Raw genomic sequence first — 57,423 nt, forward strand, 5'->3', positions numbered from 1 at the left:
GGCTTTTCAAAGGGTTCCCCTGTATTTCTCGAGACTTACTTTTTGATATCGGACCTCCTGGATATTCTCAGGAGTGTTACTGGAACGAGATCTGTGATAAGCTAAGCGATGGACGAGCGATAGAAGCTGTCCGTGGATCCTTTATAATCAGTGACGCTCTTCAGGAGCATCTGTATGGTCCCATTACCCCTAAAGCAGAAGATCATACCTCTCCCGTGGCCGAGACCGCGTGGCGGCCACCCCAGGAGTGTATGACTGCAGCCGTGCCAGCGGAGGTGCCTGTGCTGGATGTGCCCGGCCCCCTCGGGAGCGCGCGCCTTATCGCGGACCCCATCCCTGTCTCAGGGTCCCCGGCCACGCAACCGCGAGTGAGGGAGCGACGCCGCAGGCGCCATGGGTGCCGTGGGCCACGAGCAGCCAGGAACCGGAGGTCAGCGTGGAAGCCCGCTCTGAGCATACGGCTCGGAGAGCCCTGTGGAGGGGGAAGCGGCGGTTTCCACAGCAATACGAGAAGCCGCGCAGTGCAGCGCCGAGCCGGAACGGGGCCGCTCTCGAAGCAGCGTGGAGTTTGCAGAGCGGAACCGCTCACGGGGTGTGGGGCCAGCGGCGATGGCAGCGCGGGGCCGTGCAGAGCCCAGACAGGCGCTGGAGCGGGGCCGTGCAGAGCCCAGACACGCGCCAGAGCGGGGCCGTGCAGAGAGCACAGAGCGGCCGCGGCGCGGGGGCCTGACCGAGACGTCGGAGTCAGCGAGGCGGCGGCCACGCGGGACCGGCACCCACGACAAACACGCAAGCATGTGATAGGAGACGTTCTAGCAACAAAAGTCACAGGAGCTGTGAAATGGTACAATGTAAAAAACAACTATGGATTTATAACACGAGATGATACAGGGGAAGATTTATTCATCCATAGAACTGCCATTAAAAGGAATAACCCTAAAAATTACCTGCAAAGTGTAGGAGATGGGGAAGTTGTTCAATTTGATATAGTGCAAGGAAAGAAGGGTTTACAAGCAGCGAATGTTACTGGGCCTGGAGGTATTCCCGTCAAAGGCAGCCGTTATGCACAAAATTATAAACAATATCCATCCCAGGAGCTTCCCTACCCACAGCCTAATTTCCCCTTTTACCCTATACCCAATATGAACCCTTTCCTAAGTTTACCCTATCCCCAGTTTATTCCTAATCCGTTTTTCACTCCATGGCTTCCTTATACAGTTCCATTTCCCTACAATTCCTCTCCGATGCCGATGGGGGGATGAAAAGGGGGAGGGAAGGAACCCTCTCCTGCCTCAGTTTCCCCACAGGCATGTCCAGAGAGTTCTGTCTCCCTTCTGTCAGCCCTAAGATGTTCCACAGAATCTGTTTGGACATTTAAAGACTCAGGAGGGTGGCTTGTTTTGTTTTGAAACTGTTCTTGTTATGTTTATCCAATTGTCTTCATTCTCCTTTTATTAAAATAAAACGGGTGAGATGTTGGGGTCTCCTCCCCCCGCCCCGGGAGCCCTGAGGGAGGCACGGGGTTTCCCTGCCCCTGCTCAGCCTCGTTCCCCATTGGTTGGTTTGTGTTCCCCTGCGCGGGCAAAGCAGCTCGGGCCCCGACTGTAAGAGTCCCTCAGCAGAGCCCGGCCATGCGGCTGGGGAAATAAACATCTCTGAAACATCTAGCAAGAATCCGTCCGTATATTTGTTTCTTTTCCACGGGACTCCTGGTTTGATATAGGCGTGTTGCAGTATCCCCACTGCAACACTTATCCATTGCAGTATTGTGTGCTAAAACTTACCAGGAGAGTGCTGCAGCTGAATGTCCCATCCATATCAGTCCACCTAATGCTATTTCCTCTGAGTGCTGATTTCCATTACATCGCAGGACACTTACAGCTAGGCATTGCAGCATTGAATGGAGCAATACTGAAGCCCTGTTGGGGATTCTGGCATAAATCTCACCTGAGAAAGAGAATTAGGTTTATATTTTCAAGGATCTAGAACTGTCCAATGATTAAAATAGGCAAATATTAGTATTTTCAAGGAAGTATAAGCAGCTTCTATAGTTTCTATATAATTTGCAGATTTCCCTTATTTCTAGCTCCCTCTCCTCAGTTTCTGCTTGCCTGTGAAATCCCACAATTTTGTAAGAGGCAAAATATTTGGGTGATGAGCAAGTGGAAGGGAAACTTACCTAATTATCTTCTTATGTATCACAGGGGCTTTGGGCTACTTTATTAGATGTTCATTAGTTCATGTTACAGTTGATACCAAGTTAATCCTATTAGAATTTGGTATGTTACACAGCTTTGGAAGGGATAATGTGGGAGGCTTCTGGAAGGAGTAGTTTGTAGCCCTAGATTGCTGTGGAAGATTTCTTACTATCTTCATTGCAAGCTGGGAGAAGGAAGCCATGGTGTCCTAGGGATCATGAAGGAGATTACATTATAACAGAAAACAACAATATTTTTGTTAGAAGCACATGTACTACCACAAAACCAGCAATGCATTGAAGTAAATTTCCCAAATAGGGTGATGGCAACTTCCTAGATTGTTTGTTTTAGTTTTCATCCTGCAGGACCAGGGAGATTGGACCAGATGCCCCACAGTGATTCCTTCCAACCTTACCCATCCTGTGATTCTGTGATTCCTAAGTACATATTTCTTTTTCTAACCAATGACTGCATGATTCAGGAAATTATTTCCCAGATGCATAAACTTTAACTTTCCCTTCTGATTTAATTTTGAAGAGGGAATTGCATTGAACTTCTCTTAAGCAATTTAGTTGAGATTTCTGTTTCATCTGGATGAAATAATCAGAGAAAACTGATTTTGGTTAATCACTAGTATGGCAGAGGAAATTTTGATGCATTTAATTTGCAAGTGTGTAACTACTGTATGTCAGTGGTTTCTGATAACTTGTAATTGTGAAAAAGCCTAGAGAAAAATTAATTGGAAATTTAAATATGCAGATAAGTATTGGATGAAGAGTTAGTATGGAAAGCAGAAATTAAGGAATACATGGCAATAAAAATGGTGGGATAAAGGCTATAAACATTCCCATGTGTTTAATTACTAAGAAATGCGGTCTGTTAATAATCTGCAAAGCTTTTATTGTATTCTGAGAGTATGCAAAACTGCATTAGAAAGTGTTTGGATACAAATTTAGCATATTTAAAGAAACATTCCTGAAAGAATATTTGGAATTCAGAACAAAATTTCTAGACAATGAGATACCTGTAAGAAGGACGTCTTGTGAAATGGACCTTATTAAGCTTGATCACCACAAAATAAAAATCCAATTAAGGCATTGAAAAGATAAAGAAAGACCATCTGTGAGGGAATTTGCCACAGATCTAATGATAAGTTAATTTTTCAGATAAAGTGGATACTTTGCAGGGGGTGGAGTAGAGAAGTTAGAAATCATTTTAGATTGCATTTTTGCCAGGAACATGAGCAAACTGGATAAAAGCAGTGGAAACAATGCTTGTAGGTCAGTTTAACATAAAGGTATGAACACATCCTTTCTTTCTAGATAGTGACATTGCATTCCCCCTTGTTTCTGAAAGTGCCTGGAGTTGGGGAGGTGTATTTCTTACCCTGAGGTAAGAAATTACCTGTTTTCTAACAGCCAAAAGTGACCATAAACACTAAACCATTTTGTCCCAGAGATTATATTAGTGTGCATAGCATAAGGTTTCGTGTGGTGGAGCAGAGGTAGCTCTTGCATTGCTTAATTGGAGAGTGTTTTCTACTGAAAACCTGCTGAGTTAATCTTGTACAAACAGAGGTAGATACAGTTTATTTAATTCATTTTTTTTCAGGTAAGTGTTCAGATTCTTGTAATAAATCCTTAACCAAGAAAAGCAGGTTGTAAATGTGTAAGTTCAGAGAGAATTAATTAGGCACAAGGTTGAGTGGTGATTAGAGGGCTTCAGATGGCCTGGTATCACAGGATCTCCTCATGGCCCACTCTGTTACTGTGGCTGCACTAATGAGGCTGCTGACAAAACCAAAGACATTGGTTTAGAACTCAGCCTGGGTTAGGTGAAGGTAATAATGTGGTATTGTAGTGCTTTCTAAAGTGCTGAGGTTTGCCCATGCAGATTGATAAGTCATGTAAATAGCTCTTCTATTTGTAGATGAAAAGGTTCCAAAATTGCCCCATTTCTAAAAGTATGAGACTTTCTCATCACAGAAATCTTTGATCCTGTGTATTTTGTGTGAGCAGCTGTGTTCAGCATGATCAGGACCAGTAACTCTCCTGAATGTTATTCAGATGTTCTCTGTCTGAAGCTGATCAGGAAAATTAAAGGTATTAGGACTATGTATGTCATGGAAGAATTTTAAATCCCACCTCTTGTCTTACATCCCCTTCTCTTCAGTGCGCTTTACTAAAGAACTTTAACTGCTTTAGCTTACATTAACATTGTGTATTTCTGCAGCAAAGAGCTTGCTGTGTGATTCTGTGTTCTGTAATCAAGATAAAAGGACTTCAAAAGCACAAGTAGGAGGACCCTGCTATGGGGATAAAGGATGATAAAATATATTCTACAAGGAACTTATGCATGATAATAAACATTGAGATACTTCACCTCTGTATATAAAATCAATATCTTTCTGAGCAAATCATTCTAATTTTTAATGATATTAATTAAGCCTACATGCATCCCATTTCCTCCCCCCGCCCTTTTTTTTAACTTCTGTAGTTATATTATTTCAAAGGTGGCTCTAAATACGTCCCAGACTTTGTAATTGACTTCTTTATTTTATCTAACCTTTTCAGGTATAGTTAAATATGTTTTCTGTGCTAGTCAAGACTGTAGGTGCCACCTGCCACAGCAGGACTCATAACTAATCCAGTATTTGCTCATCAAGTGAAAAAATTTAGTATTACTGTAAAGTAAGCTGCTTAAATACTTTGTTTCATCCATCTGCTCTTTTTTTTTCTTTTCTTCTCAAAATGCAGGCACATCCAGATCACAGCTACTTTTGATCCTGTCAGCTACTGAACCACATTTAACAGAGAGAGAGGTATGTCCATGAATAATGCTTGAACCTTGATTTCTTTGACAGTAGTGTATCTATTTTTGTATGTTTTGTTTTACTTTCCTCTTACCTTCTTGATATAATGGGAGTATCTTTAGGACAACCCTATTGCTGAGTGTCTTCACTCAAGTTGATGAAATCAAGAGGCAGTGCAGGACTCATTCATTCAGATAAAGCTGTAGAACCTGTCTCTGAAGCTTTCCCACCCCCAAAAATGTGTTGCTTGCAGCTGTTTTTAGGTATAAAGCCTCAGTTCTGACCTTTGTGAGGAAATAATGAATAGTAGACAGTTAGAGGCCAAATGCCAACCATATTTTGTTACCTTTTGCAATACTGCTTAAGTCAATTAAGTTTGTGAGAGCCCTAAAACAGTACTTAATCCAGGGGTGGCTGTAGACAGAAATTGCACCATCTTCCTTAGCAATTCTGGTTTGTGGTCTGTGAGCCACAGCAGTCACAATGAATCCAAAAGTGTTGTTGTGGGCTGGGTTAACGTCACTAAGGGCAGAGGCTGGGCCTGAAGTGTGTGTATGCATGTATCTCTGCTATTTATCTGTTACATGTTTTCTGTATATCAGTCTGTCCTAATGCATTCACCTATTTTCTGCCTTTTCCCAGTCCTCAGCCGTGGTAACAGCCATGCAGGCCTTAAATCACACCATGTAATACACACATTATTTGTTCTGTTGTGAACGTGCCTGATTGATTTTTATTAACCCATTGGCCTCTAGCTAGCAAAGCACACACAACATTCCGTAATATAAAAAAAGTGGACACCTTGCTGGCATTTAATTCATGTCAGTATTGGACCTATGTAAAATCAAAGCTGCAAAAATAAATATATTTTATGTGGTGCACACACAGTTTTGATAGCCAAATAAATGTGGGTTTTTTAGCAACAATTGCCTTAGACACAGCAAATGAGATTTATTTTCCAGTTTGGACACAAGTTCTTAGTCATTGAAGAGAAAATGGAAGGGGTTTGCTGGAAAATGATCCTATCAAAAGAAAACTCAAAATCCAGGAATTGCATTTCTGTGCTAGCAGAAGCTGGTATAAGATCTGTTTTGTCTTATTTTAGAAGCTGCTCAGACTTTTTGTGCTGGTCTCCAAGATGCCTAGCTCAAAATGTGCTGTCAGTAGGCCTACTGGCATTTTACAAGCAAAGATGATCCCTACCAATTTCAGATAATGCGCTTAAACCTATAGTCCCAAAGAAAGACTTGTTTTTTAATAGTAGTAATCCTTTAATTGACTGGGTGTGGAAACACCACAGGGTCTCTTCTGGGTTCCCTGGTGAGAGGCTTTCTGTACAATCTGCTTTTTTAAGAAAGCCCTGTTATAAAGCTCAGTAAGTTTTTAATCTATTCTTTGAATAGATGTAAAGCTACTGTGCTCAACATATGTAATGGTACAAATGCACTTTATGCAGTGGATATTAAGAGTAAGTATTGGATGAAATAAGAGTTAAACAGAAGCCATCAGAAAATTTTGTCCCTTGGGAGAAAAAGTGTTTTAGGACTGTATATAAAGAAAACATACTTGTTTTGGGAAGGGGAATAGAAGATAAGAATATAGATGCCTTCATCTTTATCAACATTTGTCACCTAAGATGTTTAGAGAAGGAGTAAAGCTCCAGTGTTTCTGTGTCTCTCAACCCCTGATGCCTTGTCCTTTGGGCTCCAAAGTAATTCCAAGTGTCCTGCAAGCACATGTGACGTACTTGTAATATTAAAATATTTACTAAGAGTACTGTTTGCTATCCTGCTTTTCTGAGCACCTGAGAGGTGAATTAGACTGGGAATAAAAACCTCATGCAATAGCTGCCAAATGTGTGATCGTATTACAGCACATAAAAGTGCACTGAACTGTACCTTATTTAGACTAAAGCACATTAATACCTTCCTTGAAACCTTTTTTTGCAGTGTAAGGTATTTACAGGTAGTGAAAGTGTTCTTTCTTCATACTCCCGGAGTTTTAAAGCTCATTTGATTTAATAATTGTTTATTTCAACTGAAACTCCTATAGCAAGCTTGTAGTAGGAGGGGCTGGATCTAATTTTAAAACTGGAAAGAAGTACTTCAAGCACAGAAATGATGCTTGGTAAAATAGGGCAAACATTTAAGAAAAGCTACCATCACAATTTTAGTTTAGGTTACTTTTTGTGACTAACCTTCTGCATTTAGTTACATTTAGATCTGCAATTAGTTACAAGTAGTAATTGTAACTAATTACTGCCTTGGAGAGAACTTAAGGAAAAATGTTATCTCTTTCTTTCTGTTGATCTTTTGAAATATATTTTAAATAAATAAAATATGCTAATTTCTCTCAATGTAAATCGAGATGGAGTAAATATATTCAAAAACATCAAACTTCTGATACTTTTTACCTCTTCTCTCGTTATTATTCTCTCTTATTTATTATTTTAAACACTCAGGCATGTTTTTTCTTGGCCTCATAATTCTGCATATTAATTTATTTTTTTATTATTAGTTTTTTCATTTGTCTTATTATGAAGATTTTCCATTAAATTCCTAATATATATTTTAACAACTGAAATCTTTAACAGAAAGAATAATTTTCAGCTTGTTTTCCTTTTTTTTAATGATATTTTATGTTATTTTTCTCAAATGCACATGTAATTTTGCTCTAACACTTTTTCTGGAATTACAGGTTAATTCACTGTTTAACATTCCATGTCTGTTCAACTTACTTCTGCCAAGGTGAGGTATTTGAAGAGAAATGAGAATATAATTCGATCCTCAGTCTTGCATGCTATAGCATTGCAAGGAGGCAAGGTTTTTATACTCTAATGATAAATATGTTAAGAGATGCAGTCATTTTAGAAGTTATTGATTCTATAGGAAGACACTGGGTTTACAAGTCTGATTTGGGAAAAAGTTTCAATCGTGCCAAAGAATCAGCAGGAAAATCCTTTTATGAATGTTATGTGCATCTTAATTCCATTTCAATCAACATTATTTCCTGGCTATCACTGCAGTTGGGGTTAGCAAAAAGAGAAAATTCTTCTGTTGGGGGCGCACATGGTACAAACTCTCTGCATTCTCTTTATGTACAGAGATGGGGCATTATTCTTGATTGTGTTGCAGAATCACAAAATCAGAGAACCACAGGATCGATGAGGTTGGCAAAGACCTGTGAAGTCACTGAGGCCAACCTATGACCCATCACCAGCGTGTCAACCACACCATGGCACTGAGTGCCATGTCCAGGCTTTTTGAAGAAGATTTCTGACATTACAGAACTAAATAGAAATGTTCTCTTTTTTCTATTTTTTTTCTGCCACTCTTACATTTCATGGCAAAAACAGAGACTTCATAAGCTGAAAGAAGTTGGGGAGGGAGGAAAAATGAGTGCAAAGGAAGAGAGAAGCTCTCAGAGTAGAGTGCAGGGCTAAAGGGATAGAATTGGTTTAGTTTTATATTTGGGTAAATGAAATCTAGGTTAGTGGTTATATTTTGGTAGGGGGTTTTTTGAGTATCTATAACAGAAGGAAAACAAATCGTAGTGGATCTTAAATCTTCTTCTCTTCTGTTTCTGTCCCCCAAAGTGCTGTTCATCTCACAGAGAGTTACCTGGACTAGATACACAACTCCTCTGCAGCCACTTCTTGCCATGCCAGGCATTCAGATGCCTGTGTTTGAGGTCAGCTCTGGTGTGGCACAGCCACATAACTTTTAGTTAGACTTCTGTGAAACACCCACGTTGTGAGACAGAGCTGTGAGAAGCCTCACCTCCAGCCTCACACCTCTGCCTGCTGGCTCAGGAACTGCATTTAAACCAGGGCTTTGGATTCCTGGCTTGGTCTGGCACCTGCCTCACTGCTACAACCTTGTCAGGCAAGCTGGACTCTTGCCCAGCTCTGCCCCCACTGCTGGCCCTGCTTTGCTGTCCCTGTTTGAGCAGTGGGGACAGTGTTGGTGAGGCCACTGCCCTGCCTGCTGTGCTGTCACCCCCCAGGCCTGGCTGGCCTTCCTGCACGGAGCAAGGACAACTGGAAATGTGACATCTTCAGACAGGACGTATTTTGAAGCTGAGAAAGCCCTAGAAACATTCCTGACTGCTTATATCTTTAAACCTCCTTGTTTATTAGTCAGCTTGCTGGTGTGCCTATTGTACCTGTGTGTAATGTGCTGTCCAGTCTCAACATATTCTACTCCTTTCTAATCATGGAGGAAGAGTCATCCTGGTCTCCTGCATTGTTGTAAACAAAATGACAAATAAACAAATAGTAAATGAGCCTGGACCATTTGGTAATTTAGGTAAAAGCCTCTGTGAAATACACGTAGGCATAGAAAAGAAAAGCATTAAGTCCAAGGTATGTTAGGCCGTAAATTATGAGGAAAAAATTAAGTTTGATGTAGTGAGTAACCATCCCCATTCTGTGCTATGATACCAGAAGTCTAAGTGAACAGGAACTACTACTCTGGATGTTTTTAAGTCCTATTGACTAATTTAGGGGAAATCCCTTACAAATCAGCATTTTAATTAAATTTTTAACGTAAAGCTTTTCAATATAAGCATAGTTGATTTAATATAGATATTATGTCTTGTGCATGTATTTTCAGATTAATCATAAATTTGTTTTCTGAAAGTTGGAATTCTACATGTTGAAACATGAACTTTTTGCGTGCCAGAAAGGTGAATTTTTGAACTATGCTGCTCTTTGTAGCTGTAGAGAAGCAAAGAAGCTATGTAGACACGTGCCTGTTTATGAATGTACATATTGCTTGGAGGAAATGCCTCAATTTGTATTAATTTGAAATTGTTTGTGGAACTTACCTGCAATTGGTACTGTTGTCCTACCCTTAAGTACTTAATTGTGGTCATCTTTTATGATTCAGCCCTGGAGCCTGCAATAATTAGCCACGTTTCATCTGTCTCTGTGTCCATCTGTCTTCCTATCATCAGGAACATATTCTTGCTACTGGCTCCTCATCCATTGCCAACCAATCTCCCTTATTTCTCCCCATCTAAATAGGTTCTGGTCAATATGCCATACCCAACTGCCTCATTTCTTTCCTTATTTCACTGACCACATTGATTCATGCTTCATCTTAAATTATTGAGTTGGCAGGTGAGAAATTTGAAGCCAATATCACTGTATTTGAGTGGTTCATGGCACCATCAGTATGACCTGGATTGTGTTTCATTTCAGTCAACAATAAGTCATCTGCTGGTGTGTATAGGAGCTGTTGTATGCTGTGTTTTACTCCACAAGCACTTTTCAGCTCTGTGTTAGACACAGGAAAGCAAGAGAGATCTGATTTGCAGTCATACATCTTTGAGAAGGACACATCTGCTCTGGTGTTTAATAACTTCCAGCTGTCATATAGTTTACAGTCTGTAAATGTTTTCCAAGACATGAATCAATTCTCTTTTCAGGGAGATATGAATAGATTGCAGGATAGGTGTTGCTATGCATTCTTGACATTCTGAAAAAGCACGTGTAATCAGTAAAACTGCTGTGTGTACCCTCTAAATCTTGAGGCAAAATTTGTAATTCTGGTCGTAAGTTTACATTCTGTTTGAAATACTCCAGCAGAGGTAGCAAATAAAATATTTTCATGAACACCTGCGAAAAAAACTCTCAATTTGTGCTCCTGGGTGTAATTGTTTTTATGTTGCCCATGCAGTAGAAACAGCAGAGAGCTGATAAGTTGTGGCTTACTTGTGTCCATAAGCTTTTTTCAGTACTCCTGTGATCCATGGTCTGGTTTTAGGAGAAATTCCCACTGAACCATTCCTTTTCATTTTGAATATGTGTGGTGGTAGGCTAGATTCCATTTTAGAAAAGTGACTTTTTAAAAGGCCCTCTGTCAATGCAGGGTGTTGCTTTCAGATTACAATTTTCACATAAAAGTTCTTTATCTACCAGCTCTGCAAACTTGCTCTGGTTACCTGGAGTCAAGGTTGGGCAACCTTCAGTAGTAAAGACACATCAGACAGGATGGAGGTACCAGTCACAAAAATTGCTTCACACTGCTTGCAGACCTGGGGCACTAATTAACAGTTCTGTTAATGATACACAAGATAAAGCAGCCAGGTAAATAGATGAGACTAAATGCACCGAGAGCAGAAGTTTATGGTAGGAGTGCACTACTTCCACAGAAACACTTCTCTGACTGCATTTCCATTTTAGTCTTATTAGTTTAATTAGACATGACAATTTTGCCATTTGAAAATCTGCCTGACAGAAAATGAGTAGGGGTGGGAAGAACCTCACAGAAGGAGGGCAGGATAAAGGCAGAGCAGGGTACAGGTATTCCCTGGCAGATGGAATTTTGGACACACAGTGTGAGTCAAAGCCATCAGGGGCCTTAAGTCTCCTGGATTCCTTCAGTCCTGCTAATTCCACTCCTTAAGTGTGTGGGCAGCAGCAAGCAAGGAGACACTTTGCTGTTGAAGAAGAGGGAAAATCTGCTGGGCTTTACTCAGAGCCACATGAAAAGAAGGAAAAGCTGCTTCTTTGTGAAGTTACTTGTCACTGTCCAAGCATGCTATCCTCTGTGTGTGCTAAACCATTTGTTTTCCATGCATCACGGCTCTGCAGCATGGGAAATAGCATAAAAACTGATATTACAGTCTTAATGTGTGAGGAGACTTTCTGACTATTAGCTGAATTGGCATGGATTTCTTTTTCTAGTTCACTCCCTGGACTAAAGGCAATTAGGGAAAACAGGATCACAGTTTATTTTTCTCACAGGTTTGTAATAGGTGCTGGGGCTTATCTGCTGGTTGTTCATTAGATCAGGGTGTTTTGGCAGAAGCTTTTGTGTCTTACAAAGGCTGTGCCATATGGGATCCCAGCTACCCTGACTTTGGAAAATGCCCCTAAGTCTTACACAGCAACAGACTACTGACACATTGCATTTTATACCTGCCATGGTGCTCAAAAAGCATGTTTTCCCAAACCTTTATGGACTGTTGAAGAAATATAATGCCCATTTGAAGCAACATTGAAGATGTTTCAGATAGACCTACTGTTTGCATCACAGCTGGTTAGAGAAGGATCCCTGTACATCTGCCATCTGCCAAAGATGATAATGTGGTTTGTAACTGGCATTTCTTATTAATATTGTAGGCAGCAAACCTTGCAGATAGGGCAGGAAACAGAAATAGGACTCATGGTCTGATCCTGACTGCTGGTGTTTTGTGCAGTGCTGGGAAATTGGCTTAAGCTGTCTGGCCTACTGACTTCTTACAGTGTGTAATCTGAATAATTTTGTACTGCTTTGTCATCCTCTGGTGGGGGGAAAAAAAGCTGTATGTCTGTGTAAAAACTGCTGTGATGAAAAGCTGCCTATGAACTAAAACAATTAATGCCCTTGTAGAAAAATTCAATTGCATCTTCAAAACTTCAACCTGAAGTGAGCCTCACTTATAAGGGGAAGGGGATCTTGACGATATTCCTGCTTATCATTTAGTTCCTATCATCATTGACAGCAATGTTGACTGTGACTCTGCCTGCTTTTATAGTCAGTCAATATTGCTGAGCTCTGTGTTAGAAGAGAGTGAAACAAAGGTCACTGCCTTCCATGTGGGCTCTCCAGCAGGAATTTCTAACAGCCCCTTCCCTCAAACAGCACTGCTTTCCCACAGAAACCTGCAGAGAGCAGAGAACTGCTTTAGAGCAGTTGGTATTTAGACTGCAGTTCAAGGCTTTGAGATTCTTCACCTGGCACTGATGATATCTCTTTGTAGCTCGAGCTCCACAACCCTAATGAAATGTGCCAGAGGAGCTGTCTGTGAAGCAAACACACACCTTGCTTCTTGCTGTGGTGTTGTGGTGCACTTAATGCCATGTGGTTATCTTGGGTGATAATGTATTTGGTAGAGAGAAAAGACCTCTGTGGTGATAGCAGAGAGAGGGGCTTTTTGCTGTGAACTCATGTCCCTCTGCTTTTTGCAGCTTTTTGTCTGTTGGTGAATTTTAAAGAAGCCCTTGAGGATTTGGCACAGAATAAAAGCAATGTGCTGGCTTCCCTAGCACAGACTATCCCTTCACCTTCCTGCACACCCAAACCTGGGGTGTGCTGCCTGTTTTTCTCTCAGATGGACCAGAGAAGGAACTCTCTTAAGGCACAGTGAACTGGAAATTATTAGTATTCTGAGAGTCCATTTCCCTGACATTCTGTTAAAGATATTTCTGTAAAATTCTCTCCAACCATTACAGATAACTAACATTTTATAATTGGAGCCACAAGCAGCTTAAATGGTTATCCAGCATTGTAGTACCTCATGCAGACTGATCTTCAGAAGCCATCAGTTTGTTCTGATGGACTTGGACATACCTATGAGGAGTAGAATACAAGATGGATTTAGCTACCAATTTCCTTCTGAGCATTGCTGAAACTTCCTTGTCAAACTGGCAGTGTTCTGCCTCTTTTCTGTGTTTTACATGTAATAAGTACATAATCTGTATGAGGGGATACTGTTATTTGGAAATCAGGAGTTGATTTATATTGTTTACTTATTTGAAAAATCTTTACATCTATTTTTGCCTAAAGTTCTGATATAATGAAGGATGCTTCTCTTCAGTATAAAATCCTGCCAGGACCTGAGACCTGCCTTATTTGCTTTTCTACCGTCAATAATTTTACTGCCACCAATTATGTACCTTTTTTATCAGAAAACCTAGTGTAAGAGATAGTTTTGGCAGTGCTACCATTTTCATGGTTTTATCATGCAATAAAGCTTTGTTAGCTGCCTTTGATGATTCTGGCATAGACTATTACATGGTAGAGAGGGGCAAGAGCACCTGGAGCAAGGAGGGTGAACAGGAAGTGGAATTCCTGCCTAGAGCAGGCACCTCACACTGCACAGGCTTTAACACTGCTCTTACCAAAGGCTCTTCAGTGCAAGCAATAACCAGACAACTCAACAGCTCCATTTCTACTGTTCTTTCCAGCCTGGGCCATTATGACTCCCAGGCAGAGGTCAGGTAAAGCCCCTGTCTTGCTCTCACAGCTGGGCCCAAGAATTACAACAGATACACAATGGAAAGCAAGTAGACAGCCAGAGGGAACTTCTCCTTCAGCCTGGGTGGGAATTGGGCCTGATGTCTGTCTGTGCAGTGGCCACACAGCATTAGCTGTGCCAGAAACACAGATTTGTATAGGCATTGCAGAGACAGCATCACAGCAGAGCTCTTTAGGTAGGGGCAGTTTGGCTGTGCTCTTGCCCTTTTCTGTAGCTAGTAGGTCAAGAAGGCAGCTAGAAATAACCAAAAGCAGTAGAATTTTACTTTTACTGGGTATGAGTTACTAAGCAGATAATTTTGGTATCTTCAGCACATATATTCAATCCCTCAGGTCTGTTCAATGTTCTCAGTGCTGTCTGCCCTTGAGAAGAGCTGGAGATATTTGAGATCTCTGTGAGTGCTGAGGTGTTTGAGAGCTAGCCCTTAGTAACTGTGTTGGTCTATTTCCCTTTGCTCTATTGAAATGGCCTCCCTCTTTCTACAGGCTGGGGTAGCTCAGGTGCAAGCACAGACATATGGCTGTGTTAAGTGTCCATGGATAGATAGATCCTCTTTGGAATAATTGCTTGCACTATATTAAAATAAGAAGTGGGCTGGAAAATTAAACAGTGTGTGAGAAGCCAGTAGTTGATCTGCAGTAGAGCTGTGTTTGTTCAGGTACATTTTAGAATAACTTCTGGGCTGTAAAGAGTTCAAAACAAACTCTAAAATCTGTTGTGCAGGAAATAGTAGTGGTAAAAAGTTTATATGGGGTAACGAGTCCTGACTTTGTTTCAGAGAGTTCTCCAGTGTTTGTTCATGAGTCATTGCAGAATAAACCTCTGAATGTTTTGCCTGCTCAGATTGTTATACCCTTCCAACCTCCTCAGCTTTCCATACGTGTGATAAGTCAGCATCAGCATTTTGGATGTTTCTCTTTGCAGTGACAGCTGCAAGCTGGGGACCTCTCTGTGTTGGTGCCACAGCTTTGCTCTGTAACCCATAACCTCCCTGCCAGGCTTTGTACAGTCCTGCCTCCTGTACCCTGTCCACATAAAGCTCTCTGCTTGATTTCTTTTTTTGGCAGCCTTTGGATCCAGAGACCTACTTACAGCTGGGAAGGCCTGACTTGCTGGTTTACTTGATCTTATTCTGATGTGCAGGCATGTGCCTGTGGATCAAGGATAGGCTCTGTGATCTGTAATTGGCATCCAGTTTTGTGGAAGGGGAAAGGTTCAGGCTCTGAGGGCTGTCTGGGTTTGTCTTCATCTGATTGAAACAATGAATGTATCTTGGTTTGTTATTACTCCTTGAGCAATATTATGTCCCCAAACTTACTTCAAGCACAGAAAGATTCTCCAGTATGAACAAGCTCTGGGAATTTCTTTTCTGGTAATGTTTGGTATGAGACTTAACCAGTGACGAATTCATCCATTACCAATCCTCTACTAACCCTCTTGGAACATGACAATTATCACTTCTAATATCACATAAACATTGAGTTACGTTCACAAAAGTTTGTCATCTCTGCCTCTTCCCTCTTTGAGCTGGGGAGAAGCAAAGAAAAATCCACTGTTATTGAGGAGGAGGAAGAAAGTGGAATTCCCCTTTCTGCAGCAGCTGCTGGTACCGAGTGAAAAAAAGTTGATGGCTGCGGGGCCAAGCTGGCTGCTGCTGGCTAGGGAAGCAAAGCTTTGTGTGTTTTATGGGGACACACAAATACCACTTTACCCACTCCTCCCGTGTCAATTGAAAGTGGAGAAGTCTACAGAGTACCTCAAATCCCTGACATTAAAAAAAACAAACGGTGCTAAGCCCATTTTCCTTGAAACCCCATCCACAGTGGTGTTATATTTTGTGTGGCTTTGTTAGTGTTTAAGGGGCAGTAAAGCTATAAAATTGTTCTCCTACTTCGCATTTTTGGAGTGATAGGATTTAACATGAAATTCTGGTTTGTTTCACGCTTTGATAGCCCGTCCGAGTGATTTACACAAACTTTTACAGAGGCACCACCATCTCTGGGGCTTTGTTAGGAAGCCAAATCGCTCCAGGTGGCTTAGACAGATGCTCGCACCTCGGCTACGCCCTAGTTTGTATACTGCTTTAATAGTTACTAATTACCTATTCAATGTCATTACCACGTTTCTGGTTTTGGCACAGAGCTACAGAGCAAGTTACAACAGTCACGCAGAAACATCGCTGTGTATTCTGCCAACGCCAGAAAATACAATTGTTAGGGTGCTTGCAAGGTATGTTGAGCAGTCAGTGTGTGTACTCAGCTCTTAGGATGTGTGTTTGTTTTGGGCTTGCTGCATTCTTTGGGATTTGCTTCTTGACTGGAATTGAAGAGCCTGAGTGCTTACTTCTTTCTAAGTGCTAGAGAGCAGATCAGCTTTGGAGAAACTGCGTATTTTTTTTTACAGTTTGAGATCACTCAGTGGAAAAAAATGAAATCTCCCTGATTTCCTGGGACGTTCTTAAGAAATCTGTGAATTTTCAGAAGGTGTATGCTGAATATTATTCCAAGTCAAAGTTACCAATAAATAAAACAAGAAAACCCCCAAACCACAAATAACTCAGTTGCTTATATTGTTAGAAAATATTTATTGTGGAAGGAAATAATTCTTAACAAGGTATAAATGAGACTAAGATTTTTTTTTTTTTTCCTTTTCATTTATTCCCCTGATCCTGCTGTGTATGTGAGACCCATTTCCTATCAAGGTTTTAAACCCTGTTAATTCCCTTGTTCCTACTCCTTTCTGAGAAGTGGTTTGTAGTGAATGTCCCGTAGAGGGAGGTAATTCCAACAGGGCTAAATATCTGGGACAGAGCTCCCTGTTAAGGCAAATACTCCTGGTTTTGGTGCTCAGCCCTGTGGGTATGTGCCAGAGCTGCTCTGCACAGGGTAACCACACATGAAATACCTTTCCTTGAAGATTGGGTAGAACTTCTGCTCTGATTAATTGTACATCTGCAGCAGGAAGTTTTCCTGGCACAGGATGATTAGTGGTGCAATTTGTCTTGGGAGCATTGCTAGAATGATAACAGACTGGTTTATTTTTATAAAAAGCAACAGCGGGAGCACTTAAGAGGCTTTGGCTGGCTTTGTTAAACAGAAAAAAATTATAGTAAGAAGTCAACCAGTCCCCCTCTAGTAAGATCTTATCTAGAGTGGAATACTTAATTTTTACATTTAAATTGCTGTTTGGTTTTCAGAGTTCACTTCCACATGAAAGACACAATTAATAATCACCAAAGCTATTGTCTGGACTGTCTTTAAGGCAAAAATTCTTGTTTGAATTTATCTACTCATAGAAAACTCGCATTATGAAGTGTCTTTTTTGTCTATGCCACCTAGTGACTCCAATTCCATTGTCCTTCTTGGTTTACAAATAACCCCTGGAAGAATAAGAGTACTGCTCAGTGTGAATAAGAGTAAAGGAATCAAGCCCTTCACCTATGAAAGAAAGTACAGATTCTAGATCACAGGACTTGAACCCAGCCCTTTCCCTTTACTGCTGCCAAGAGGGAGCAACGTGTCTCAGTCAGGATAGCCCAATCCTATGTCTTAATCATTATATTACAGAGATTTATTTGACTTATTGAGTCCTCAGTGGTGATCCTGCCTGTACCACTGGTGCTTCTGGGAATGTAACTCTTTTCTTTTGCACAGGAAAAATAGAATCAAAGCTTCCTTCTGCTTTTTTCCCACTGAATTGTGGGGAAAGTTTGTTTCCTTGTGAGTTCATTGGGGAAATTGTGTGAGAGGTCAAACAACAACCGTGTTTAGCCTCAGGTTTTTAGTCCTTTTAAACATGAAAGGAAGAAATTTTGTGTTTGTGGGTGAGAAAGGGCAGCAGCCAAATAGGATCCTGGGGTAACTCTGCAGTGAGTGTCCTCAGGGTCAGCGCTGCCGAGAACACCGCATGCACTCTTGTCTGTTGTGCTTCTTTTTGGACAGTGTCTTCTGATTTATGGACTAATACTCACTCAAGGGCTAGATCAGAATAGAAAATAAAAATATTCTTGATTGGGAATACATGTAATTTGACTTGCAGGCTAAAAAGCAAAGTGTGCTGACCTTGTTTTAAAAAACCTAAAACGTTCTTTTCGGCCCCTTTTAGAACAAAGTTGTCTGCTTAAAATTTCATTTTAAAGTGTTTCATTTTTATAATTGAGCATGCAGATGTACTTAGAATGCTCCATGGCTTTAATGGAAACAGGAATTTGAGGTACTTGGAGCCGGTGCGTTTGTTGTTACCCAGTCAAGGAAGCTGGCAGATGATGTTACAAATTTTGGAAGAATTGTGGTTTTGCAGACAATGAAAGCAGCAGTTAGGGCACACAATGTCGAGATAGTACTGCTGAGAACATAATTGTGATCGGGTTTCCGCTGCTTAACTGATAAGTAATATTAAAACCTCAAATAAATTATAATTGTAGGGTGATAAAACACACAGCCCTGAAGTCTGACATTTGCAAGATCAAAAAGGCCATGTGAGATCTTGCATATTTTTTTTATTTAAAGCATCAGTTCCATGGCACAGTAGCTGTAGGCACTGTACCATCCAGGCAAACAAACCTTACAAAGACACTCTGATTTTGAAGTAACAGTTTGCAATACAAGCTCTGAAAATTCAGCAGAGATGAGCATTTGCTTAAAATGCTGGCACTTGGAAATTATTAATTTCTATAATAATATTATTGATTTTTTTTTAAATGTGTGCTCTATTTTGATTTTTTTGAAGTTGTATTTACATCACCCGGAAGCCTTGTAAGTGCCTTGCAATTATTCTGTGTGCTGGCTGGGATGTTTTTAATAGACAAAATCAGCTGGCTTTGTTTTGCAATTATATTTCAGCACCATGGTTTTGGCTTAAAATGTTCCTTTCGAGTAGGTTTATTCATATACAGTTATTCGCAATTTTTCTTATACAAGATTTTCTTTTTATTTTGGTACTTGGAAGCTGCTCTGGAAGTGTTCTGAGAATAAAAACAAGATTTTTGCTGAAAGATGATATACCTACTGAGTACTTTTGTGTTACTTTGAGTATTGTAGAAAAGAGTGAAACATGGGAAAATGGTGACAAGAGCACCTGTGTGTCTTCACCTCAACCAGCTTGAGAACTGCTGGTACAAAAGGATTGTTTGAGAGCACAGGGATGCCCACAATGCCTCCAGAAAATTCAGATTGTAGCAAGGATATCTGATTTTCTGAACAGTTACTGCTTTGGTGTGAAAAAGTTATTTGTAGTTACTGCCTTCTCTGTGATTAGAATGGAACAGAGAAGTTCAGCTCTTTGAAATTTTCTAATTTTATTTGTAGCTGTTCTTGGTTTGCTTTGCAAATATTTGCATTGCTGCCTGCTCTTAAAATTAAATTACAATGCTCTAATATCAAACAGTGATAAGTTCCATAGTTATGTATGCACTGGGCAGGAGCCAGGATACTGCAGGGGGTGAGACAGTATGTGTGGTAGGAGGAGAGATAAAATACACGTGGCTACAATGGAAGAAAAGGGCATTAAAACATAATTTCTGAGACTCTGGTCATTTTAAGGGAGTGATTTTGCAATTGAATGGTGATGGAAGTGCTAATTCTTGGCAGAAGAATCTTGTAGTACTTTTGAGATAGTTTGCCATTCTGCTGTCCCCTTTCAGCTGATGTTTACCTGGGATGATTTTTGAAAGAGAAAAAATGTAAGATTAGATACCTAAAAATGTAAAATAACTGCTTGAGACCTACAGACAGAAACTGACAAAAGTAATTTTTTGAAACAAACAAACAAACAAACCACAATCCTTGTCTTGTCGTAACATGAAGGAGCTCAGTCACCTCAAAATAGCTGGGAATTAAATACATTTGTGTGTGCAGTTTTTGTTCCTGGAAGTCTTTCATAAAGCAGGAGTTTTCATGCAGCCTGTAGAAAAGTGGGAATGTCTGTGCTTGGTCTTTTGTGATATCACAAAAGAACTTTTCTGTGGTTTTCTCTACCACTGTTTGTATCTCCTCACTGCTCCTCGGGGATGGTGGTGATGATGTGGAGCTGAGTCCAGCTCCAGCTCTGGGTTTGAAATCCTCATGTACTTTTGGCCAGTGGCTTGTGGCTTTTGTCCTTAAAAGCAGCAATGATCAGGCTACAACACAGTTGCTCTGTAGCTGCCTATGCCAGCTCCCCAAATTGCTGTCACCTCTGCTATCATATAAAAAGTACTTTCAAAAATATCTGAACAAAGTACAGATATTAACTGAACAAGTTGGGTTTTGTCTAACATCACTGAGACTTCCATTACCCTGAAGTCACCTCAGTGTGATGGAAGTGAACCCATCTAACTCAATTTTGAGGGTTTCATGTTGCTTTTTTTTACTGAGTAACTTGCAGTGATTGGAGAGTGGGAGAGGAAGGCATAATCTCTATTAAAACACTGAGGAACAGTGAGGGAAAACTTAAGAGGCAAAGCCTTTCCAGCATCAGGAGTGGTCTGGAGCCAGGAGAGGCCATGTGCCTGCAGCCTGAGGCTACAGGCCAGTCACACATCCTTAGCTTTTCATGAACTGGGAAAATGGGGCCTCTTGACACATTAAGCTTAAGTATTCCCAAATAATCATAAAACTACTTCAGAAACCCAAGTTTTGAGCTCTTCTATGGTGTAATAATGTTGATTCAAAGGAAGATGGGTAATGTTAAATATCTTGACTTCTTTCAGTGTTTCAACCAGTTTCAATATGATTATTTCTTAGATTTGACACTTCTTCTATGTGTTACTAAGGCATCTTTCCATCTAAAATTCCAAGTTTACATAAACATAAACCTCATTTTACAGTTGATTTGATGCAGTGTTCCCCCCAGCATGTATGGAAACATCTGCTTGTCTGCTTAGCAATACCTATATGCAGGGTACAAACAGAATGAACACAGCAGGGAAAACTGTGATTTAGCAGGGAAAGGGTTAATTCATGACAGGCATTCCTTTTTAATTTTAAGTAATAAATAAAGGAAACTGGTGGGGTCTGAGCAGCTGGCCAAATGTGTTCAGAAAGACTTGCAAGCTCCCACAGCAATTAATCCAGATCAGGAGAGGATTAATTTGAAGTTTAAAACACCCTCCATGCCTGAGGAGGGACCTGTGTAAAGTGCTCATGAATGGGGTAGGGAGCTGGTTTGTAAGAGTGGGAGTTAAGTTAGGGATGTGAAATCTGATTTTTGAATTTCCAGGCTGGACTTTTACATCTCAGTCTTCTGTAGTAGATCAGTAGCCTGAGTGAATAAGGAGTGAAAAATATCACAGATAATCTTAGACTAATATAGACTATAAGAAATGTAAATTGCTTGATTTTTTACATTTATTGCCAGATCCAGAAGTCTGAGGTTTTCTACCTTTAGTAATCAAGATTTCTTAAGCAGACCAACAGCTTGAAGAACTTAAAACTCTTTTGGTATTCTTTTACAATTTGACTCTATTTTAGCTCGGAAAATAGGTAAATTAGTTTTGAAAGGAATTCTTGGGGATTGGGGAAGTATTTATGAGCAGAATATTCTGTTCAATATAGAGTAGATCTTGGAAATTGACCTGCAGGTGTATTGGTAAAATTGTTGCAAATTTCTGAAGATTAATTTTATTTTTCTCTGGAAATAAGACTGCAAAAAGGTGTTTTATTAAACCCAAAAAAGTTAATTGAGATAGTAATGTGTATTATAATATCAACCACAGTAAATGACCAGCCATATGGAAAAGGTTATATTTTTTAATTTGACTGGTCTGAGCTACAAAAACTATAGTGAGATTTTCACATTCGAGTAGGAAACATCCTCCAGTCCTCCTGCTGTGGCTTTGCATTTTGATGGGAATATTCTGTTCTCAGTGTTTGCCACTGTTTGTAAGAGGCTCTTTGCCTTTTCCATGATGATTTTTTGTCTTACACTGAAATGCCTACTGCTGTCTTTGTCCTTTTCACCATCTTCTTTCCTCCCCTCAGAAGCCCAAAGTGAAGCTCTTAAGCAGAGGGAACCGAATCCTCTGACAGCTTCCCCCTGCAGCCAAAAGCCGCTCAATCTTTGCCTTCCCACACAAATTTCAGGTGTCTTTTTTGAGCTGGATGTATACTTTTGTAAAAGTCTCCTGCACCTTGATGAAATTTTGCCTGTTTGTCTGTAGTATTACTCATACAAAAATATGAAATTTTGCATACTTATCTGTAATGGCAAGAGCCTCTAATGACAACAGAAAATTGAGGAAAGGTGGCTGGGAGAAAACATTTGAGTTCATGTGTCTGAAGTGGGTTTTACTTAGCCTTGCTTAGTGTGATGTCAGACCAGGGGCAGGGCAGTGTGTTCCTGCTAGGAATCCTTCTCAACCTGTATGGCAGGGAGAGAACAGAGTTGAAGGTGTTTTGAACAGTTTCACCAGACAGCCACGGATGTATCATTGCATTAGACATGACAACTTTAACTCTTTGGAAGGGGAAGGGGGAGAAGGCATTTAACTGCAGGTGGAGTGGAAGGGTGTGGGAGATGGGAATGGAGATGGAGGTGTGATCATCAGAGCTGCTTCCAGAGAAGACCTCTGTGTCATCAAAGTACAGCAACAGGAACACCAACAAAATGGGGCTCCTGCTTTGAATGTCAAGCTGGAGAGGAGGGTGAGGGATAAGAGGTTCCTCTTGAACAAAGGACAGAGGTGGCTCAGGAAAATCCTCACAGGTGGAGCTACACAGCTAAGAGCTTGGGCCGAGCAAGATCCTGGGGGAAAAGGGGATCTTACTGGGAAGTACAAGCAAGTATTGCTTTCTCTTGTTTCATTTCCCTTTTTGGAGTTTAACATTTTACTGTGGTAAACTTGGACTTGCATTTTCTTGTTTGAGCATCTCATAAAGTACAATCTTGGGTGAAGTTAGTCGGATTTTTCCTAGTGTTGCCTGAGTCTAGACTTCCCATTAGATCTATGCCATAACATGCTCTAGAATCCCCTAAGGCAAGGTCTTCTGAGCAGGGTTTTCAGAGGTGCCCTGCTTGGCCTGGAGAGCAGGGAGCGGGGTTTGTTCAGGAGGAGGCTGTAAGTCAGTGCACATTTGGGCTAGAGAAGCACTGTGCTCCCCTGCCTTGGGATAAAATTGAGGGCTTTCAGGAACAAAACTGCCTTGGAGTCTTGCCCAGTCCAGAGAACTGCTGGGGCAGACTGGAGTTTAAGGGCTGATATTGCTGAGAAACCTGTCATAGGAGAAATCTCCTGTGTGGGAATGCCCTGCTGTAAGAGAATGAGTAAACTGTTCGTGGCAACGTCCAAACTCACACTGACACAGTTATTGTTTCTCATTCCCAATCCATTTTCTTTTCTAATCTGCAAGATGAGATAAATAGAAGATTTTATGCAACTGTAGCATTTTTTTATGTCAGCTCTGTGCTGAGTGATTTATCTTTATTACCCACTAAAGCCTGAAAATTTGCACTTGTTTTTCATGTTATTTATTTTGGAAAATATACTGAATTGCTCTTCTCTCACTAGTTTAAATAAAATAGAACAATTTGGCATCTGTAGTAATCAAACTGACTGACTTAGGGTGGAATGGCAACTCCTTCAGCACAAGCCTAAACCAGGACATTTCAGAAAAGTCAGCATCACCATGTACTGAGAGAAGATACGCCAGTTCAGGAACGCAAATATTTTAAAAGAAAATGCTTCCAGACCTGGCCTGTATTGTGTATTAGCCCCTGGCTGGCTTAATTTGTCTGGCACATGCTCAACTCTGACACTAGGTGATTATACTAATAAAAAAAATAAAAGAGGGAGGAAGTATATAATGTCTGCACCGTTGTTTTTATATACGTACCCCTTCTGTGTCATAGAATGAGATGCTGACAGATGGTACTTAGTCACCTGTTATGTCTGTTGATTATATGCTTTGATCTAAAATTCATTTTGCTCCTCTTGGCAGCTGAGCTGCTTCTTAATCCATTGATAAAACCTGCCTAATAAGCACTTGCAAAGACACTGACATCACCAGAAACAGACTGCGCGGGTGAGACCATGACGTGATGCCCGTAAACCCCAAAGAAGTCTTGTGTTCAAGGCTTCAAGCAAAATGCTTTTCTGAGAAACAAGTAACAAGCAGTTTTATTCTTGCTTGGCATAGTTTAGGTCTGATGCTTCCTTGTATTTGTTTCAAATGTATCAATAAGGAGAGGACGGTTCAAATAGCTGCTTTCCTATGGAGAATTTGTATCTTGCCATGCTTTGCTGTGTATTAAAACGATCAGAAACCTTGTTTCTTCTTCCTTAATTATGTGTGTAAATACATTTTTCTTGTCATGGAAGAGTTTTAAGAAGAAAGCCATTACCTTGTCTTGGGGTGAGTCTCAGTGCCTAAACAGAGCTCTCCATGAGAAGTGTAGGGAGCTAAAACGTGGTGTTCATTTTGTTTGGGCTTTTTGGGGGGGTTCTGTTTGGTTTCATTGGGGTTTTCTGCAAAAGGTGAAGCTTTCTGAGGTTTTAGTTTGAGGGTCCTGTCACTCATTAAATTTGTGACTAATAAGAACCAGTTAAAGTAATCTTAATATATAAACCTTGGCAGAGGGGAGTTATAAATTTCTGGTATCTTGAGGACTTTATTGCATTAGCATTTTAGCAAAATCAGGTCTTTCCTCCTAAGCTGCATGGCCATCTCTGGCCAGCTCTTACTGTCACCAAGCTGCCCTGAGAGAGTCACATGGCACAGTTTCCCTTGCCATCAGCTGGCTGGCAGGTCCCTTCATTCAATTATCAGGCCTTATTTTGTCAGCATGGAAGCAGCATCTTCTGCCAGCTTTGGGAGCTTTCCAGTCCTGGAGACCTGCAAGGCTGCACTGTAGGAAAAGTGGAAAAGTGGCTTTTGTTTAGCATTCTCTTTGTCTGACAGCTTGGTGGATGTCCTGAGAAGGAGTCTAGGTAATTAATTTGAACTAGGTGGGTAAAACTAACACGATACCCTAAGAGATTGTCTCCTCTTCAATGATCCATCCTCTAACAAAATACTGAAGTTTCCACATGAAAGATGTTAGACTCCCCTACAGGGAAATCATGTTTATTTTAATGCAAGAAATATGAATTAATGGAGATTATAATTGTGGACAGAGTTCTGGAATATTTAGCTCTGAATCTGGCTGTAATAACTCATGGAGTGGTGCTGCTCAGATTCTCACTGAGTTCAGAATAGCTCTTCTGTCTTTTAAGCTAAAGTGACAAGGAAGTTAGATTTTCTTTTTCCTTATTGACCCTGTGACTGTTCACTTGAGAATAGGAGCAAAGTATTTTTATAAATTTTGTCCTACATAATTATGTAAGGGAAGTATTTATAAGCATCTTTGTTCCTGTAATCCTTTTTATTTCGATAAAGCTAAATCTAATAAAATTCCTGAGCAGATATTAAAAACTTGTTCAAAATTTAAAAATTTAAATGTACAAATTTTTTTTTTCTTTTTTAATTTGGCAGAGGAAAGGCTGATTTAAAAATATAGGCTACAGGACTGCTGGTTAAACTATAAATTACAGAAAAGCATGTTAAGGCATGACATTGTTGCGCAGCTAACAATCATTCTTTTTTGGCTTGTTGCCTCTAGAGGCATACTGAAAAGGGGAGGAGAGGGGGGTGAAGCAATTTAGAGCTTATACTAAATAAATACTGATAGGTTTGAAAAACAAAAACAAACGGAAAAAACAAACACAAAAGACAAAAAACCCACCAGCCCTCCAGAGACTCCCCAGCCCCTGGAAATCCAGGACAAAAATACTCCCAGAACACAAAATCTGTTCCCCATCAGATAGCTGTGCCTGCCAGAGCTGGGGACATGTGCCCTGCCAGACATGCCGGCTGCCACGCAGCCCTGGGGGTGATGGCAGTGCCAGGGATGTTGGCACAGCTCAGGCAGGGGACAGCAAGGGGTGCAGGAATGCTGGCAGAGAATAATGCTTACCTGAGACCTTTTTCTGGGGGAAGAAAGGGGAATTTTCATGTGTGTATTAGAGGCGAAGGTAACATATATTTTCTCTCAGGAAGTTCTCAGCTGAGGAAAGAGAATGAACTTTGTGGGGGTTTTCTGGCTTTCTTCTTGGGAAGGCTTTGGGCTTCCACGTGAGATGATGTGATAAACATGAGAAAAAAAAATCCCCACAATTTAAACACACACTTCATGTATTTTTAAAAATTAGTTGCAATAAATGTTCATTCTCATTACTGTAAGTGTCCATTACTATGAATAATAAAGAAACTGATCTTTAACTTCTGAATGAAAAATATACATGTTTAAGTGGTGTAAGAAAGTGTATTAATTGGGGAAGGACTCAACAGTTTCAGTTTTCTTCTTTCTCTCCTTGCTTTGATAGTATCCCATGAAACAGTAAGCTAGAGGAAGAGAGATTCTCTCCTCCCTGTCTACCACTTCTTCTGCCAACCTGGCAGCTCTTCTTTCTGACTCCTTTCTGTTAGGAACCCTCTCCTCCTTTCACCCAGCTGCCTTCCCCACCCACATACATACTTGGATCTTCAGTCAAGTCTGTCCTTGCTCTCGTGCCCATGAAGTGTTCAGGTGCTGCTTCCACCTCTACTTTCCCACAGATCTCCAGAAGCCCCATAAGAGTTCTTTCCCTCCCTGCTTCACATCACCTCTCTCTTCACCCTGTGGCACTGCCCATGCCTGCTCTGCTTCCTACTGCTGGTAGAGCAGCACTGAATTTTGCCAGTTCTAGTTGAGGCTGAAAAATTAAGTTTTGTCTATGTTAACATGAGTCAGTTCCAGGTGTAGCAGAGAGCACCTCTGCTCCCCTTTGGCACTGGTGCCATTCAATGCCCACAGAGTTAACATCCTTATTTAAAAGCTGCAGTGGAAAGAGTCCCCAGTGAGCCAATCCCCAGCTCACAGGCAATGAATTACAGATTTTCAGGGCTTTGGATGAAGCCAGCTGTGTTGTAGTTTCATATGAAGGTTCTAATGAGAAGATGCAGTGGTAAATAAAGCAATTGATGCTGTAGTTTTATATTATCTAAAAATTTTTTTGGGGATGATGTTCCCACACTTATGGAGTTTTGAATGTTCTAACTTCAACATTTTCTAAATAGTAAGTTGTCATGATTGATGCTCTAGCATCTAAAAAAGATGGGAAAATTTTGAGATGATGGTATAAACCAGATTCTTAGCTAAATGTTGTTGTGAGCATTTTTACACTTTGACACTGAAGTTGTCATCTTGGATTGCACCACTGGCAGTCCTCACAGATGATTGAGCCAGTTCACTTTCCCAGAGTGTCTTAAAAATAGAATATCTTTTCTACCACCATCTTCTGATTAGAAAGTATTGTTTTACAGCTGTAAAGAAAAAGGAAATGTTTAAAACTCAGACTGAAAACACATGTTCATTGGGAGAGAATGCTGGGATAAATTCAACAGCTGTGCATTTGCCATATATTTAGGGCCGTGGCCATGAAAACCTGAAGTAGTATTTTTGGTTTGGGTTTTGATGGTGGTGGTTGGTTTTGGTTTATTCCTTTTAGATAAGCAGATCTTAATAAAACCTTCTGAGGTTTTCTTCTCTCTTTGCAACATTAATGATGAATGCCACACAGTAACAGGCAAACTGGTTGCAATGCACATGCTGACGAGGGAGGCCTAGGCCAGGAGTCTAACATTCCACATCAGCCTGCAAGATTAAAATGTTTGTAGTTTAGAGTTTTACACAGTTTTGATTGGAGTCCATCCAGATATTTGCATGCAAAGAATTATTGCTCAATGACAAATTGTGTTGATACAATCTAGTATGTTGGGAAATTTCCACTCTAGTATGGTCGCGTGCCAAGTATGATACCTCTTGGGAATAATACATTAAATGATGTATTTGGGCATTGAAAGATCAGTAGACAGCAAAAGCAATTTTCTATAATTTGGAAAAATCACAGATTCTGTATCTCTAATCAGAGGTGATTCTCATTTTTGCAAGTTTGTGCTAAGATTGTAATACAAAAAGCTGAAACCCTGAACCCCCTTGCAGGGTTTGTAAAATACTCCTCCCCTTAGGAAGAAGGGTCCATGCAAATGGCAAATTTGCTTGGGCTATCTGTGCTCCAAAGTGTGATTCTGCAAACCTGGTGCTGAGTAGCACCTTCTTCCTAAACAGACCAGATACCACTGAGAAATATTCTTTGTGCGCTCTGGTAGCTAACAATTCCATTTAAAATCTGATCTTCTCCCCCTTACCTTGTATTTATCCTAGCTGAAACCAGGACAATTTTCTACTCTCTAAATACTATTCTGGAGTTTGTTAGTCACCACTTGTTTCTGAGTCTCACTCACCTGGCAGAGCTCTGCTTCTCATCACAGCAAAGCTACTGAAACCTCTGGGTGACAGTAACTCACTCCTACAGTAAGTGCAGCATGTCTGGTAGCACAGAGAGGTTATTCCATAATTATTAGTTATTCAGCTTAGAATAAACCTTTGAGAAGTTGCAATACTGTGAGGAACAATCTGATGCTGAAGTGCCTCTGTAGAAACATTCTGCCTTAGAAAGCCTGAGCTTGCTGGGCTGATGTGTATTTGACAAAAAATGTTTGAAGGGATGCAGATCTGACTGTTCTGGATTTTAGCACCAGTTGCTGAAAATAAGTCATGCAAGACCAGTCAGGAAGTTTTAGTATGAAGTACTTAAGAGCTCCTCAATGAGCTAGACTTAGAGTTAGTAGTAATAGGTTTCCTAAAGTTCTCCTCTCTAACTGCCTTTGCAGCAGAATCTGCATGGAGGAAATTAAGCCTGAAACAGAGATGTGAAAATTAAGTGTATTTGTCGTATATAACAGTAGCATTCTTCTGCCCTATTGATAAAGGACACATGTCAATGACATAAAACATTAGTTTCTAAGCTCACTGGCTAAAAGAGAGGGAGTCTCACACTTTTCCGATCAAGTTTTGAGGCTGAAAATTCCTTTTCCTTAACTGGACAAGTGATATCTGGAATTTCAGTACTAACTTCAATGGGACTCTTTCAGATTATTTAATTCACTTGTACTCTTTGTGAATGTGTTTTTTATTTGGCAGCAAAGCAATTGTAGGAACAAGGATTACTTTGTGTGTTTTGTGATGAGATTACACTTAGCATTTATGGCATTGCAGGTTTCTTTTGGAATATCACTGACATCATGAAGTAAGTTGAAAAGGCTTAACTTCTAAAATGACAGCTGAAGTCTTAACACCAAAATCTCTTTGATGATTAAATGAAATGCTTTCTGCTGAGAAAGAGCGATATGGGAAAAGAGAAAGGTGCTAGGGGGATTTAGCTCTCTGTCAACGTTTTAATTGCACAGCTCACGGGTTTTAGTCACTCTCCCTAATCTTGCTTTGTGCACAGCTTCTCTTTGCTTCCGTTACATTCTCATGTAGCTGCTGCCTCGTGATCTCTGGGCAAGTCACACTAATGTGGGAAACAATCATGTTAGTACTACTAAGGGCTGGGGTTTATTTTGGTCTTGGTTTGGTGTTTTGGGGGGTTTTGTTCTTTTTTAGGCACGGGCAAGGGAGGTTTTCAAAGTAACTTCTTAAGAGTTGTCAAGCAGAGGATTATAAATGTTTTGTCAAGTCCTGTGTAAACTCCCACTTTGTGGACTGTTGCTGTGGGATGAGTTTTATTTCATGGGCCAGTTTGAATGGTGATGGCTCTTATGAGGTTTGTCCCATGGTTGCATTTGTGGCTTAAAATACTGGCCTTGTGAGAAAAAGACAAGTGTCTCTGGTTTCAAGGGTTAGTTCTGTTTGTACAGAGACAGCAATGTCACTCTTAACCTGTTCAACACCTTCCTCAAAACAACCCTCCGCCTACAGGTAGACTCTCTGCCTGTCATGAAGCACTTTGGCTGTGCTAAGGCTCCTAGAAACAGCTAATAAATCTGTCAGGCTCTTAGGACACTGTTTTTAAGCAGGGTTAATAAATACAAGCATAAATATGTACAATCCTGTCTCCTTCATCTTGCAATCCTGAAAGACTGGAAATACTCACATTTAAACTCAGTAAATACATTGCTTGTGTAAGTGGAAATACAGTTTTAGTAGATCTCTAACATGTTCAATCTAGTTTTTTACATACTGAGCTCCATGAACAAGTTCATCTATTCATAAATAGGAGGTAAAGCTGCTGCTGGAGAAACCCCTCTGAGAGTGATAGAAGCTGGTTAAAATTTGGAAGAAAATTAGAATAATGGTGGTTTACTGTGTTCAATAGCTTAGAGTCAGTCAATCTCTTCATTGTTATGATGTGAGCACATACAACTTGTATTTTCACAGACTAGCTGGGTTTACTTGTAGCACAATTCATTTTCTAATTCATGCTGTCCTTTGAACGGTGAATTTTTTTCTTCATTTGCACTGCTGTTTTTTCTCTGTTGTGTCTTAATTTTTAATGCGCCCCCCTCATCTTTCTGCCCCATTCTTTCTCCCCCAACTCTTGTCATTCCTTTGTGTCTACTGAGAAGATTCTGCTCTGTGCTGGCTCAGAGGTTCATGTGAAATGAGTTCCTGACCTTTCCGCTTCCTTCGAGGCAGCGGTCACTTCCCAGCTGGCATGAACTGTGTAAATAAAATAGCTGGGAGCTCTAGGAATGGAGGGAGGGAGAAGGAAAACTCCATGAGCTTGTGGCTCAGCCCAGGGCGATGCAGCCAGTGTGTGGGAACAGGGGGTTTTTTGTCTTTCCCTCTACTTCAGAAGCTGGGGTGAGCAGCCTCACACTTTGGTCTCCAGAGCATGCAGGCGGTGAAAAAATACATCATCCAACCTCCTTGGTCTATCGATGGCATCAGAAAGTGCTGGCACCACTAGGGATATCTCCATGTGATATTATTTCATAGACTTTGCTGCAGGATATTTCAATAAGAGGGATAATAACTGGTTCAGGCTGACTGCTTTAATATCTATTTTTGTTATGGACTGAATGACCAGCTACAATTTTCTGTAATTGCTTGTCGTTTTCCTAGGACTTATGCAAGCTCTTTTCAGTTAGCCTGCTTTCTGAAGACTTTTCAGGAAACAAATCTCTTCATGAGCAAGAAGAAAAAGAAGTCAGATCTATGAGGAACTGAGAAACAAAAATCCTCCAAATTCTTACAATAAACCACCAATAACCCAACATTTTGTGTAATGAAAAACACTGCTGCTGTCATTTTTGCTGAACATCATGGAAGGATATGACAGGGATACATAAACCAAACTGGCTTATTTTTCAGTAGTAGATCTCATAGTATTTTTCTTGGAAGCTGTACTCATCCTCCTCTTAAAGTTAATTTTTTTTTAGACAAATACCTTTGCTGCTTCAGCATACAGTTGCTTCTTTAGTGGGCTCTCCCAACACGGCCTAGCATTTCTCGCTGCAGAAGTTGGTAACACTATCAAAACTTGCCTCAGTTACTCACTCTCACGAAAAAGTGTTGCTCTGTTTTTTCTTCCTGCTGTGGGGTTTTTCAGTGATTCATTTCTCTTTGGAAATATTATTGGGCTTGATCTCATCCTTAATTTGCTCTGCATTTCTCATAAGCTCACAGCCTGTTGGTTTCAGAAAGGTGCCAGTGTTCATTTTTCATTTGAATTGGTCGCTGTTTACAAGCCAAATGCTGACAGATGTGGTTATGAGAGCCTCGCTGCTGTCTTTCTGCAAAGAATGTTGGTTTTTGTGGTGGTGTTTATGGATTTATTGATACCAGACCTGTTGGTGTGCATAGCAGAGCTTACCCAAGGGATTCAGGACAAGACCTCCATGGAGTTCCAAGACCTTTTGAGAAAGGCTTCCAGCACCTTTCAGGCCTTGACGAAGTTGCTTACTGGTAAAACCTCCACAAGTGGAAACTTGTTGGAAGGAAAGCAGATCCAGGTGACTATTGTGTAAATGTGGGGAGACCTTGTCTGAAGGGTTGTTAAAGAGAGAGCAAATTAGAAGAGAGTAGTAGATGTTTTAGCTTGTCCTCAGTTCCAGGCTCTTTGTACATAGAGAGAGTTAACTGTGAGAAGTTGAGATAATTTTGTACTTGTGATGGAATAAATTTAATTAAAGTTATTTATTCCTCTTTCTCCCACAAACTTTTAGTATCTTTATGTGTCTGTCAAAGGGTCATTAGAGTAGAAGAGAAAGCATATGCTCTATTCCCCATTACTTTTTTTCTAGAATTAATAAAAAGGCCAGGTTTCACATGTGCTCCAAACCACTGGGGACACGTGAGGGATTGCTAATGGGGAACTGGCTTCCACTTGTAACTCTCTGTTGGATAGAGCAGATTTTCAGTTCATTTTGATTAGAGATGTTTGGAAGAAGTTGTTCTTAGCACTGCATTTTTTTTAGGATTTGTTGGAGAGATCATACTGTTTGCAGATTTTTTTTTTTTTTTTAAGAACTACTCCATCCCTCAGCGAGATTCTCTTCCGCCTGGGTGGTTATAGTTTCATTTTCTTCAAAATACGGGTTTTTACTTTGGCCTGTTCAAGGAAGTGTCACCTCACACACAAATACCTACACCAGCCTTAAGGCAAAATATCACTTTACTTTCCAGAATCTTAGAGTTAGAAGATGATACTCCTCCAGCCCCAGTCACAAAGCTGAAAGGATTTCAGAATTTTCATTACATCTGTGTTGTTGACAATTATTTTCCTTCCTGCAGTATGGAGAATTTGAATATGAGAAGTCTTCATTCCTAAAAGAAATTCTGGTGAATTTTGTATTTATTTGATTTTGAGGGTATAAAAATTCATAAGTAAATGAAAAAGGCACCAGAAATATCTTTTTAATAATAGATTTCTGAATATATTCAAAATTATTAACAAGTTGACTTAGCTTTGGCTTCATACAGTGAACTAATAGTGAGGGAATGTCTGAATGTTTACCTTGTTCATTTTTTAAGCATTCTGATGGAGTTTTGTCCATGACATTTAGTAGCCTTGCCTTTTCTAACCTGTCCTTCCTCTTGGATTGTGGAGAGACTTTCTGTGGCGTTATTTTCAGAGAGCTGTGGGCTGTAAATGCCAGGTTACTGCTCTCTGGGTTGAGTTTATCAATACAGTCTCACTTTTTGCTCCTGTTGATCTTGCAGGAGGTTGGGAAAAGGAGGAACAGCTCGAAGTGTGCTCAGTACCTACTGAATTAAAAGAAATCACCCTTATCACTGAGATGAGTACAATTAAAGCACACAACCCTGCTTGGATTTCCCCTGGTTTGGGGTGAGCTGTGCAATGTGTAGCTGCCACTGTGCTGAGCAGCAGCTGTGACATTCCCTGAGAACCCCAGTTTCAGGTCAATAACCCTGTCTCTGTACAGTACACAGGAATTTCAATGCACACCATTTCATTAGTCCTGGCTGAGCTGAAATCAATATGGGCTCCTGCACTTTTGAGCTATATACTGTATAAGAAACCATGCCAGGCAATCTCCTGGGGGGTTGTGTTTGGGTATCACTCAAACCATTCGTAACATGAACCACAGGGAAACCCCTAGCTTTTCAAAGAATATATTCACTGAAGTTCTCAGTGCAGGTTTCAGCACTGCCTTGAAGGCCAGGGCAGAAATTATCTTAAAAGTACAGGGGAAAGAGGGAGGTACACAGAAGCATGATTGTACCCAGTCATCTGAGACAAATACCAACAGCTTCATGCTACATGAGTCAGGTATTCATGTCCTGATTCTTACACTAGTGAAAAGTAAGTGTTTTCTTTCAGGAGGGTGTACACAAGGTATAGAAAGATTAAATCACTGGCTACAGTTGCTGCTAAAAAATAAATACGAGTGTGACAAGATGAAGCACTATTGCATTATCTTACTGTTCATAGCCCACAGACAAAAGTGCTTCTACCTGTTGGTGCTAAAGGTTGGACTTGCTTATCTTGGAGGTCTTTTCCAACCTAAATACTTCTAAAGTTCTATGTTAAAATGGATGGTGTAATTCGATTTATAGAAGCGAAGTGAATTTAAACAAAAAAACATCTGCTGTTTATCAAATGCTTCCAAAATTTGTGTTTTGAGGAGGTACAGAGCAATTCACAGCAAGTGGGAAAGAGTGCTCTCTCATCTGATAATCCTATTTGAGCCTTGTACTTGCAAACTTGGACACTCTCACTTGAGCAGAGATGCAGAAGACAGGTTTTTATAGCTCTGAAAGGGTGTTTTACTATGGTAGTAACTACTGCAACATATAATTTTTATTTTTTTTATGAGGGTGATTTTGAACCCTTTTTGTTTGTTGTGTTTCCAGCTGTATTCATGCTCTGCCCTTTGGATGGTTATTCCCCAACAGACAAACACATGGCTTGAGTATCTGAAGCAACTGTGAATTTTTGGCAACAACGCTGTTTCCTTGCATCAGAAGAATGAGTTATATTCAAACAAGACAAATGGCTTGGCCTTAAAGATAGGTGGTGTGGCTGTAAATCTCCATTTCTGGCTAACTGGTGACTTCCCACTGGACATAAGGTATGGAACTGTGGGACAGTGTCCCTGCAGCCCTGTTGGTGGACACTGGGAGGGGTAGGTGTTATGTGCCTTCACAGCAGCAATTTCAGCAGAAGTGAATGTGTTCTGAACGTGGGTCTGGTGTTCTAAAAGGGAGTGAAAAAGGCTGCTCCCAATTTCTCTGCTCTGGAGTAAGTACCAGAAGGCATTTAAAGGAAATGGAAGGGGATGCTGATGTGAGTCTGTGGGTGATTCCCTACCCAAAGCCACTGTCCTGTTGCTGCAGCTTGTCTCCATTTATTGCTCTCCTGAGAAAATGCTTTTCCAGAGTTGATGTATTGGACTGAATCTGAAATGGGCAAGAAATTTTCTTCCAGTCACTAAAAAGTCACTTGATATTTCAAAACTTATTCTGGGGAATAAAAAACATTTATCTGAATGTACAGATTTTCTTTTGTGAAATATTGGAATATGGCAACATGTGGAAGTTGGTACTGTCCTCATCGGGAGACCCCTGTGATTTTTCTCATGCTAAGACTTTGGCTCATTTCCAGAAATGTTTTTCTATTTCTCATATATGGAAATATTTTAATCTTTTCTTTAATATATTTTTAAAATGATGTTAGTTCACCATCATCTTTTTCCCTGGAGGTCCCACATTTTAGTTCTTCTCAGATAATAAATTATATCTGTATAGACATTCAGATCATGCTTTCTAGTGTTTGTCATTGTATGGGAAAATATGGGGTCCATAAGCTGATAACAGAGAAAATTTACCACAGCTTTGATTTTGGAAAAATTGAGAATTAATAACTTCATTTTCCTTGTGAATCTTGTCAGTTTTGTAGTGGAAATGCTTTCCCTAAGTTATTCATACTTCTTTGAGAGGAAGGATCTGTTAAGGACTTGAAAGGTGATTCAGTTGGGACTTCAGTGACAGAAGCACCTTCCAGCAGTAAAAACAAAGCAAACTGGTAATAAGATAATCACTGTGACAGTCAAATGCAATTAATTGCAAAAGAAATTATTCATATAATATAACCTTAAGTCAAATAATTTCTATTCAGGTTTATGAATAGCTTATAAAAATACAGAAGGACTTTGTAGTATTTAGGTTCTTACAGTTGTGAACATGAGTTGAGTGACTTCTTAATGTGTTCTTTACGAGAGAGAAAATTTTTTGTGATAATGCAAATCTCAGTGGCTTGAAAGGAATCAAGAGTGTGTTGCTCACCTCAGGCTCTTCCTCTGTGTATGTTTTTGGGTTTAGATTTTTTCACTATTTTCTCTGTTTAGCATTTCCATATATTATGTGTTTTTCACAAATTGACTGCTGTAATGCAATTGGAAAGATTTATTCTATATTGTTATTGTTGGAATAATATAAAATTGGAATAATATAAGATAGCATGTATATATATTTTCCAAGTGCCTTGCAATGAATTCCTCCTTTCATTGTGGTTAGTAAATATCAGAATGGTTTTTCCCAGCAGTCTTGAACACAGAAGTTATAAAATCATGAATTTTCATAGGCATTTACTGTTAATAATCTTCAATACTGCTATATCAGGAAAAAAACCTTTCCAGTTAGGTGGTAATAGCAGAAAATGACCTAATGAGTTCAAAATCAGCTGAAGTGTATTTAAATATAGGTTAAGTTTTAGGGAAAAAACAGATAGACTTTGGACAGGTTGGAAAATTAAAGGCAATGTGCGTGCATGGTGCATCTTTTGGGGTTTGTTTGGCTTTTTTTCTCTCATTCATCACAGACTCTGGATCAGAGCATTAGTTATGTTTATCCTTTAATCCTACTGTCTGGGTTTGTTTATGTAAGATTTATTATATAGCCAGGGTGGGTAGTTAAATGAAAAACCAAACCTGACCCTCAGTCAGTGCAAGAATTCCTACAGATTACTCTACATGGACAAGTTAAATTTATTCTCAATCCATTATGTAAGAGTTGGGCTCCACGTTTCCTGAGCCACCAAGAGACAAAAATCGTTGCCAGTTGCATCTGTCTTTTTTGCACTTCGTTCTCTAAAACAAGGAGAAAAAGAGCTGGGTACTTTTTCTATAAGTATTTCCTTGAGATAGAAACTCACTTAATGGCCATGTTTCATTGTGTAGTTAATTAAACACTATCATAATTGAATGTGCTCGCTACTGGCTGTGTGCAAATCTTACCCAGCAGGAGTTTTTTGGTCCCTGGTAAACTTTACAGAAAATAATTGGTAGACACCAGGAGCACAGGGCTTGGGTGAATGAATATAAAACTCCACTACGTTGTGAGTGCTCCCACATTTTTTGGACACGAACCCAATTTCAGTATGTATAAATACATTCATTCCCTAATATAATTTATAATTTATTTTATGATACTTGTTGATATTGCAGCTTGCTCTGCTAGGGCACTGCAGTTGGAGGTTGGCTTCCTGGTGCCTGCCATTGTTTTTTCCCTTTATTTGATGAATGTGCTGAAGCAGACTGGAAATAACTAGATTCCCTAATTGTCTGGACAGTGACTGGATTAATAGTTGTGGAAACCACAGATGTTTTCACTCTCTGCATGTTGTATTTTGTACTCATAGGGCAAGTATAGAAAAACTGCTGTGGGCTTGTCCTGATGTGCTGCTGGGAATTGAAGATTAAATTCATCCTGGTTTTAAAGACCTACATGAGGTTTATTAATCTTTAAAATCCCACTTAAATCCTGTTTTAATGTCTTAAGTAGGATTTAAATGATGTCTAGTAGAGGCCTTTTGTAGTGAGGGGGAAAGAAGTGACCCTGCAGGTTACTAGAAACATAATATTTTGCAATTTCATCAAATCATATATAACAGGATTCCAGGGCCATCGATGGGCTGACCTTTTGTGAAATCCAAACTGCATATTTTATGAGGAAATATATAATTTCTGCTTCAACAAAAACATCCAAAGGAATTCCAATGATGAAATGACCAAGCTTAGGCTCTTAAACAATGGTAATTGCCAGCTCCAAATATTTGGCTACTCCCTCTGGCTCCCTGCACATTTATTTAATTTTCAAATGTTTCAGTTTAGTTTAAAATAATGTTTTGGGAGGTTTCTTATTCCTTGGAGTTTTTTATTGCTGCTTGTGAAACTTCTCTGCAGGCAAAAGACAAAGTACATTGATTTCAGCATTTCTCCTACAGTGTTTTTTAAAGTTGTATGAAGTAACTTGTGTAAAATATAAACTGAGGAATTCTCCTTCCCCCAGCTCACTTGCTTTCATGCCTCTATCACTGCATTTTCATACAGTTCAAGGAGAATCTAGGTGGAAATATCAGTTTTCGATCGTGGCACCTTTAACTGGGATACAAAGAGGTTAAAAATTCCAGAGAAGGCTGTAAATCTGAGAGCAAATATGGGGTTATACAGTTGTTCTGGGCTGTGGTATAGGTTGTATAGAAGAGATGTAACAAAAGCTTGTACTGAAAATACATTTTCACTCAGGTCCTGTGTTGTTTTGTGGGGCTGATGTGGGTGTGTGGTCCTGTGGTCAGAGCAGGAGAGCACAAGCACGGCAGGAACTCTGACTCTGCTCCAGCTCTGCCATTAACTCTCTGGGCAAACCACAAACCCTCTGCTGTTCATTCAAACTGCATAAAATGCTGACTCCAGAAAGGTCCAATAACCTTACTGAGCACACATTTGGTATGCTTGAAATTCCCGGAGAAGAGATGCTACGGAAATTTTAAAAATACCCATAATTATTCACCCAGGCTACAAAGGTTTGCTGATATCCCAGCACAGCTATGCAGTGAGCCACACTGAATTTTCGTGCTGTATCAAGAGTAGGTAGTTTTGGCTTTCAAAAGCCAGAGTAGTGTTAGATTTGCAGTCTTAAGAAATTAAATGCTAAGTTGCCCATCTGTACAGTGTATTGCTACTATTACAAAAAATATTTAGGGTAATACTGAGTATTTTTTGTCAGCTCACAGTTCATTACAAAGTAAGTCTAATTAATTGCTGTCACACTCTTTCAGGTGTGGATGAGTGCAGGTTTTACTTAATTTCCCCCATAGGCAAAATATTTTTACTTAATTATGTGTAATTTTCTACCTTTTTTTGCTCATCATCTTGTACTAACAAACAAATCAGGACATATGTTTGTCAGAAGGAGCATGAACTGACAGAAGAACAACAAATCTGTGGGTGGGGAAGTGTGGAAAATGGTTTTTTGAGGCTTTTTAGGCAGACAGATTTGAATTCCAAGACTGACTTTCTGCGCCTAAACCATTCCTGAAGTAATTAATCAATCTTGAGGCATAATTAGGAAGAGGGTTTTAACACAATGGAACAGGCCTGCTAGGAAAACTAGGATTTGGGGTTCTCCAAAATAAAATGGAAATATGTCAGAGGAGGTGGGATTTGTTCTTTCCTCCATGAATTTTTCAGCTGAAATGGAAAAATATATATTTAACCAAGTGTTACTTTGGTCAAAGCATAAAATAAGAGGAAGATTAAGTCATTACATCAGCAGAGGGTGATTAAATTTATTTGGTCCTTGCTAAACGCAGATATTTTGTGTGTAGGGGGAAAATGTTGCCGATAGAGATTTTTAAAACAGGATGGTAAAATAGGTATTCTCCATGACTGCCTCTCTGTTTGCTAATTAATTAGAAAGGTGTGTTGCTGATTGTCTTACAAAATTGGGCTATAAATCATTGAAGTTTTAAATTCCCAGGAAGTCCATGTTCTCTGTGTGGGCTGTCATTTGCAATGTCTCTGTTTGTGCCGTGCGCCGCAATCGAAAGCAATTTGGAATTAGAAGGATTGCACTGCATTCCCTCTGTGACTACAGCAACCTACAGCTTCAATTAGTGGTCAAGCCACCGTAGGAGGCACAATACATTACTGGGAGTAAGCACAGGATGAAGTGTCCTGCCTCTGCCTCGAGGAGCTTAAAACTGAAAATGGACTGACAGACCACAGGCAAGACAGCAAAGTGCTGCAGGCACAGGGTTGATGCAAAATGCAGACGTCTTTGCAAGAATGAAGTTGTTTTATCTTCTGTTTTGCTTTAACTTCTTTTAGGGCAGTCATTCTGTTGACACTCACGAGTTCCAGACCAGGATGAGAAGAGGAAGTTTTGAGAGGGGTAAGCACTTTGTGAGCTCTGGTGGCACTGATGTCCCGACCTAGATGGCAGAGTTTTTGCTTTGTATAGTTAGACCAATATCAGTTCCTCAAAAGACCTGACAGCAGCACTAGGGTAAGAAGGAGATCTGTGATTAGCCAGCAGATATGTCCAAAACTAATAATTTGAAACCAGCTTGACTTTCTCTGAGAAAATGTAGGGATGGCATGGATAGCAGAGCTCCTCTCAGTACCAGGGAAAGGTGTTCATACCATCTTGCATGCTTATCAGGCACCATCTCATTTTTTACATGGACTTGCTGAGATGATTCTGAAATGCATACCCTGGTAGGTTAGCAAGGCATGTTCAACAAGTTGCTGTCAGTGATCCTCTGTCAAATGAGAAAGTTGTTTTAATGGCATTTCTGCAGGATTTCCCTTTTGGTTCTTGTACAATTCCATGATATCCTTGATGATAGGGATGGTAACATAGAAGGGTGCATCTTGAATTGACAGGTGACACTATGCTACAAGGAGCTGGAAAAACAGGAACAGCTTGGAAAACTAGGTAGTAAAATGTCTTGGGGTGACCTTATCCAAACCGGTACATAAAATAACACTGAGAAAAATAAAATTATTAAGAAAAAGTATCAGATTATGCACTTAGGAACAGCTAGATGGTTATTCTGAAGAAAAAATGCAGTAAGAATTGCTAGGGCTTCTGGTGGACTGTGATGCAAATAGCGGTTAACATATTTTTTTGTAAAAATTACAAGTAGGGATATTCAAGCAGATGTCTCATTTGTAGCAGAGGTAAAGTGATCCTCCCCTCCATTAAGTGCTCTTATGGTTTCATCTGAGCTACTGTTTCCTGATGTTAGCCTCAAGCAGCTAAGGCAGCAGCAGGTTAAACATGAGGAAAGGTTTTTGTTAATGCTAAGAGTAGTGTGGTGCTGGAATGATTGCCAGGCTGTGGAGCTTCCACTGGAGATCTCCAGATCTTCTCTAGTCAGGTGTGAGTTGACTGCACCTGGAAAGAAAGGGTGGGTGCAGCCCAATTGAAATCTTAAACCACTTTCACCCCTGTTTTCTGTGATATCATTCACATATAGGTATGAAAGCCCTGCTGTGGAGTTCTCTTATGATCCATTGTGTTTTCTTAGCCCGTTGATGTGTGACTTTAGCGGGATGTAAAGTGGGAATCATGCCTGCATTGCCAGAAGGCACTGATATTTTGACACTTCCATTCAGTAACATTGCCTGAGAACACTTTTGAGGAATGACAGCCCTACACACCTTGGATTGCATATATATTTACTGACTCTGCATTGTACAAGCTGGGTGTATTTAGTTCGTGGTTCAGGTCATTGTGGTACACAAAGTTCTTTTATAGGTTCTGTGACACCTAAGAGCTTGCATGGGGATCCTCCACGGCTCCACCAATAATCACATTTTTGCTGGGATGTGATGTTTGTTTGGGGGAAGTTCAAAGTAAAACAAAATCAGGTCTGAAGTTGGGATTTTCTTAATAGAGTGAATATACTCCAGATAAGATTTGCTACATTCTGAGGAGGACATGATTTTGCATCTAATTCCTGTGGGAAGGGAAAGGAAGCTTTCTTATATTTTTGCAATCTCAGGTGTAAATTTTCAGGTATCTGGACACAGCAGCACTGAAGTTATGTCAGGGGAGGATGTTCCGGTTTGGGCAAATTTAGAAATATATCCTCTGAGGGAAGGCACAACCACCCCTCCCCCACCAGGTTTGGGAAAAATAAATTTTCCTCAAAGGAAAGTGAAGGAGATAAAAACTATTTATTTAACAAACACACGGGAAAAGGAAAATAATGCTAAATAATAAAATCTTTCGCTGTGGAGAGAAACCTGGGAAAGTGTTCGAGTCCTCCGTTTGGTCTCCTCGGAGCTGGGGCTTGGCCCAGGGCCAGGCCCTCTGTGCCTGGTGGAAAGTCCTCCCAATGTGCTCTGGTGTTGAAAGCAGTCCAGTAGAAAAGGGAGAAAATCCGAAATTCCAGGGAAGGAAAAAAAATTCAACTCTCAGTCTCCCTTTGGAGAAAAAAGAAACTGAACCACTGGCCAAAAGCTGACTGGAAAGCAGCGAGCCGGGTGCTTCCTCACTCCCCTGCCGCAGCTGGAAAAAAGTCTCTATCTCTGTGTGACCTTGAACAAGCTGCAAACTGCTTTGAAAAAGTTTTGCTCAGTTTTTCCTCCCCCTCTCAGGCTCAGTTTAAAGGCATAGAAAGGCACAAGATTTAATTTCTGGACGTAGGGCAGCAATAGGGGATACACATCATAAAGTCACCGAAGAGAGAGGATTAGGCTGAGTATCAGGAAAAGGTTCTTCTGGCTGGGCACTGGAACAGGCTTCCCAGGGTAGTGGTCACAGCATCAGCCTGACAGAGTTCAAGAGGGGTTTGGGCAATGCTCTCAGGCACATGGTGTGACTCTTGGGGTGTCCTGTGCAGGGCCAAGAGCTGGACTTTAATGATCCTTGGGGATCTCTTCCAAATCAGGCTGTTCTATGACTGCAGGACTCTTCCAGCACTGATGATTCTGTCAAAAGTACCATCAAGTTAGTAGTAGCTTTAAAAAGTAATTTCGTGCCTCCTGGATAATCTTGGGAAAGATATGTCATTTCAAAGAGCTAATTAACCAGTGGGAAGCTTTTTAGATGTTTTCACATGGTATCTCTAGTATCAACAAAGAGACTCAAGCAAAGATCCTCGTAAAGAAAGAATACTAGGAAGGCCAAGATGTGAAAAACTGGTTGGAGGGCAGTTGGTAGCTGACCTGCCAGAACTGTCTCCAGAGCTCTGTCTTGTGCCAGGGAAGGGTAACTGCTAAGAAACTGTGTTTAACAAAAAGCCAAAAACTCTTCCCTAGCTGTGCATCACGTTTTTAGGTGGAGTTGCACGAACCACTTTATCATTGTGTCCCTACTGCATTCTCCCAACCTCCTCCATAATCCAGGCTATGAATTACAGATTATTTTATAGCCATTGTTTCAAAGAACTGCTTATCCCCTAATAATTACCTGCAGACATGCTGATACATATTGAGTTCTAAAAAAAAAAGCCAGCACATAGAAATGACCTGAAGAAAGCAGACCTTTTGACTGCTTTCATTCAGGTTACATGAGGTAATATTTTGCTGCATTATGTCAATTGTTAGGAAGCTTAGGATGACACCATTTCCTAGGGTTGAAATGATTAATTAGAAGCCTGGGCTAAGATGTAAAATTAAATACTTGTACCAGTACAATCAGCTTTACTTTTTGCGTACTGGAACTGTAATGAACTGCTTTGTAAGGCCAGACATTTCCTCTAGCAAGAGTGGAAATTCAGCTGGTATGCAGCTCTTTGGCAAGAGATTAAACAAAACCTAATTGCTTAAGTTATATTTGCAAAATAATTCTAAACCACAGGACTGTTTCCCTTTTCATTTTTGCTCCAAAATTTGGAGGCCTTTTGAGTGGGTTTTTTGTTCCTCTTATCCCTTTAGTTATTATAATGTCTGATACATATTTTAAATGTCAAATTTCATCATCTTTATCACCATTGAAACTTTGGCTGGAAGTGGGTAAAGGAGCATACTGTGAACAAAGCTGCCTTTTCACCCAAGCTATCGATAGTTGTCATTCCTGGTTGTTATGGAAAATAAATTAATTTTGCTGATAGGCTAAGTATTCCTTCCCAGATGGGAATCCAGACTTTCCTTTTGTTGCCCAAAAGTGAGTAGGTAAAAGAACCTCCAGACTGATTAATTCTGGATCTAGCATGGGGCTGGGAGCATGTTGGCTCCGTGTTCTGGCAGAGCTCACTTGTCACAGCCTGTAATGGTTCCTGGGCACGTGTAGGAGGTGATGGCAGGAGGAGATCTCACAGCTGTTCCCTTCTCCTGCAGGTCTGTGGTTTGTGGTCTGGTCGTAGAAAATGACTCTTGTGTGGGGCCAGAAGTCTAGACCTGGGAATATTCTTGCTTGTGATTGAGTTTAGGATGTTCTCCCACTAGATAACAGGATGCTATGGAGCAGTGGGGGGCTGTGGGATCCTGGGGTGGTCAGAGGGGGCCTTGACTTCCAGTATGGAAAGCCAAAGAAAAGCAAATTGGGGAAAATTCATGAAGAAATTTATTATAATTTATTGAGGCTTATATGTGGTTAATTTGTAATGGGAAAAACCCAATGGGAGCTACCAGACATGGGATTTGAGTTTTTGTTCCTTTTTTTTTTCTTCGTTTGTCCAGCAAAAACTTCTAGATCAAGCAATGTAACTTCCAAAACAGCTATTTCACTGATTTATTTTTTAAGTACTTTTTTTATAATGTAACCAGTGTGATGGTGCTGGTCACAGGTTTTAGAGGTAGCCTATCCAAACAAAACTTTGGACAAGGGAATAAGCACACTTTCATGGATATGCACATGCAGACCAGCAGCGAGGAGCTGGATTAAAAGAGGCAGTTTTGAGACTAAGCAAGTCTGAAGCCACAGAAGTTACAGCTGCTCTGGTGAAGTAATAGCTTACCCCCCTGAGGACATTACCTGACACTGAGAGACGATTGTGTGCTGCTAATGACTGCTGGAAGAGGAACATCCTTTATGAGAGGTGGGGCTTGGCAGAGCTCTGAGGCAAAATCTGTGGTGTTGGGACCTCAGTTACACCACTTGCATTTCTGGTAGGGTTTTTTCACCCTGCTCAGAGCCCTGGCATTGATGGCGTGGTTTGGATGTCCTTGCATCTCCATGCTTCTGATGTTTGGAGCATTGGGATGTGGTTGTCCCCTACAAAAGCTGGCACTGGTGGTGGTGGGGGATATTCCAAACCATTTTCTAGGACACAAACAGAACTTGCTTTCCCTGCCTGGTGTTTTAAGTGAAACACAGCACTAGATGGGGGCAGGCAGGTATTCTTGTCATGCTGAGGAAGGGCAGCATGACAAAAAGAAAATCCATCACCATTTAGTGTCTCCCCAAAATCCCCCCAGCAGTAAAGGAAGCTAGCCAAAGGTTTTTTTGCAATTATTAGCTTTTTTCAATGCTAAAAGCTACTTTGAGATTCCAGGCGAGTCTAGTCCAAATGCAATATTAAACCACGCTAGAATGTCTGTTCCAGTTTGAATAACCACACCAGAAGGTCTACACTGCAGAAATGGTGATTTTTTTGAACAAGTAGTAGTTAATTGAGATGAATAGTTTTTACCAAACTGCCCCAGAGAAATTAACACTAACAATTAAAGTAAATGTACCTCATGCTAACGAATACATTTCTAAATATCAAAACATTACTTAACTATCAGTCATGCTTCATTTAGTGGTTCTTGATGAATTCATCAGCTAAATTCAGCTTCATTAACTGATTCTTGCAGTATCATTCAGAAATGTTATAATTATTTCTATTTTAAATACAGGGAAACCAAGGTAGACAATTCAGGTAGTTTGCTGATGGCCATGTACAGAATTTACTCTATAAACAAAATTGAAGTTTAGGTTCCCACGGCTTCTCCTCTGGTATTAAAACCACAAGCCCTGATTTGATACCTATTAAAAAAAAAAAAAACAACAAAGAAAAACACCACCACCAAGACACATCACAACAAACAGAAAAAACCCAAACACACTCCACAAAAAAACCTCAACCAAACCAACCAACCTTCAATCTTGTTTTACAAAATCATCCATTTCTGTACTGGCTACTCTGACAATATCTGAAAATTATTCCACTTAAATATATTTTAGAAAAGGTTTTGAGACCCTATAGAAATTAAACCAATAAACTTTTGGTTTTCAGACCTAGTTCCATTAGTTCATGTTTTTTCCATTTGTTGACTCTATAGTGTTAGGCATGTTTTTAGGCTGGAAACATAACACCCTTTCAGTCAGGAGTATTTCTGTAAAATACGTGTTTTAAATTTTCACAAGTCATCACATTAATGAATCCAATTTATTTCCACATTTTCAAAATCCCTGTGGCTGCATAAAATCACCCACCACAGAACTCACCTGCACTTTAGTGGAATGACCTGCAGAACTAGTAGTAGTATAAAGGAGCTGAGAAACAGCATCCTAAATTTGATTTCCCCTACCATCCCTTTCAGATTTCCAGCTTGCTGTAAAAAGACAACAGGACTGAACTTGTGCATACAGGCTGATGCCTTTGAGTGGGGCAGAGAAGCACAGGGAAAAAGAAAGAGGAGCAGGGTTTCTCTGCTTCTTGCATAAGTGCATCAGACCCACTGGTATGTGCTTCCCCCAGTCCCTGGGCAAACTGGGGTTGAGGAGCAAAGCTGGAATGCTCTCCCTGCTCAGCCAGCAGTGTCAGGATTGCCTTCTGTGCCTGACTCTCTCTTCCACACGAAGAGATTCACTCCTTGCTGAGGCCATATTTAAAAGGAGAATTTAAATGATAAATCAAGGCTGATTCTGTCCTTATTTAGTGACTAATATTGTTGTTTTCTGGAGCAAGGAGAGGCAGCTGCCTTTCAAAGTCAAGTCATTTGACCCCAAACTCTAACAAAAGTGTGTAGCAATCAGACTCTTACTCTCATCTAGTTCTGTCATCGAGGACACCACAACTGCAAGATGTGGGTGGTTTCATTGCTGCTGCTTAGCTGGATTATGTGACGCTGCTGTGAGTACAGAGAACCAGTACTCAGTACATGTAACAAATTATTATACATACAATTCATATTTTATAAGACAGATGTTGAATACTGCATAGAAAATGGTAACCAAAAATTGTATCGAGGCACAGAACAAGGGGGTGAGCATGTGGGTTGGAACTTACTTTGCTTTTTGAATCAGCAAGGACTGATGGTGTTCTTGTTCAGCTCATACATGACCACAGCAGTCATAGCTTTGTTTTGAAGAGCAGAAGACCATTAACTGATATTTACTTTGAGCAAACTTTCTTAAACCCTCAAACTGTTGTGTATCTTATGACATAAGGCAAGGCACCACCTGTGCCCTTCTACAGTACTTTGGTAGGTTAGACATTGCAGCTATCCATAGGCTGAGTCCCTTCCTCTCCTGGGACACCTCCAGCTCCCCTTGGACAGGGTAACAGCTTCCTCTGAGCGTGTCACGAGTTAGTGACTGTTTCCTTTACAGAGGGTCCATCTCCGAGCGTTCTTGCCCAGCTGTGTTCCGCTGCTCCCTGTGGTGGGACGTGTGCCAAGTGCCTCTGAGCTGGGGATTTGTGGAGCAGCCCTCCCTGGGGTAGCAAGGAGAGCCCCCCCTGCCTCCTTGGGCAGGGGTAGTGGAGCTCCACCCTTCCCTTTCTCCTCCTGACCAGTGCTGCCAGTTGAACATTCCCCGTGTTGCCTGAAGCTGTTCTTGCTCCAGCTGTTTACATGTAAATAATTTATATGCTTTGTTATTAGTGGAGTTGGGGGAGGGGACAGGCAAGGCAGACACAAAACTTGTTTCCTTCTAAGTGGGAAGGAATTTTACTGTTCTTGGAGCCCTGGGGTTTGACTCTTAATGGTGTTGACATCTCCAGATTTCGACATTGCCCTTCTTATCAGGATGTTTTGCTTGAACACCGATGAAGGTAAAATATCTGGAAAAGTCCATCACTTTGTAAAAAGCCATCTGAAAGAAAATTAAATATTTATAGGCTTTGTAGGTAGATTGGTGAAACACACCTGCTATGATTCTAGTAGAGGCTCTTCTCACTCCATCATATCTTTGTCAGTGCTTGTTTCCAGTGAAGGGAAGGACAACTTAAATGCTACAGAAAAGCACATAAATTACTGACATCCTTTTGTGTGAAGTTACTCCAGAGGTAATACATATATATTAATATGGTCCCTTTAAACCTTCTAAAAAGGCTCTTGGCAGAGCTCAGGTCCTCTGACTTGTACAGCTAAGCATGAAAACTGAGAATACTAAAAATCTGAAGTGTTTCCTCATATCTGATATCACAACTAGGACATTATAATTGTTACTAGTGACATTATAATTATTACTGCAGCCAAGATGGATGTGACATTCCTAATCAAAAGGAGCTAAGTGTTGGCAGACCCAAGTGACAAGGTTTACATTTCCTTAAGGTGTTCTGGAATAATGCTTCATGTGTTAGGAGTCATGACGTGCACTTAGAAAGTCTGCAGACTTCAGCAACAGAGCTGCCTGGACCAAGGCAGGAATACCGAAAGCTATAAGGGATGTCAGTGCTCTGGGGAAAAAAAAATAGCAATCTGCACTTGTTCAGCCCCACTTCTGCTTTAGTTGTCTGATATTCTGAAGCAGCCTGTATTTTTGTTCTGTATTTTTGTTCACTGTGTTTCCACAGTGTCTGAAACTTGATCTTCAAAGGCTATTGGATGTCAGGTGCTCTGGCGTTAGGTGAAATCACACTGCTTTCATCTCCTCTGTTTCCACCATATACAGGGATCCCTCTTGCATGGCAGTGTGGTTGAAATGCTTCAACTAGAAGCTCTGGGAGATGTTTTCTAAGCTTCAAGAAGAGGGTGCTTTGCCTCCAAAAGACAAAATTGCTGCCCTTTCCTTGCTATTGGAAGCATTTGAAAGTTAAAATGATGTTTTCTTTGCATCCTTACCCTGAGTCAGTGCTGTACCCAATCGATGATGTTGAGCTAAACTGCTGTGAATAAATAAGCTGCTATAGGACTGGGGACAAAACTTGGCAGAGGTTCTAGTTTCTTTCCATTCTCTTTCTATTTCAGAAGGAATTAAGCAGCTGGTGTTTTCCATCTGACTGAAACTGGACTTTTACACATGCTTTCATAGTGCAATTTTGACTTTATGAAAAAGTCAAAATTATTGTTGTCATGATTCTGATTTCTGCTGTTCAAGCCTGGTTCTGGTGTTAAACCAGGCTTGCAGTACCAAACTGAGTCAAAATGACTTTTCTCTTAAGTATCTGCTTGAAAGTCTAGATTATGAAGTGGTGTGTGGTACTAAGTGTCTTAGAAACACCTGGAGATATGGCAAGAGCTGATTCGGATGCCCTTAAATCTGACAAGTTGAATTTGCTCTGTTGAAGGCCTTGAAGAAGAGCTGTCAATCCTTTAAGTCTGACTGGATTGACTCGGAAAGCTGTGAAGACCACTCTTAAAAGGCAAATAAGTAAAAAGATATTGCTGTTGCCCTCTAGGGATGAATTGCTTCAACAGAACTAGTTACAAATGCAGGCTCCTTCTACCCCCATTATTTTTAAAGACTGTTGGTCTCAGCAGCTGGAGGTCAAAAGCAAACCCTGTATTTCTCTTCTGAATGGCTGAGGGCATTTTTTTACGGCGTACGTATTACAGCCGAGCTGTATTTCTTAGTAGCTTGAGAATAAGGTTGGAGGATGCCGCTTGCACAGGAACTGTGACTTACCCAGCCGTCACTGCATGTTTCCAGACAGGAATCCTTTCAATGCCTTAATTACTACAGAGTAGTTAGGATGAGGTGATAATGGTGTTTGCTCTAAGTTTACTTTTGCTTGACCCTATATTGGAAGAAGTAAGCTGAAGGGGGATTATCAGGTACTCTATTGATCCTAAAGCCTGTAAAAGCAGGAGTGTGGCACTGACTCAGAGAGCAGGAGGGCTTTGTAGCTGGCTCACAGTGGGGTGTTGCTCTGGGCTTCTATTTAAGCTCCTTAGGTGGCCACTTATAAAATAATGTCACCGGCCTTCTGTCCCCGCGGGTGCCCGGGCTTTGTGCCCTCGTTGCGCGGCTTTTAGGGCAACAAAAGGCAAAGGAAGGCGTGGAAGCTCCTCGGGCACGTCCCTAATGACCTGGTGGAGCTTCCCCACGTCTCCTGCCATTGTGCCTGCGCTCTCTTAGGAAACCCCGGCCCGGCCGCCCTCCGAGAGGGACCCGCGAGTCCCAGCAGCGAGAGGATGGAGAGGTAAAACCAGGAGTGCCAGCCTGGAAAAACTGATTGCTCTCATCTCTGCTGATGGGTGTGTGCGCACGAGTGTGTCGGACACGACCTGTTGTAAGCTAGGCTTTGGCATCATTGCCAAATATAAATATATTGCCGAATATGAAAAAAAATATAACTATTTGCCAAGTAGAAAAAATAGCACTAAAGAATAAAATAGAATCTTAAATAAAAGTAATAAGGAAAATACTGCTCTGAATCAAAATTGTTTGGTGTATTTGGGATGGTGTGTGCTTGTTTATTATTTCCCCCCTCCTTAGTGCTGATGGTATTTTTCATGAGTTTTTAATGAAGGCAGAAAAGTTTTGGAGTCTTTAAATTATCTCTCAAAAGCTGGCACTTCATGTTGTTCTAGCAGGTGGGAGCAGGAAAAGGAAAACACTTGTCTCATTGTCTTAACGGAATGAAGTACAAAAATAATGCATGAGCATGGAAAATGGAGGAGTTTTTTCAGCGTTTTAACTTTAATAAACCCATGCTAGTGATATTAGAAAATATTATTATACAGATAAGATTCTGATCTGTTTTTATGCACAGAATAGTATGCTTGGAGTGAGAAGACTTGGAACAAAGTCTTCATCTCCTTGTTTGCTTCTGTGTCTTGGAAAAAAATTGCCATTAATTTTAGGGAAGAGTTACCAACATCAGTTTGTTCTTTCTCACATAAAAATAAACGTAGTGATTTTTCTGTGGAAAATATGTTTCTGGCCAGATGCTGGGTTTGCAGTTCAAGATTTTGGAGGCAGTCTTGACTGCATAAGGGCTGTAGAATTTTGATTGGTGTTTAAAGCATGGCTATATATGTATAAATTGTCCTGCTTGCATGCAAAGCTTATGATTGATTTGTTGTCATTGCTCCAAGTAGTACATCTGTTTAAATATCTTTCCAGAAATGGAGCTCTTTGATATTTCATATATTATTCATTATACTTCTCCAAGAGCAAATATATCATTTACATAACTTGTGCAAAGAGATAGGAAATAGGTGGTGATTCTTCTGATCAAGTGTTTTGAGTTAATTCTAGTGAAGATAAAATCATAACAACATCATTCTGGAGTGTTTTAAACTAAGATAGGAAAACCAGGCCCTGGCCTTAACTTTAAAGAGGAATAAATATGAACACTAATTATGGAGTGCCGATGAAAACTCAGTCTCTTTATACCAAGAAGTCCTCTCTGTCCATTCTTCACCTCTTTAAATCAAGTTATGTACTCAAATCTTTTTGCTGTGAGTTTTATCTGATTACAGACCTGAAGTGTGACCTCTGGCACAGCTTCAGATAGTTTTAAAATTATAGTACAAAAAACACAGAATGACCTGAAAAACTTTGTAAATTAGACAGTCCTCTGTTTCAGATGAATTAAATTAATATATACATTAATATATGCTTCACGTTCTAAGAGATGAGTCAATTTTAAAACTGTTCACTTGTTCTTTTAAATTTTGGCTATTACTGTAGTTTCAAATCTGGTCTTTTTAGTAGGGTTAGTACCCAACTGTAAAACTTGGCTTCGGATTGTTGTTTATTGCCTGAGTGCAAAGCAGCATCAAGAAGAACCAGCAGAAACAGGCATAGCTCTGGCAACCCAGGCAACCCAGCAAACCAATGTGCCCTCATTTCTTGTTTCTCCTTTACAGAAGGGTGCAGAGCTGGTTGGCTGGGTGGTGTTCCCTGCACAAGGAGTGTCAGATAGAGACTCTGTGTATCTCAGAAGCAATCTCCTCCAGTAGGTTGTCAGTTCATCACCACCATGGTATTCGTGAACTGTTAGAGTGAAAAAAGCTGAACCCATCCCCACTCCCATGTGCTGCCTGCAGAGTGTTTTGTTTTGCAGATCCTCAGAAGTTATTGTAAGAAGATGCATCTGGGGGAGGGCTCACCAAAGGAAACCCATCTTTGGCATTTTCAGATTCTCAGCTGGGTCTCAGTCAGCTGCTGTCTCTGCAGGAGGCAAGTGGGATCTGTCCCTTCTGGAGCAGCTGCAGCCAGGGCAGCTTGAGGTGCAAAGGACTCTTCAGAGTAACCCTGGGCACCTCTCTGTGCCACTGCTTCCAGTAAGAAAAGGGAGAGGAAGAATCTGACACTGGCAAAATCTGCTGTGATGTGCTGAGGGGAGCTGAGGAGAACAACTGATGATGCTGTGTTTGCTGCAGTTCTGCCCCCACAAGCAAGCACAGGCAGAGGTGTTGGGGTTGACTTCACAGGTTAGCAGTGTTGGACAGAGGCAGGTTTCACATAGGAACACTAGAAGAAAATACAGATCTGTTTTTTCTATTACAAAATTCTGCTGTTAAGTTCATTCCCATAGCTCTTCCTCAGTGATAGGTCTGCAGGCCCTTGCCTACTGCAGAACCATAGGCAGGACATTGCATAGTTGCTGTTTGCAGTGTTGCTAAGAAAACACTCTAAAGTGTGAAAGGCTGAAAAGACCTGCATGAAATGTTATCAGTTTATCATCATACTGTGATCTAAAATGACTGGGCTTAACACTGGTCTCTTCCATAGACCACACTAGGAAAAGATGAATCCTGTAACACCTACTGCTTTATCTCAGTATTAGTTTGTATTTTTTGTCTGATTTTGAAGTATTTGTGGCAGAGATTTTTTTTTTCTATCTCTTCCAGTCTCTGCTGCTGAGTGATGAAGGCTACTGACAGTAACCTTTCGTTACAATGGGCAGAATTTCTGTGCCAGTTCACTGCTGATCTGCATGCAAAGATGTGACACAACTTCCCTTCAGCACTCGATTGCCTGAATTACACAATGTGAAACCTACAGAGGTGAAGAGAGTGTACTATGCTGCTAGACAAGCATTGACTGGAGTCTGAAGTATGTTTTTAGACTAATCTTTGCTTGTGGGGGATCAGCTGTGACATGCAGTGACCTTCCTGAGGTAGCCAACAAGTACTTCATACTGCAGTATTAAATCCTCGCTGGTCTGCAGCAAATATGACATTCATTCTCTTTGGTAAGTCGTGGTTCTCCTGGCAGCAGAGGGCCTTCACTCCTCTCTGTATGGCCATCCCTTCTATACAGCCACTAAAAATGGGGCACCAACTGCAGGAAATTATTTATAGACTCAGCCACCACAACTCCATCAATTTTAGCAGATATTGCACTTAAAATGCCATTCAATATGCTAATGAACTCTTAACCTGATAGTGAAGTTGCTGCAAACACCATTCTTATCTTGAGCTTCTCCTACATCCATTAAAGAAGGTCCTTTAAAGTGTAAAAATGATGTATAAATTATACAGTCAATGTTCTGTCTATAATTCAAAATTTCCTGTTTCACGCTGAGCTTTTGTTGCATCTTTGTGTTCACATGTGTCATTTAATGCTCTGTTGAGCAATATTAAAATGCCAGAACCATCCAATAATACAAATCATTCAGCAGAGGCAGCCAGAGCCTATTCATGTTTCACTGAAACCAAGCATTTCCCAGCTTGTTTGTTAGCAGTTGTTTGTGGTACTTTCAACTTCTATATTGCACCTATTGCTAGCTGTATTTGAGTGATACCTAAGAGAACACCAAGTTTAGGAAATGTGGATGAAAAATTTCAGACCAAATTAGAAAAGACTGTTTTCCTTATGTCATTTTCAGTTTTCGAGGTGTTTGCACATTTCTTGGTGTTCTTGCTTATTGCCTTTTTCCATGTTCCTCCAGATTCACAGGGCTTATTTCATACAGAATCCGTAAGATTCAATCATCCAAATCAGCCACTATTTCTAGTTTTGTCACTATTTCTCAGGAGCTGATCAATAAACAAATGAAAGTTTATCAATCTTTACGGGTGCTGAAATCCAAAGAACATTTATACTTATGGAAAATATTCATTCTTCCAGGGCTTAAACAAAATGTTCGGGACCAGCCTGTGAAAACATCTCACAACAATTGAAATGAATCATGACCTAATGAATTGATTTCCTACTTCATTTCACACAGCCATGACCCTCATAACATCCCTGACTGTGACATCTCCATCACTATTTCCATTTCATCTCAGCCAGGAGTTTGTCACAATGGAACAGCCAAAGCAGACTTCATCTACGTGATTCTTGCCACCATCAGGCCACCAGTGCCACGTTCCTCTACTTGATGTAAAGTGCATCCTTTGTAAGAATTAGGGCAGCAGAAGAACAATGTGCACACTGTGGCCTGACAAAGACCTCTTTCATCACACTGTAACATTGTGCTTTTCACTACGCTGAAAGGGTTAAAATTAGCTGTTTGCCACTGTAAAAATAAATAAGAAATTTCTTGTTTGAAAAATTATTAGAAAGTTCTTTAAAAAAAACCCTCAAAAAAACCCTTAACACTTTGTCAAGCTGGGGGGTTTTTTTGTTTTGTATTTCAAATGGAATATTTTTATCCAAATTGACAAAACTAGCGGAATTAATGTTTCAGAATTTGCAGTTGTGCTCTACATATAACAGGCCTTTTATTTCTTTTACATGTTACTTGGCATTCTCCTTTATTCACCCCTTTTGTTTTTTCCCACTTTCTTTCATTACAGTTAGAGCCATTTGTCACCTGTTTATTTCCAGAATCTGCAGAAATTCCAGGCCAAAATCTTATCACTTTTTTCCTAACATCAGTGTACAAGAAGTTATTCCAAGATATCCATTTTTTCCTACACTCAAGGTGAAAAGGAGATTTTTGCTGTCTGCTGGATGCTGCAGCATCCAAGTTCTAAGCAGCACTGAATGCATTCATCTTGGGTGGTTTTAGGAGTCTTGTCTTGAAATCTGGGCTTGCTCTTGGAAAGTGTTTTCCTGGATTTCCTGGATTCTGACCAGCATGTCTTTTTTCCTTTCTTGGGGGGCTGACACACCTAAAAAATGTCACTTTTCTTCTCTGAGACTGTGCCATGGGTCTGATATTTTTCCTTCAATTATGAAACTTCCTTAATACAGAGTGCTTTAATTGGGAGATTGCTGATTTCACATACCTGCTAGTGCTGCAGATGAAAACACAAAAAGAAAAGGTGGGGTTTTTTTGAAAAAAAAAAAAGCTTGGAAATGATTTTGGGGGAAGGTATGCAGTTCCAGGGTGCAAAGGGGTTCATTCAGTGCAAAGAAGACATTTCTGTTGTTGTGGTTTTTAACAGCCATACAAAGTGTGAGTAAGAGGGAAAACCTATGGATCCAGTAAGGAATCTGGGACACTGTCTGCTGACACTGTCTGCTGGTCTTGAACTATCTCAGCAGCCACTCATCTCTGTTCTTCATTCTGTTCTCCTGTTGACAATGCCTCACTTATTCAAGGAACTCTGTTATGATTGCATTGCTTCAGCTTCTTGTATCCTCTACTTCTCTTTACCAGGCTTGTCTTTTCCATGCAAGCATCTTAAATAGATGAAAAATACAACTATAGGCAGGAGATGCTGTTTGAAAATGATCTGATAAAAATGGAATTAAAATACTGCACATTACTGTATTTGTGTCAATGATTTCTGAAGCATTGCAAACAACCATTTTTGTGACAATGATGTAAATTCAAATAAATACATCCTCCAGGTTCAGAAAAGAGTTTCTGTGTAGAAGGCTTTAGTTTTGCCTAGGACTGATTTGAAAGATTTGTTCTATATTTTGCAAGCCCTCACGTAGAATTTGCTCTGTTCTGGAAAAGTAGGTGCATGGAATCTGGGTGTGTAATATCTAAAATGCTTTGTAATTAATACTCAATGATATAATCGATCAAAGCAGTTTGAAAGCAAGATAAAATCAGGCACACTATGGCAAAACATTGATCTCTGGATGAGAGTTACTTCAAGCTCTCAGTTTCGTAAGGTTTTAAACTGGAGATGGGGGAGGGAATAAATTGTCAACGCTTCGGATCTCTTCTAGAAGGAATTTTTTCAAGCAGGTCTGTACTGCTCTGTTTGTGAATTCTAACTGCTGGAAGCTGATCTTCATTACACTGCTGCTTTATTACACAGATTGTTCTAGGATCTGAATGTCAGCTCAGTGTCCTGTGCAGGACATTTCTGTCTCTGTACCTGCTCCATTGTAGTGGTTGAAAGGATGGTTGTGTGTTTAAAACCCTTTCCCTTGCTCCTCTATTCAGAACCATCTTGTCCTTCTGCCATGTCAGATGGTAAGATTTCAGTTCCTGGCCATTACCAAATGAAAGGTATTCAGACAAGTTGTGGACAGTTACCAAGCAGAGGAACAATGAAATATCTGTTCCCTGGGTGGGAGCAGAGGGATTCATCCTCTCTCCTTTGTCAGCCGGTGAAACACACTAAGCTCTTGCAATTCAAATTTTCTGATTTCTCCTTTGTCACTAATCTTTTAAGTATAGCAAGAAAGAAGAGTTGCTAGAGAGTTCATGTACTGACTGTGTCATTCGGACTGAGTAATGAATCTTTTGAGCCTGTTAACATATTTGTTTATGGCACTAAAAAAAGAGTACTACAAAGGAATAAAACCCCTCTTTTGATTTCCAGTATATCTCAAGGATATCTCAAATAAAAAATCTCCAGGATTTCTCAAATCCTTGAGAGGAAAAGCACTGAAGCTACTGCAAGAAATTGGGTTGTATTGAGATTGAGATATATCTTATTCAAAATGTAATTTCTTTTTTTTTTTTGTGGTAGCTTTTTATATTCATGTGGGCCTTAACCTGTACTCAGTAACAACAATTTTTCTATTGACTTCAGTAGGAACAGTTTAGTACTGGTAACTATTAGAGCAGTTAAGTAGATTTGATGGTGTTACTAAACTAAGAGAAGTTCAGTGAGTGAAATATATTTCTGAAGTTTTGAAAATATTAAAAAATAGGAAGTAATATCTCATAATACCTATATTTTATTCTGGCTGCTAAGCAGAGCTGAAGGGTAAGCACTGAGTCCATTAGTGGTACTTAATCCTTAACCAGACTTTTTCAAAACCAATTGGAGGAAAGAAATGCAATATATCCAAAGGAAAGCCCTTCTGTTGTAAGCAGAGCACTTTCTTGTCCTAAACATTTTATGGGCTTCCTCATTGCAATCATATCACTTAAATAGATTATGGCTAATGTAAACTGAACTTATACTAACTAGCTGTTTTAATTTTGCATTCAGCAAAGCATATTGGTACAGAGAATAATCAGCCTGTGCAATTCGATGCCCTCAGAGGTGCTCCCAGCAACCTCTCAGTAACCTGAGAGATGCTTTTCTTTTCCCCCCATAAGACTGGATCCAGTTAACTCTCTGGGCTTGGATCTCCCCAAGGAGGACAGCTCCAAGGTTTCCTTCAGCACGTGGGCAGTCGCTCTGCTCAGAGCCAGAGTGGGGTTCAGAGGTGCCATATGAGGCACTCTGGGCACCTGTCTTTTTCAATCCATCAGTTTTATGAACATTGTCTGTTTTCATGTCTGACAACCTTTAAGATATTTCATCTTCAGAAAACCTTGTTAGTTTAGTAAGGGGTCATTTCCTTGCAGTAGAAGGGACCTGAGGCACAAAGAAAGGGCCCTTGAGCAGAATCCGGGAGGCACAGAGTAGAGAGTGTGAGGGTACCTGGAGCTCGGGGAAAGAGCCCACCCCAGTGATCAGTCCCCGTGCACAGCCCTTAGGAAGAGCCATTAGGAAGCCCTGCATGAGGGGTGTGTGTAAAACCACACCTCAGGGCGTGTGAGTGGGAGAGCAGGACTAGTCCCAGCTTTGAAGTCTCATCCAGAAAGCAGGTTACCCAGGTTTAGCTCCCTCCTCTGCCCGAGGGGATCCAAACCCACTGCTCCCGCCTCCTTTTGGAGCTCCTTAATCTTTGTGCTATGGGCTGCTCCTGGGTGGCAGTCACCTCCACCCTTCCTGCTGAAGCTGTGCCCACACAAGGTCCTCCAGGAAGCATCCTGACCTTTCTCTTCTCCCAGGCCTTCAGTGAGTACCAGAAGCTGCCCTGTGTATCTGTTCCTTGTGGCAGGCTGACCATATTCCAGTGTCCTGGAGGAGGTGGTTGGAGTTGGCC

The 57,423-nt window shown here is 40.5% G+C and overlaps 1 long non-coding RNA gene across 3 annotated transcripts; it reads left to right on the forward strand.

Annotated features, from left to right (window-relative positions):
• The first annotated feature begins 16,164 nt into the window (after positions 1-16,164).
• LOC138110729 (uncharacterized) lies at positions 16,165-55,743 on the forward strand. 3 transcript variants are annotated; one of them, XR_011151033.1, is made up of 5 exons: positions 16,165-16,266; positions 34,255-34,472; positions 39,510-39,573; positions 52,092-52,435; positions 53,314-55,743. It is a non-coding gene; the product is annotated as an uncharacterized lncRNA (long non-coding RNA). The 3 variants fall into 3 exon arrangements; XR_011151031.1 differs by having other exon boundaries at positions 52,092-55,743; XR_011151032.1 differs by lacking the exon at positions 39,510-39,573 and having other exon boundaries at positions 52,092-55,743.
• The last annotated feature ends 1,680 nt before the right edge of the window (positions 55,744-57,423 follow it).

This window comes from Aphelocoma coerulescens, chromosome 5 (assembly GCF_041296385.1).
Source record: "Aphelocoma coerulescens isolate FSJ_1873_10779 chromosome 5, UR_Acoe_1.0, whole genome shotgun sequence".
Classification (NCBI taxonomy): Eukaryota; Metazoa; Chordata; class Aves; order Passeriformes; family Corvidae; genus Aphelocoma; species Aphelocoma coerulescens.